The 58,835-nt window shown below is 40.2% G+C and overlaps 1 protein-coding gene across 1 annotated transcript; it reads right to left on the bottom strand.

Moving 5' to 3' along the window:
- Positions 1 to 8,505: 8,505 nt before the first annotated feature.
- Positions 8,506 to 58,095, bottom strand: snapc3 (small nuclear RNA activating complex, polypeptide 3). The gene is made up of 9 exons (XM_041186556.1): positions 57,820 to 58,095; positions 50,637 to 50,714; positions 42,501 to 42,585; positions 38,007 to 38,111; positions 31,949 to 32,098; positions 24,956 to 25,038; positions 21,142 to 21,306; positions 15,413 to 15,520; positions 8,506 to 10,216 (listed from the first exon to the last, which is right to left on the bottom strand). Exons 1-9 carry the CDS (start codon positions 58,074 to 58,076, stop codon positions 10,069 to 10,071), a joined length of 1,179 nt encoding a protein of 392 aa, XP_041042490.1. The 5' UTR covers positions 58,077 to 58,095; the 3' UTR covers positions 8,506 to 10,068.
- Between the last annotated feature and the right edge of the window lie 740 nt (positions 58,096 to 58,835).

Below are 58,835 nucleotides of genomic sequence, written 5' to 3'. Positions count from 1 at the left end.
GCTGTTTGTAACAATGGTCCAATCTCAGCTGGACAGAAGGCTAGCTTGCCCTATTCTAATTGTGAACAGGAGTATAGGGGAGAGGGTGCATAGTGGTAATGTCACTGGACTAGTCACAAGGCAACAAACTAGACAGAACCTCTCATCCCAGGAGGAGAGATTAAATAGAATGGGCTGATACTTGAAGGGCAGAAGAATGAGCGGTGAAGATCAGCCATTATCCCATTCAATGGTGGAGCAGGCTGTATGGCTGACTCTTGCTCTTACTACTTTTTTGATATTGCTGGTACCTCATCCTTTATTGCTACATTGGCAGCATCCTCTTCTACAATGAAAACAGTTGCAATGGCCTAATCCTGCTCCTTATCCATATTTAATGCATCAACTGTGTTATCTGCCTTTGCAAGAATATCTCCTTTTTGGTCCCTAATCAGCCCACTCCACCATTTTAATATTTATGTGCTTATATAACAGGGAACATGAAAGTTTTTTTTTTATGCTAGCCACTATCTATTCTCACCTTTGCCTCTCATTCCTTTTTAGACCTCCCCTGCACTTTCCATGTTTAGCTAGGTTCTTCACTGTATTATGAACCTTACTTTTGTCATTAGTCTTTTTTCCTAACTTTACTGTATCTTTAGTCATCTACCAACAAACTTGACAGGGTAGATGTTGAGATGTTTCCACTAGTGGGGGAATCTTGAGCTAAGGGACATAGTTACAGAATAAGGGGACACTCATTTAAAACTGAGATGTGAAGGAATTTCTTCTCTGGAATTCTTTACCTCAAGAGTTGTGGAGGCTAGATCACAAAGTATTTAAAGAGGAGGTAGATTTTTGAAATATCGGGGAGTTGAGGGCTATGAGGAGCTGGCACAAAAGAGGAGGCCTGGGGCAGATCAGCCATGATCTTATCGAATGATGGGGCTGAATGGCCTACTGCTACTCCAAGTTCTTATGTTCTTTCTTTCCCCTTCAAAGGAATGTGTCTATTCTACACCTGAACCAAATTCTTTTTGAATTCTCCCATTGTTCAATTACTATTTTATCTGCCAACTTTGTATTCTAATTCATCTAGGCCAGATTGATCCCTTTTCAACTCACTGAAGCTATCCTCCAAATTGTATATTTTAATGCTTGACTGTACCTTGTCCTTTACCATAACTTTTTCAAAACCCAGTTCTCCAAATGCTCCCCCACTGATATTCATTCCCCAGAGCTAGTTGTAGCACTGCTTCCTCACTGGACCAGAAACAAACTGATCGAGTAAGTTTTTTTTGTGTCTATTTCAGAAATTCCTTCCTGTCTTTCCGGTCTATATTGTAATTAAAATATTCCTTGTGATGGCCCCTTGTGCTTTTGGGGGGAAACTGAGTTTATGTTGGGGTGGTGGTCTTTTTCAAAAATCTAAAATCCCCTCTCCTCCATTTTTTGGTTCTATCCTAATATTCCTATACTCAATATGTGGCACTGGGAGATATCCAGAGATTATTAGATGTTTGGCATTTCCAGCACGTTAGCCCATGGTTAAAATCCACTTACCATGTCTTAACCCATATGATTAATTGGTCCAAAAAGTACAGGCTTCTAAAGAACTCTTTAAAAAAGTCCCACCTACTTCTCAGCACACAAGACAGGATCTAAAATAGCCTGTTCCTTTGTTCCATGACATATTGTCCTAGGAAAGTATCTCAAATGCATTTGATGAATGCATCTTCGAAACTATTACCAGTTTGGCCTATCCAGTCTATATAAAGATTAAACTCCCCCACGATTATTGCATTGCCTTTGTCACAAAGTCCTCTTGTTTATTGATGAATTTTCTGTCCAATAGAATAGATATGGTTAGGCAGCTTACAAACTATCCATACCAGTGCTTTCTACTTGTTATTTCTCATCTCCACCCCTATTGATTCAACGTACTCATATTCCAAGCTAAGATCCCCCTCACTACTGTCCTTATGTCATCTTTGGTTAGCAGGCATTTATTTATGGCACAGGAGGCAGCCAGTTGCCCAACAAGTCCATACAGGCTCTCCACTGAACAATCTAGTCAGTCCTATTCTTTCGTTCTATTTCCCTCAAGGGCCCATCCAATTTCCTTTTGAAATCATTATAACCTGGGGATGCAAGCCATCCAGACCAGGTAACCACCCTTTCCAGCTGTTACTAGCATAACCAACCTTTCCCTTATCTCCTCCCCCTCAATTTTCACCCTATTCACTGCTTCTACAATCTGCTTCCAACGATATTTTCAGATTCCTCCTCACTAAACATGATACAAAGTACTCATTTAAGTATTCGAGCCTTGTCCTGCACCTCAAAGCATATATCACCTTTTATCCCTAATAGAAAATGCCTGTAGAAGATTTTTGGGTTCCCTTTTATATTGACTGCCATTCTGTTCTCATTCTCTCTGCCAGTCTTATTTTCCTATTCACTTTCCCTCTCAACCTATTTGACCTTGTTCTCACTTCAAGAATTTACCTGACATGAATCATTCACTTTTTTTGATTTATCATCATCTCTATCTCCCATGTCATTCAAGGAGCCCTGTTTTGGTTCCCCTACCTTTCGTTCTTGTTGGAACATATCTAGCTTATACTTGAAGCATCTTATTCTTCAAGGTCACCCATTGTTCTGTTAGTTCTTCCTATCAGTTTTGGTTGCATTTTACCTTGGCTAGATCCCTTCTCAACCAAATGAATTTAGCACTCCATGGAATTCATAGAGAAGTTCCTATTAAAAATATTGACAGTCCTCGTAGTAGAAAAGTCACCTAATTCACATCCTAGTTTACTGAGGGAAGGGTGTAAATTAGAGGTTCTGACCACAATCTTCCAATCCTCCTGGTGCCAGAGAACTGGAAGATTGCAAATGTTACACCTATGCAAAAAAAAGGGATAAACACAGGAACCACAAGCCTTTGATATAATAGAGCTAATGAAGGTTAAAAGTGGCTGATATGTATATGGACCTTCAAAAGGCACTTGACAAACTTACATAAGAGTTGTTAGCAAAATTAAAATGGCAAAGTTGATGCAAATTGGTGAAAACAGCACAGAGCTGTCTTTCAGAGCAGACGGAAGTGGTGCTCTCAGGGGTCAGTATTAGGGGCACTGCTCTTTTTGATATCAATGACCTGAATTTGGATATATAGGGTGTAATTTCAAAGTTTGCAGATGACACAAAATTGAAAATGTAGTAAACAATGAGGCGAATAGTAATAGTCTTCAGGGATGCATACACTGGTGAAATAGGTGGATACACGGCAGATGGAATTTATCATAGGGAAGTGTGAAATGATACATTTTAGTAGGAAGAATGAGGGGATGTAAACTAAATAAATTAAAGACAGTGCAGGAACAGACATTTGAGGGTATAAGCACAAAATCTTTGCAGGCACCAGAAGTTGAGAAGGTTATTAGAAATTCTTGGCTTTGCTAGAGGCAGAGTACAAAACCAAGCAAATTATGGTAAACATTTATAAAATGCTGGTTATGCCTCAGTTGGAGCACTGTGGCCAATTAAAGGCACTTCACTTTAGAAACAATAGCATGCCTTAGAGGGTGCCAAAAGAGCTTTACTAGAATGGTACCTGGGATGGAAGACCTCAGTTATGTGAAATGACTGGAAAAGCCGAAGTTGTTCTTAGGGTAGAGAAGGTTAAGAGGAAATTTGATAGTGTTCAAAATAGTCAACAGTTTTAATAAAGTGAAGGAGAAAGTCTTTCCAGGATCAGTAACTGGAGTACGTGGATTTATGGTAATTGGCAAAAGAAGCAAAAGTAACATGGAATATAATTTCACATAGTGAATGTTTGTGCATTGGAATGCATTGCCTGAAAAATTGGTGGAAGTAGATTCAACAGCAACTTTCAAAAGGATATTGGATAAACATGGGAAAAATTTTACAGGACTATGGGGAAAAGAGGGGAGGAACTCATTAAAAAGCTCTCCCAAAATGCAGCACAGGCACAATGGTTGTGCTGTATAATTCCATCCTTTTATGACAGAGTCTGTTAAGAAAAGTAAAGAGACCTTGTTACTATAAGATTAAGTACAGCAGAGTTTTAAAAAAAAGCTCCCTTCCATTTTGCCTGTTCAATATGCCCCAACACTTAGTCCAGAAAAAAACACTACTGTATCAATCTAACAATTTCCTCCAAAAAAACTAGAAAATTACAAACTAGTTGTGTTGTGGATCTAGCTCACAAGGAACTGGGTTAGCTAAACAAATTTCGCAGATTTCAGCCAGCAGAGAACTTCTCCCTCCAGCGTACAGAGTGGACTTGAACCGAGGTTCCAATGATCAAATGTGATTTATAGTCCAGAAATTCTATTGTGATGGTATGTATTGCAGAAAGTTGAGAAAGATAATCCCCTAGCACTGGACTTAATTCATTATCAGCTTATAACAAATATTACTAGATTTTTTTTAATGCTTATTAGGATGAGAGCTTAATTTAAAATGTATCTGTTTAAAAAATGCTACCATGCACTCTCAAGCACATCTATACATGTTTTAAGTTTTGTTTTACCCTTGTATTGAGCTAAGATATTTTCCATGCCTGCAAGGCATAACTATGGGAAAGAGTTAGTAGGAGAAGCAGAACAATTAGGAGAGGCTATCAGTAATATGGTTAATTAAAACAGTAGAAATAAAATAGAAGAGCAAAGGCAGTTGTGTTCCCACAAGAACCAAAATGAGGTACATCAATTGGAATGCGATAGGAAGTAAAGGGAAGGAACCGCCACCATAATCATTAGGCCACCAAGGTCAATGTAGAGGATGTCCCTTTGTACTGCCACCATTGCAGTAATAACTCCAACAGTTGGAAAACAAGTGATGCCTGGGATCATTAGAGCAAAAGCTGAGCAAAGCAAGGGCCTTCTTGGGCAATAAGGTGATGGCTGTTAGTTAATGATTGATCTGGTGAAATTTAGTGGCTTTGAATTATAGAAAAGGTATAAATGGGAGGATGGAACAGACAGCTGTAGAAAATTTTGAGCGACACTCAGGACAGGCCAAGGATGCAGGCACTTGTTACCATGACTTTTACCCAAAGCATAAATAGGGTAATATAAATCTCAATTATACCTTGTAAAATTACTGCTTAGATACTATAATCTATCAAGTCTCACATACGCTGAATAAAGTTTAATCACCACTAACAGTGCAGGTGAACATGAAATAATTTGCTAGTAAGGATTATCAGAAAGAAAACCTAATACACACTTAATGCCAAAATTAACAAAGCAAATCTTTCCCTTAATGGGTCTAATCAGCTTCCTCACAGGCAAAGCCAAAGTTGCTTTAAAGTTAAAACATAACATTTTGGGAACACTCAGCAGGTTAGGCAGCATCTGTAGAGAAAACAGGAGAGCTAACATCGGCTCATGGCCTCTGAAGTCAAAGCTAAAAGATATAGATGAACAGCATTTAAAAATAAAAAACAGAAAAAAGCGTAGGAAAAAACAAATACCCACAGGGGAATAGTGATGTGCTTGAATGGATAACTGTAAATGGTTAAACGGCAAGTGAGACATGAAGGTATGAGTGTTCAAATTTTTAAAAATTCATTCATGGGACGTGGGCATCGCTGGCTAGACCAGCATTTATTGCTCATCCCTAATTGACCTTGTTCAGAGGGCATTTAAGAATCAACCACATTGCTGTGGGTCTGGAGTCACATGTAGGTAAGACCATGTAAGGATGGCAGATTTCCTTCCCTAAAGGACATTAGTGAACCCCCAGATGGGTTCATGGTCATCATCAGATTTTTAATTCCAGAATTTTTATTGATTTCAAATTCCACCATCTGCCGTGGTGGGATTTGAACCCGGGTGCCCAGAGCATTACCCTGGGTCTTTGGATTACTAGTCCAGTGACAATACCACCGCCTCGCCCTTGTAAGGCTCAATTTTGCTCATTTATTGTTGCAGTAAAATTGGCATTTCATAGAAGTTTCTCAACAGTTCATCTAGAACCAAGGAACATTAAAAGGAGCACATTTAGGGCAGAAATTTTCATCCCACAGACAGGCACACGCCCGACCCAAATGGGAGTAAGATGTTGTTTGACATCAGGTTAGCATCTTGTTAGTGGACATGTAGGAGAGGCAGCAGTGCGCCACCAACAATTAAGAGGCCTATTAAGGCCCTCAAGCAATTAATTGATTTGTATTTTCACTGCCCACTCAACCATTCGGTTGGCGGGCAGGCTGACGGGCCAGGCAGCCTTTGCATCTTTATGAAACCTCATCCATGGACGGGATGAGGTTTCCAACGGTTACTAAAAAAAAATTGAAATTTATCATTTTTTATATGTCCCTCTTCATGTGACTGAGTCACATGCGGGTACATGGTTTATATCATTTGTAAAATTTTCATTTTTGTATTTAAAATTCTTAAGCTCCGAGGCAGCTCTGTGCCTTCAGGGAGCTTTTGGTGTGCGCTCTCCTGGGCATGCGCAGACTTCAGCACTTGCGCTCCTCACGCTCCCCCACCCCAGCAGCGCTGAGCATTTCAGTGTGCCTTTCACGCTGGCTGGCCAGCCAGTGCCCGATTGTAGGCAGCAGTCTGTTTCACGGCCGTTCCCGCCCACCACACCCAACCAACGAGGGGAAAATCCTGCCCTTAATTATCTTTTCAGGTACAAAAGTTCAAAGTGGTTATTACTGGACTCATCCAGAGGGCAGGATTAATAATCCAGAGAATGTTCAAATAACAGTGGAGGATATTATTTGAATTGTGTTTACGAAAACGAATAATGGCTATCAGTAAAAGTGATCATGAAGCTGTTGAATTGTCGTAAAATTCCAACTGGTTAATTAATGCCATTTGTGGAAAGAAACCCTGTCCTTATCCAGTCTGGCCTACATGTGACTCCAGTTCCACACCAACAACCCTCTGAAATGGCCTAGCAAGCCATATAATTCAATCACTCTTAGGGCAACAAATGTTAGCAGCAATATCTACATCTCAAGAATGATTTTTTTAAAAAAGGTACTTTGTCCAACGATCTGAAATAAGCGTTCGACCTAAAAATGCTGAACCAACAAATGCAATTAGCTTCACTTATAAAAATAAGTTAAACTACACAATTTAGTAGAGATTTTTTTACACTCAGTTACACGCAAACTTATTACATGACTCTCTTACTAGTAAAAAATGTAGTGTTTTGAGGAAATCTTGAACTTCTATTAAACTTCATTTTGCTTGTTTGGTTATTCTGAAGAGGTCAAAAGCCAAACACTGACTAAAAACTAAAATTGTGTAATAACTACCTTCAGTATTGGTGTACTATGTTTAGTGTGATTTGGCATTGGATTTTTAAAACTTCATTCTATGGGTATGAAAATCACTAGGATTTTATTGCCCATCTCTAGGTGCCAATGAGAAATTGATGGTGTCTCTTCTTGAACCACTGCAATCCACATGGTCGAGGTACTTCCATAATGATATTAGATAGACAGTTTCAAGATTTTGACCCAACAAAGGAACTGTGATTATATATCTAAGTTGGGGCGGTGTAAAACTTGGAAGGAACTACATGGTGATGGTGTTCCCATGCACCTACTGCCCTTGCTCTTCTCAATGGTGCGAATCATAGGTTTAGAAGATACTGCCAAAGGAACAATGCAGATGGTACACAGTGCAGACACGGTGCACCAGCGGTGTGGGGCGTGGATGTTTAACATGGAGGATGGGGTACCAATCAAGCAGGCTTTGTCCTGGATGGTGTTATGCAGAGAGATTGGATGTTGTTGGAAATACAACCATCCATGCAAGCGGAGAGTATTCTAACATAGTTACTTGTGCCTTGTAGGCAGCAAAGAGGCTTTGGAGAATCAAAAGATGAACCTGTCACAGCAAAACACCCAACCTCTGGCCTGCCCTAGTAATCATAGCCTTGTCACAGGTGCAGTTCAGTTAATGGCCAATGATGACACCCAGGATGTTGATGGTGAGGAATTTTGCAATGGCAATGATACTGATTATCAAAGGGACATGGTTAGACCCTTTAAGTTGGAGTAGTCATTGCATGGCACTAATGCTACTTGCCAGTTGTCAGCCCAAGCTTGGATGTTGTCCAGATTTTGCTGCATGTAGGCATAGGCCAGTTCAATATCTCAGGAAAGAATTGTCAACAGAGCTGAGCTCTCATGATTCTTATATGGTATCCCTGTCTCTGGATTACTAGTCCAGTGACATAACCACTCCACACCATGCCTAAAATGCAAAAGCCAAACAGCTTGGTAGTTAAGACATTCAAAGTAGTGTTTTCAAATCAAAATGCAGACACAAGCAAGTGGTTAACAATTTAAATAAATCTAGGCAGAAAATAACTGTATGGAAAGGGATATATTGCAGTAGCTATGGTCCACCACTAGGTAGAGCTCAGAGGCCTGCATTGTAGCCACAAAAAACAAGGACAAAAATCCTGCACAAGCTTCTCCAAAGTTTCAAGGTCATTACCACATAAATTAAGGTTAAAAAACAATTTCAAATCCAAGTTTATTTTGTATTCATGGAAATGATACCACAATTGAAAATGGCCTCACTGGAGTTATGGTGTAATACAATCCAACTTAAAAAGTTAGAGCTTACATAATGAAATTATTTACATCCAATAGGTAACATAATAAGAATGTAGGGGCAACAACCCATGGAAAACAAACTGTAACCCTGTCTTTAGGATTAGTCAATCCAGTTGTGCAATATAAATCATATCTCCAGGCTTCTCCTAATTTATCCTCTATGGCTTTATTCAGTTAGATAAACTCACCTCCAACAGCCCCCCACCCCAAACTAGTTCCCTTCAAGAAAGGAGCAAAACAAAGCTAAGCAACAGTCTAAATTAAATGACCGGGCTCTAAAGGTCCAATGGTGGAGAGTACTTTTCTTCCCCTCCCCATTAGCACACCCTAGAGGAAAGATGATTGCACTGCACATATTTGGAGATGTCTTTTCCTAATTTAACCCAACAATTAATTTGTCACAGTTAATGATTCATTAATAAATGTTATTTTAGGGGGTAGTGCAATCTGTCCATTGTGATGTGTGGAAATGCCAGATGATTTAGATGTGTACAAAGTTATTTTACTTTTCAGTGATGAACATAGGGTTTTTAATTATTGGTAGTAAAGTAATCCAGTAAATGTAAAGGGCCATAAGATACTGGAGAAAGAAACATTAACATTAACTGATCTTTCAATAAAATTTAAAATGTTGGTGCTAATTGAGGTGAGGGATGCTGAAAGATGGAATACTTTCCATTTCAGGCACCCACCATCAAGGAGCATTCACAGATTAGGCAAGGCAGTTAGATACAGTTAGAGTACAGCTCAATCCTTTGCCTCAACTTCAAAGCAGCATATCCAACTTCTTCAGTATAAAAACTATCCTTTGATCTCTAAGGTTAGCAAGTGGTGCCAAATTCATAAGTTTTGTGCTTATAGGCCTATGTGCACCAGGAACTGGATAAAGACTTCCAAACTTATTTCAGATAAGGCTGTTTACAGCCAGCAAGCAGGGACTTCCATTCATATCAGTCCAGGTTAGGTATGAAACCAAGTCCCAGAAGTTGAAAGGCCAATGTCTAACCCACTACCTAGTTTCCAAAATAGATATTTTTGAGAACACAAATGAAATCCTCTGGAAGAATGGGTGAGTATGAATCAGAGGGCTAAGGATGGAGGTCCACGTAGCTGAGTGTGACTGTCACATGAAAGCACCACAAAGGCACAACTCCAGCCATCACTGTTCCATAAGCCATAGCCATAGTTTAGCCAACTTCATAAATCTATTCAGCCTACTGCTTAAAACATGATGCTTTGAACTTTAAAACAGTGGGTTTTAAAGCAGTTTTATCAATGAAGAAAGTGGATACTCGTGTACGATTAATCATTGTTCTGAATTTCTTCACTTTCCTTGGAGTATGTAGGCCTTGTGGAAACTTTGGAACCATGCACAGTTACAATAGTCCAGTCAAAGGTTTTCTACCAATTTCAGTCAAACTGCAAGAAAAATTAACATCCAGCAGGAAAAAGACGTGGCATAATTTTCAATTAAATATTCCCGGGTCAACATAGGGATATGCAAGAAAGTCTCCCATTTTATTGCCATCAGCATCGTAGTGAAGCATCCTGAAACAAATGTCACAGAAAAAGCCCGGGTCCTCAGGGGCTAAACTATCATTGTTGGTCACCCATCTGGAATAAAGAAAACAGTGATGCAATTTTTAAAAATCATACATGGATGGCAATAACCATTTTCAATATCCCACCAATCAGCTTGAAGCATGTTATTATCATCTTTACTATGCCTATTCGATGGTGGATTTTATACACATTTTTGTGGTGACAATGTTTTCCCCCATCCGATTCTCTTTGATCAAACCTTGCTGCTAGACAGTGTCGTTCCCATACTGGTCAGGTTGCCAACTTACTAAACTACAAAAGGGGCTATATTTGATATCAGGGTGAAATGAAAACAACACCAATGGAAGTTATAAACTCCCCTTTCACTGTTATAAGTACATCAAGTGATGTAGTATCATAACTGCATTTCCAGCTGTGTATCTGATTTATATGGTGTTCAAAGATTTATGCACTGTTGATAATTCAATTTATAAAACTGTTTTAGAAACTTCTGCTTTTATGTCACAGCTATCTGTAGGTTTACACACCGCAAGCAACAAGCTTTTGGATAATTGTACTTCTACAGAATAAGTACAAGTTAACTTGTAGGTTGATGTGGGTTACAAAGAGCAAGACAGAAATATTAAGAGGGCATTACAAACAAAAGCTGTTAACATTACTTCAACCCCGCTAATGATCTGTAACAAACCCAAGTCTGAGTTATTTATTATGTGCAAGCTTTATCATTTACATGAACGGAAATGACGACATTGTCCTGACCGTGTAAATAAAATTCAACCAGACAGTGGTCATCTTCAACCAAATCTTGCAAATCAAACTGAAGTGTACTGTGCCATGCAATTCATACTACAGGTTTACATTTGTAAAAAGTTTAAAAGCATTTGATTGTATACCAAGAATATTATGGCATCCAATACATCAAACTGAGTTACAGACGTGTTTCATAAGGAGAAAAGGACTATTACTGACTTATGAAAACCCTAGATGTCATCATGAATAACATCCTGTCTAACCTACAGACATCCCAAAACAAAGCTAAAATCAGATTGAACACATCTGTGATAAGATTATTGATACTTGGTGATTTCAGTTGTGGCACATTCAATTTCTAAAATTTTTGATTTTTTTTATTTTGCAGATGTGCAAAATCTGAAATATTTTAGGATTCTTCTGCTGGCCGGTCACAGTTGGATTTTGAAGAGAAACAGGCACATCAGATCTTTTATAGAAAGAAGTACTTTGCCCACCACCTCTACACATTTCACTTTGGTGACAAGCAATCCATGCTTAATTTTGATGGAACCTTGTGCGTGGTGTTTTTAAAAAAAGTTTGCAAGCAACTTGGGCAATATACTGGCTGTGTTGCCTAATGATCTGTCGTCGTTGGCTGTCTTTTGATTTGAAGATGACATCTACCCAGGGGCGTGAGTTTCTGCCACGGATCTTCATGTCATTGAACAGGCCAATTCTCAACTGCATATCTTTGGACACATGGGCAGAACATTCCATGAGGTAGTAGGATCTGGAGTGCAGAGTTTGCTTCCTATGCTTTCCTTCTCTGCTGCAGCTCAGCTTCATCATTAAGACATTGTGACTCAAAGTATGAAACACCTTAATGGACAAGTTGTCATTCTGAAGGATTGGTAGCAAGCTCCTGCCAATCATTAATGTCAATGCTGCCGTGCTTCAGAGTGCCTTTGAAGTGCTTTCTTTGTCCTCACCAGAACACTGGCCATTTGAGAGTCGAGAAAATAGGACCTGATGAGGGAATTGGTTTTTGGCCATCTGGACACAGCGCCCAGTCCACTGAAGTCAATTTTGCAAGAGTTTTGTATGAATGCTTGTGGAACTGGCTTCAAGAAAGACACTAGCATTTGTTTGACACTCCTCCCATTAAATCAGGACTATATGGCTGAGGCATTGTTGATGGAATTTCTCTGGCATGCTTATGTGTTGCTGATACAGAGTCCAGGTCTCACTGCAGTACAGGATTGTGGTGATAACAATTGCTCTGTATACCAGGACTTTTGTTGACTTGCGGAGGCCTTTGCTGTCAAATACTTCTTGTCATTATTTGTAGAAGGCGGAGTTGGCATGGCTGATCTGGTGTTGGATCTCATCAACAGCAGCCTTTTGATAGAGGCGGCTGCCAAGGTATGGGAGGTGCTCAACATGTTCCAGAATTTCTTCTTCAACATATGCAGAGAGTAGAATATTTGGCTGACCAGATGTGGGTCAATCTTTGAGGTTTGTTTTGGCAACATGCAAAGACAGGTTGAGTCTCCTGTATGCAGAACTGAAGAGATTGAGAATGGCTTGCAAATCCAGTGCAGAACGGCAACATCTGCAAACTGTAGATCATGTATGTCTACGGTGGTCAGCTTAGTTTTGGCATGGAGGTGATTGGGTTTAAAGAATTTTCCAATAGACAGTATTTAATACTGACAACAGACAGCAGTTGATCTTTGATGAGGTGAAAACTCTGTCAGGTAGATTGTAAATAGTATGAGTTCCTGGTATTGTTCGCTACATTTTATTTAGATTTGTCTAGCAACAAAGGCCATGTTGGAGGTTCCTCTGAAAGGTCTGAAGCCACACCATGAATCAGAAATGCGGTGGCCCAACAAACACATGCAGAAAAAGCTCAACTATTTCCAATGTAGGCGTATGCCGCAGCTAGTTAATGTAAGATGGTTTAATAAGCTGACAAATGAAAGCATGCTGCAGAGAGCACAGGTGCCACAGTCTGAAGAGAAGACGGAGCTATGCAGAATGCCTGAGACAAGGATCCCTAAGACCATTCGGCCCACTGAATCTGCTCCACCATTCAATGAGATCATGGCTGATCTGATAATCCTCAACTCCACTTTCCTGCCTTTTCCCCATAACCCTTGATTCCCCTTACTGATTAAAAATGTCTATAAGACCATAAGACTTAGGAGCAGATGTAGGCCATTCAGCGCTTCGTGTCTGGTCCGCCATTCAATAAGATTATGACTGATCTGATGGTAACCTCAACTCCACATTCCCACCTAGCCCTGATAATCTTTCACCCCCTTGCTCATAAAGAATTTATCTAATTCTGCCTTGAAAATACTCAAAGACTCTGCTTCCACTGCCTTTTGAGGAAGAGACTTCCAAAGACTGCTGAGAGAAAAAAATTCTCCCCATCTCGGTTTTAAATAGGCAACCCTTTATTTTTAAACAGTGACCCGTAGTTCTAGATTCTCCTACAAGAGGAAACCATCCTCTCCACATCCACCCTGTCACCCTCAAGATCTTTCATGTTTCAATCAGGTTGCCTGTTACTCATCTAAATTCCAGTGGATACAAGCCTAGCCTGTCCAGCCTTTCCTCATAAGACAACCCATCCATTCCAGGTATTAATCTAGTAAACCTTCTCTGAACTACTTCCAATGCATTTACATTCTTCCTTAAATAAGGAGACCAGTACTGTATATAGTACTCCAGATGTGGTCTCACCAATGCCCTGTATAACTGAAGCATAACCTCTCTACTTTTGTATTCATTTCTCCTTGCAATAAACGATAGCATTCCATTAGCTTTCCTAACTTGCTGTACCTGCATACTAATCTTTTGCGATTCATGCACTAGATCACTCAGATCCCTTTGAATCTCAGAGCTCTGCAATCTCTCACCATTTAGATAATATGCTTTTTATTCTTCCTGCCAAAAAGGACAATTTCACATTTGCCATTTATCTGCCAAATGTTTGCCCACTCAATATATCTATATCGCTTTGAAGCCTCATGTCCTCTTCACAGTTCACTTTCCTACCTACCTTTGTATCATCAGCAAATTTAGCAACCATATCTTCAGTTCCTTCATCCAAGTCAATTGTATAAATTATAAAAAGTTGAGACATCAGCTCTAATTCCTGTGGCACCCCCCCCCCACTCATAACATCTTGTCAACCAGAAAATGACCCATTTATGCCGATACTGTTTCCTGTTAGCTAGCCAATCTTCTATCCATGCCAATATGTTACCTCCCACACCAGGAGTTTTTATTTTCTGCAATAATTTTTGATGTGGCACCTTATCAAATGCCTTCTGGAAATCTAAGCACAGTACATCCACCTTTATCCATAGCATGTTACCTTTATCCATAGCATGTTACTTCTTCAAAGAAGTTCAATAAATTTGTTAAACATGATTTCTCTCGCACAAAACTATGTTGACTCTGCCTGATTACCGTGAATCTACCTAAGTGCCCTGTCTTTAATAACAGCTTCTACCATTTTCCTCATGACAGATGTTAAGCTATGGAAGCTAAGGCATGAACTCAAAGCCATAAGGGAAGAAAGCTAGGAGCCAGGAGAAATTCTACACAACACAATGACCAATGCAGCTGCAGTGCACCTTCATTTACAGGAGCTGGATATAAAAGCCTAAGATCTAAAAATATGACATTGACTGGTTACTGCTATATGTATCTTGGTGGCACCAGGAAGAATGATAATGAGTAAGGAATGATGCCCCATGCCACAATGGTATCCTTACCATTAATTAAATTATATATTAGCTTTCAGATTATCTCTTGGAGATAGTTATCTATTTCCATTGTTAACATTCCAGATGCGTTGTCAAAGTGAATGAAGAAGAAAACTGCAACAATAAAACTTCTGGCAACTGTGAGCTGAAATTATCTTTGGTGGAGTCAAATTGGTTCTAAAATGACAAACCAGTTAATAGCATATTTGAACTGCTATTCAATAGTGTTTCAATAATCTGAGGCAGGCAGGTCTACATTACTGCAGGAGATCTTTGCTGTTTGACCACATATGGAATCCAGGTGTATTAAGGGGACCAACCACTGACACCAGAGTCCTTAGCGAGTAGGCTGATCACAGGTGCACAGACAGAATTTGGTAAGATGCATGGTTTTTAATGCATACACACTTTACCTTACCATACATTCTCAAGTACCAACTCTTGCTAGTTTTTCCAAGTTCTCCAGACATAATTGGAGTGCAGCCTCAAGGGGGCAGTGTGTATAATGCGTTGTGGGCCACCAAGCTTTATTCATGTAACTCACTCAGCAGTACTGTTCAATGATTCTGAAACATAGCGAAGAGTATCTGCATACGTCAGACCCACAACTTGCCAAAGGAAAACAAGTTAATTCATAAAACAGACATTATCGCGCCTACCTGAAACACTTCTGTGAAAAGTAATACGAAACATGGAGTGCCCTTAACACATTATAATGCAGCGCACTACCTACCGGACTATAAATAATCTACAAACAGAACACTTCCGAGTCCACATCCAGGGTTTTTTGATCACACATGGGTACAAAGTTTTATCCAGGCAATCATCACGATGGACAATTCTGTGATAGCAAGCAAAATAAGTGTTAGTGTTTACATCAGTTCTGAACTTCTTCAGATAATCATAAAGCATACTATGCTCCAGGGCAAATACAAAGTTCTTTGGTTTACAGTTACATTCTGCATTGAGTGATTAAGGATATTTACACTTTCGATTAAAAAAAACCTTACAAAATCCTTATATTTAGCATTATGGGTTTTACAGCATTTTAGCACGGTAGTATACTAGGTCACAGAGTATCAGACTTGCAGCTCATTGAGTTTTTCTCACTTTAGCTGTAAGAAGGTTCCAAGTTCAAGAATGGCACAAGTTGAGGGAGAACAAACAAAAGGAAAGTTACATTCCCAATTCTCACTTCCTATTCCCCATTAGCTGACAGAGCCGTGACAGACAGCTTTCCTGGCAAGATTACAAATTGCAGCGCCGGAACACTTGAAAGATGGGGGGAAAAAGCAAAAAATTTAACACAAAAATGTCATTTTGATTGCTGTAACAATATATTTTAGAAGGGACAGGCTTTTTTGTGAAAAAACTGGTCTCCCTTGTTTAGGGGAAAATATCAAATGGGTCAGCAGAGCTGCTTTGCTCTGTATATAGCTTTTCAAACACTAGCTCCAGGATTTCTACACTAAGCTTCCAATATGAAGGCTGTGAGATCAAGTCCAAGGATTGTCTATCACTCAGATGATAAGTTACAAAGATTACTGGTAAAATTGGTACTATGATAAGTTTTTATTATCTGAAAGGTAAAGTCCAAAGACATAATGAAACAATGGGAATTTGCATTCAAAGGGGAAAATATGGATAAAGGAGCAAAGGCTGTGTGTAAAGGCAGGCATTCGAAGATCTAACGAGTGTGAAAAGCTTTCAGCATCTCTGCCTCAAGCTGCTGTCTACAAAGTACTAAAGGTAAGAAAACTCACTTTGAATTTTGATTGTTCAAGGTATCATGTTTCTTTGCCTGGGTCGTTTAAAATCTGTCTCTCTTTCTTTTGCTTTAACAAAGGTGTAACTGGGGGTTAGATTAATTAGGGGATGTAGAAGTTCTCATAGTAGTAATTTGTAGATCTATGTATGTATTTAAAATCATTTCTTCTATTAATAAAGGTTTAATTTAGTTTTGTAAGAAACCTATAAGCCTCGGTGGTCTTATTACTATTGAATTCAAGGCATGCATCTTGAAACTTATACAAATTGCAAAACAACTGTTTCAAGTTTTTCTCTGGGATTTGAACAACTCAGCATTTACCATCGGCTGTGCCATAATAAGAAGCTAATGCCTCCCAAATCCTAGTCTTGGACTAGGGCATATAAACTAGGCAAACACTCAAATGCAGTATGGAGAACGATACTGTCAGAGTAGCTGACCTGCAAATGAGACATTTTACCTTGGTTCTGTCTGTTCCTGTGAACATTATAGATACAATAGCAAGAAGAAAGATCCTACCGTCTGGTTAACATAATTTCTTCAGCCAACACTACCAAAGGGCCCAGAAACTTAGTGATGGCCAACATTTCAGAACTCATAAGCAAGAAAAAGACATTTTCTACCACTGGGATTCTGGGACAGTGAAGCCAAAAATGGATCCCCACTGCCATTGGTTCTGCAGAGATCATTTCATTCATATTTTTGAGTATCAAGAACAGCATGAGATCTATGAATCTGGAGTCTATGGCTTCGTTACAGCGAAAGTGCTTTAAACTGAGATATGCTACAAGGTATACAAGTGTGCATGTTTTTAGTGTAAAATAAATATTCTAAATAATCTTTAGAATGAAAATGCAACAATTCCATTAATAAAATAAATTCAATAATTTGTGATATTGAAACAGCATTACTAAGAGATTCCTAAACCAAGTGAAAGAAAATACATTTGAATTGCAGATAAACAGATGACTGTTGAACATTGCAGCCACACAGCTAGAGATTTTCTGATGTGCTTTCTCAACACTGTCTTGAAATCTGTCTTCAGCTTATTTGTACATGAACTCAACATTAAATTGAGAATCAGCTGAAACAGATGTGCACTTGGATTACATAAATTGAGGGGTAGATAAAAATGCACTGACCAAATGCATTGTGATGTTTGTGTTGCTTTAAATGTGGCACAGCTCTCAAAAACTCAACTCAGAACCAACATTTTTAAAACATTTTCTAGTTGGTAAATCTTGGACCTCAGATTTGTAGCTCAGCAGCACTAAACCACTTATGCATTATTTCACTAGATTTGTCTGTTCTCTTCTTTATATTATATAAGAAAGCAATTCAAACCACAGTTATTAGTTCACTCCCCAAATCTAATTAAACTCCACCTGACATCTGAAAAATATCAGCATTACTAACCCAGAAAGTCTGCATCTAGCATCAGTGACAAGTCAGTCTTGAAACAAAACCATCTTCATCTTGGTTTCCAGCAAAGTCTCCAGGGTTTATTCAACACTTCTGCTTGCTGCAGGTCTCTCAATGCTGTTGCTTACTTACCACAGTGTTACCCAACCCCTGTAAAAAAAATATTGGGCCCATGCTAGACCCAGACCTCTACCCAGTTAATGCAGGGTATGCATCCATGAATGTTTTACTCAAAGGCAAAATGGTATTTCCTACTTCTCATGTGCATTGCAGGAGACTGCTGCAGCTGCTTAGAGACACACAGGCCCACAGTTTCTGAAGTACAAACAGCTAGAGAGACACCAAATGAAATAAACCATAGCTATGATAAATTTTTGAGGCAGAAAAGTGTCTCATTAATGGTGTTTTGGTCGTATATAGATAATACTCTATTCTGCTAGCTTGGTTAATGGTGATATTATACCGGCATATCAGCAAATGTAAAATCCAACACGAACCAGCGCAATTGGTGTTTTAGAACAGAATTTTTAAAAAATGTTTTGCTTTATAAAACATTCCTCGATCTGTTTAAGAGTAGTAACTTGGTGTAATTTATTTAATACAGCTGAAAATGGGTGTGTCACAAAAAAATAAGCATTTTAATCAGTGTCTAGCCCAACGTCTGTGAGTAGCCTGATTTTAAATAACTGAAAATGACTAAATAAAAAACTATACAGAACAATTTAGTTGTAAGGACATAAGAAATAGGAGGAGTAGGCTATTCGGCCCATCGATTCTGCTCTGCCATTCAATAAGATCATTGTTGATCTGATTATAGCCTTAACTCCGCCTTCCTGCCTGCCACTCAAACTATGACTCCCTTGTCAATCAAAAATTTAACTTAGCCTTGAATATATTCAATGACCCTGCTTCCATTGTTTTCTGAAGAAGAGAATTCTAAACACAAGTGACCTTTAAGTGAAGAAATTCCTCCTCATCACCATCTTAAATGGGAGCCCCCTTATTTTTAAACTGTGTCCGAGTTCTGGATTCCTCCATGAAGGGAAAATCCTCTCAGCATCTACCCTATCAAGCCCCCCTCAGAATCTTATATATTTCCGTTAGATTACCTGGTCAGTTTCAGTAAAATGAAAAACTATATTGAAAACCTTTTAAAAATGTACCCTTTACTGTCCTTCTGCTTAAAAAACGGTCAATTTTAAGAGTCTCTTCAGAGTTCCGCAAATGGGCGCAACCCCTACTGGGGGCACGGCTAGTTTTGTGGGCAGGGCTGGTTTCTACAGCCGTTTTTAAAAAAAAATTAGATGAAAACACAATTTGCACAGACCAAAATTTGCATTTGAAATTTCACGATCTTTTGCCACGGTCTGACCGATTCTGGATGAACGGCACTAAAAAAAATGCAACCTATCAGAAACTTGTGCCCATCATGCTGAAACATTAAAGAACCACACTTGAACAACAGAAGTGTAACATCTGCCTTGTGAGCTGTACATTTTCCCCCACTGGATTGATTGGTCATTGAATTTTTTTGGAATCTTGTTATCTGAAAATAGTTACTCCGTGTGTCCACATAACAGTGAATGACTGTACTTCACCATAATTCATTGCCTCTGAAGTGTTTCCAAGGCATTTTTCAAAGCACAATATAATCCTTTCTTCCTAACTGCTAGGTCAACCATTGAGTGATACGAATGGTATTCATGGAGATATATACAGTCCAAATTGTCAACCTTTCAGGCTGAACAGGATGCATAGTTCAAGTGGTAGAAAGGAGGTAAGGACAAATAGAAAGGCAATGTAGTTTGAAAATCACAGATCAATGGTCTCTTTCTGAAGAACTCTGTGCTAAAGCCAATTATTTTATCAAGTTTTGTGAAAGACTAAAACAAAAATGTTAAAATACTCACCAAAAAGTCTTCCATGTGCTATCCGGATGGTTCAGAGAATTTATCCAGTGAGCAACTGAACATACTGACCAAGAATATCCCAGATTGAATCCTCAGTGTGCACTGAGTTAATCTGATCTGTTTCAATGCCCCTAAATTAAAATTAAATTAACATCTATCCAACTACTCCTGCTGGAATGGAAGTTAATGAGTAGGGATATTGAATTAGGACAGGATCAAGCCACCCCGACCCTCTGTAGATGAATACCCCAATGATACAGTATTAATGTTCAAGTAAGAGAACAATGAATACTTACGGTGCTGGGGGGGCACAGTATCTCTAGAATCATATCTATCAATTTCAGGTTGGAAGACAATAGGTGAGGGAGAAGGAAGAAATTTAAAAAAGACTTCTCTAAACCCAAGCATCTCCTTTTTGCAAATCCAGTATGGAATTGAATTATTTCTGAAGTTCAATGTTCAAGGGTAGAGAAGGGGAATTCTCAAAAGTAACATTTGGCTTTGCAATTATTTCATTTCTCTCTACATGTTAACAAAACTAGAGAAATATTAGTCATCACCAGACACAAAGTCAGTAACATTCAATTAACGAAAAATTAGCTGCTGCAGTAATCACCACTAACCAAGCTAGCAGAATAGAGTTTATCTATATACGACCAAAACACCATTAATGAGACATTTTTCTACCTCAAAAATTTATCATAGCTGTGGCTTATTTCATTCGGTGTCTCTCTGGCTGTTTGTACAAGCCAAGGGTGTTTAATCACCCTGAGATTTAAGGTAGCAACTTACTTCTTTAAACATAGTAATCAAACGCAATTTGGAACCAGTTTATAACTGTTGAAACATGTTCCGATCAGCAATCTGCATTCAAACTGAGGCAACAAAAAAATCAGTTCTGTTGAAGGGTCATGAGGACTCGAAACGTCAACTCTTTTCTTCTCCACCGATGCTGCCAGACCTGCTGAGTTTTTCCAGGTAATTCTGTTTTTGTTTTGTAAAAAATTACAAATACTAAGAGTTGAGAGGGAAAACACCTGGCTAAGTGACACCATTCATTTTATGTCTTATTTCCAAAAAATTGATGCAAAAGGCTTAAATATTGTGATACCATCCAAAGATTATCCGAATAATAGATAAAAGGTAAAGAACCTTGGTGGGGCAGGGGTTAGGAGCTTTAGCTAGTCAATGACTGCTCATGTGGGCATCCAGGTTAATTCTGTAACTCACTTCATGAAATTTTATTGATCCTTAATTTCTTACTGCAGAACAATAATGTAAAGACAGCACAAATAACCTCAGTGCTCTGAAGTTACTAGTATTTTCTCAGAACATTTCTGTGCCCAAAATTAATGAATTTACCTGACATCTGTGATGATGATGAGGTGTTCACAGTCACCTTGGTGACAATATAAGTATGGATAGCCAATCTTAATGCACATATCATTGAATGTGTAGTCCTCCATTTTAGCTGTACTAAATTTCCCACAACCTCTGTCATGGGACTCCGCCCATTCAATAATGGTCCTATAAAGAGAACAAGTAGAAATAATCTTGTAGGGCAAAACAGATTGTGAAAGTATAAGGAGACAAGTGAAGCTGACAATGTAAATGGAGGAAGCTGTATTCAGGTAATTAAGTTATACTAATTTATAGATTATTCATTACCCATTAAGCTTGTTAGAATGACAACCATTCATCAACACAGGTCCAGTGAATCACTAGAGGAGGATATGAAATTGGATAGTGGCACTGAACTGGTATCATGGCCAACTTTGCCCTTAAGCAACTCCAATAAAAAAAAGTTGGCATTCATGGCACAGCTGGGACTTTCTTTTTATAAATGCTAAACACGAGTTAGCTTGGATACTGGAAATTCTTTCCCCTGGGATCAGTACAATGGAAAAATGGATTTGATTGCTCACTTCAACTACAATATCTTGGTTGCTGTATCAAGTAATGGTCATTGCTACTCTTCATTTTGTATTCCGCTCCCTTCCATAGCTGGAGTCCCTTTTAAATAAGATTTGAATTAAGAAGCTTCCTTAGCCAAAAGAAATCTCAAACTTGTTGGAAATTATTTGATTTGATTGCATATTCACACAGCTGAACAATATCTACCACACTTCTGCAACTCAACCACACCTTCAACTCTGCCTCCGATGCCCCAAATCCCATGAAAAGCATTACTCTCTTTCTCACCCTGGCCCCTTCACAGGTACATCTCTCATTTCTGCTCCCTTAAGTGCAATGGATGTAAGCTTAAATGGATACGGTAAACAACTGGTTTAGCCATTCAACGCCAGACCTGACTGGACCATAAATCACCTTCAGATCCTGCTCCCCTTTGTCGAAACTGCTCAGTATTACAGGATCACCCTGAAATACAAAGGCAGCCCCTGGTTTCTTTTCTCTGCTGCAAACCATCTTCTAAAACTCCTCTCTCTCTCTCATCTTCACCCTCATCAACAGCGGTGAGGAGCTAATGGGCTTTCTTGTCACTAAGATTGAGACCAACTGATCAGATGCCTCTGTAACTTACCTCACTTCCTCTAGCCCACCAGGCCAAACTTCTTCAAAGATTTCCCTCTCCCTAGCCTTGAGCTCACATCTTTCTCAAGCTTCTCCTATCCCACGAAATATCCACACCATCACAACACCACTTTATGTTCAGCTCCGTAAAGTCACTTGAGTCCATCTCTGCCTCAGCTCATCTACTGCTGAAACCCGTTGCCTCAAGACTTGACTATTCCAGTGCATTCTTGGCTTCTGTCTCACCTTCTACGCTCTGCAAACTTGAGGTCATCCAAAAATCTGCTGCCCAAGACCCATACAATCATCACCCCTCCGCTCACTGACCTACATTGGTTCCTGTTTATGCAAGGGTCTCAAAAGCCCACCATGGCTTCACCCGTCCATATCTCTGCAACCTCCTCCAGTCTGACAACTTTGGGATCTTTGTAATCCTATTCTGGTCTTTGAACACCCATGGTTTTAATTGTTCCACCTTTGGTGATTGTACCTTCAGCTGCCAAGGCCCCAAGCTCAGGGCTTCGTTCCCTAAACTTCCACCTCTTGACTTCTCTCTCCTCCTTTCAGACACTCCTTAATTATTATCTTTTGGACCAAGCTTTTAGTCATGTGCCCTAAAATCTCCAGATGTGGTTAGGTGTCAAATTTAGTTCAATATATCTCCTGTGGAGTGCCTTGGGATGTTTTACTATTTTAAAGGCTCTATTTAAATTCAAGTTCTTGTTGTAGTAGAGGCAAGTAGTCACATACGTCATGCGTTTGATACCCTCAGCTACCTGGTCAGGAAAGGAAATTACCATAAGACATAGGAGCAGAAATTAGGCCAATCGGCCCATCAAGTCTGCTCTGCCATTCAATCATGGCTGATAAGTTTCTCAACTCCATTCTCCCGCCTTCTCCCCGTAACCTTTGATCCCCATACCAATCAAGAACCTATCTATCTCAGTCTTAAATACACTCAATGACCTGGCCTCCACTGCCTTCTGTGGCAATGAATTCCATAGATTCACCACTCTCTGGCTAAAGAGGTTTCTCCTCATCTGTGTTCTAAAAGGTCTTCCCTTTACTCTGAGGCTGTGCCCTCGGGTCCTAGTCTCTCCTACTAATGGAAACATCTCCCCCAAGTCCACTTTATCCTGGCCTTTCAGTATTCTGTAAGTTTCAATCAGATACCCCCTCATCCTTCTAAACTCCATCGAGTATAGACCCAGAGTCCTCAAAGGTTCCTCATATGTTAAGCCTTTCATTCCTGGGATCATTCTCGTGAACCTCCTCTGGACCGTCTCCAGGGCCAGCACATCCTTCCTGAGATACGGGGCCCAAAATTGCTCACAATATTCTAAATGTGGTCTGACCGGAGCCATATAAAGCCTTAGCAGCACATCTCTGCTTTTACACTCTAGTCCTCTCGAAATAAATGCCAACATTGCATTTGCCTTCCTAACTACCGACTCAACCTGCAAGTTAACCTTAAGGGAGTCCTAGTCCAGGATTCTCAAGTCCCTTTACACTCCAGAATTATCTCCCCATTTAGAAAATAGTCTATGCCTCTATTCTTCCTACCAAAGTGCATGACCTCACACTTCCTCACGTTGTATTCCATCTGCCACTTCTTTGCTCATTCTCCTAACCTGTCCAAATCCTTCTGCAGCCTCCCCGCATCCTCAATACTACCTGTCCTTCCACCTATCTTTGTATCAACTGCAAACTTAGCCAGGGTGCCCTCAGTTCCTCCATCTAAATCATTAATGTATAAAGTGAAAAGTTGTGGAACTCCACTAGTCACTGGCCGCCATCCTGAGAAGGACCCCCTTATCCCCACTCTCTGCCTCCTGCCAGACAGCCAATCTTCTATCCATGCTAGTACCTTGCCTCCAACACCATGGGCTCTTATCTTACTGAGCAGCCTCCTGTGCGGCACCTTGTCAAAGGCCTTCTGGAAGTCCAAGTAGATATCATCCATTGGCTCTCCTTTCTCTAAACTACTCATTACCCCTTCAAAAAATTCTAACAGATATGTTAGATGAAACCATGCTGACTTTGCCCGATTTTACCATGCACTTCCAAGTATTCTGAAATCTCATCCTTAATTATGGACTCTAAAATCTTACCAACGACCGAGGTCAGGCTAATTGGCTAGTAATTTCTCATCTTTTGCCTCACTCCCTTCTTAAACACGGGGGTTACATTAGCGATTTTCCAGTCCTCTGGGACCCTCCCTCACTCGTGATTCCTGAAAGATCACCACTAATGCCTCCACTATCTCTTCAGCTATCTCCTTCAGAACTCTGGGGTGTAATCCATCTGATCCAGGTGATTTATCCACCTTCAGACCTTTCAGTTTTCCTAGCACCTTCTCCTTGGTAATGGCCACCATACTTACCTCTGCCCCCCCGACTCTCTTGAACTTTGGGGATGTCACTCGTGTCTTCCACTGTGAAGACTGACGCAAAGTACCTATTCAGTTCCTCCGCCATTTCTTTGTTCCCCAATACTACTTCTCTAGCGTCATTTTCCAGCAGCCCAGTGTCCACTTTTGCCTCTCTCTTACCCTTTATATATCTAAAAAAACTCTTGCAATCTTTTATATTACTGGAAATTACATAAAACTTTGCATTAGAAAATTTTACAAGGACGATTGTACCTGCTCAAATCTCTGCACTCAGAATATCTCAAGTCATTATAGAAGGTTCCTTCAAAGAAGAAAAAGGCTGACTTGTACAAGTCCTATAAAAAAGTAAGATTGTAATTTTTATTCATTGAATACTTAATTCTTAAAATTAAAAAGGCAAGTAAATTAGGTGAAACAACAGGCATTAGCAACAAATGGGAAAAATGATTTTAAGAGGATGAGAATGGAACTAGGAAAGTAAACAGAAACAATTTAATGACAAATATATAAATAGAACAGCATGAGAGTGAGTTATTCCACCCTGTCGGAATAATGTTGGAATAAACAACATTTAAAAGGGTGAGTTAATAAAATCGAGGAGAAATGTATTCCAATAAAAAGCATGAACAAACTAGTTAGACATTATATATGAATAAAGAAATAAGGGCAAAATGAAACTAAAGGCATAAATTAAGCCCATAGACCACAAAGCAAAGAATAACAAAAGGGAATACAAAATGGGTTAGGAAAGAAATTTTAAAAAGCAATTACGAAGACAAAACAATACTATAAAATTTAATTATTGACGTATACAAAAAGCAATATTAAGATATTCTACAGACAAAAATAAAATCAACATAGGGATCAGGCCACTAAAGGATGCACACAATAAACTCACAGGTAATGACAGCGAAATGGCAAAAATATTGCAAACTTTGCCTCGGTATTTACTAGGGTGATAAAAATAGTACATATAATATTAGAAGAGATTGACATGAGTGCTTTTAGGATACTGGTATACAATAATGTGGCAAGGATTATCCAAATTCAAATTCGTTAAAAATATCAAGCAAGAGACTTTAACAACCTCATAATAACAGGAAACAGCAAAAAAGATATTTTTCCAATAGCAAGTTCACAGAAACTGCATTGTAACACACATCCTGCATTATGTAACATTCATCACAGAAATGTTTGAGACATTCAGGATACCATGCAAAAATATGAAATAAACTAAACATTTATCCTATCCCATTAAAATCATCTGAATGGAAATAATATCAAAAGGATGACCGGACACTACTTCAAAAATCAAATAAACAGGAACAATTGGGAAGCCACTTTCACTTATCGATCCTGGTAATGGTCATTACGCACTAGGACGCCAGCCACAATAACTGTTGCCATGGTTTTGATAGATTTGTATCTTGCCAGTCCTTTGTGACATATCCATATTGTTTTTCAGGGCTACTGACTACACTGATCACATTGTTTTCTTATTAGATTGCTCGTTTCAACTGCTGTCTAATGAATTATCTTAATTGTATTGAAATTCTTTTTTAAAATGTAACATATTGGTGTCCATCTTTGATTAAAACTATAGAGTGTAATTGAATCATCACAAAGAGAAACAGAAAGTTCTGGAAAAACTCAGGTCTGGCAGCATCTGTGGGGAGAGTGAAACACAAAGTTAACATTTTGAGTCCAATATGACTCTCCTTCAGAACCAAGTTCTAGTCCAATCGGATGGAGGAATTGTTGGGTGTGATTCCAGGGATTGAGTTGGGTCAAGTGGATCAAATGTCAGGAAGGAAATATTATCCAAGAAAATTACAATCGATCACTTTACAAGTGATGTAAATTCTTAAAGGCCCTTTTCAAACGTCTTTAAAAAAATTACAGATTCTACAGACATTTTATTTTCCTTCCTATGCTGCTTCCAGGCCAAAGGTCATCACACTACACTGCACTTTCCAGCATAACTCACGATTGACAGTCCTTGGAAGTGGTCACTGTGCACAAGTTCATGAGGGTAACCTTAGCACAGACTAGGAATCTAACTTGGGGTCTCTTGTCTCCATACGTTATTAGTGCAAAAGAGATGTCATTTTCCGTAGGGGCATTTGGAGGAGGGAACTGCTCATTCTTCAAGTACAAATCTTGCCGCAAAGTTCAAACTATTCAACTGTAAGAAAGCCCCACACCGTTACTTGTACAGAGTTTGATCCTGTCCACCCCAGGTGTCCACAAGTGCATTTTCCAGCAAGTCATTGCACAAGAATCAGTAGTAGTTTATTCTGCCTTATTAGCTGCCTACTGGGTTCTCAGGGTAGAGATAAATCCTAATTGTCCTGGTTGAACACAAAGCTCAACACAAGACAACTTGTGACCGTCCAGTTCAGTCTGCAAACGTGACCTAAGCTTCTGGTCATTTGTCATTTTAATTCTCTATCCCACTCATATTCTGCCGTCCGCCCCCTATAATATTCCAATGATCAACATAAGCTCAAGTAACAGCAGCTCACCTTTTGATTAGGCACTTTATAGCCTACAAGGCTCAGAGTCTAACAATTTCAGATCATAACTATCAAACCTCCGCCCATTTTTTCAGGCTGCACCTGTTGCTGATGATTCTGCTATTTCCATTTACCTCTCTTCTTTTGTTTCTTTACATGTCCCATTATCATCCCCCTTTCCTTGTGCCACTATCCTATTGTCATTTAATCTCTCCCGCCACCTGATCTTAAACATTCCCTTTTTTTCATTCTTTCTCTTTGCCTGGCTGTATAACTTGCTTAATACCAACTACATCACAAACCTTTTCCAGTTTGATGAGAAATTATCAACCTGAAATGTTAACTTTGTTTCTCCACAGATACTGCCTGACAATATATACAACCTTCTGTGCCTGCATCCTATCCCTTGGTCCCATCATTGCTAATCTCCATCTTCTATTGCATCAAATTAAAAACGTATCCTCATTTTCAAATCCATCCTTAGCCTTGCCTAACCAGCCCCATATTCAAGTCTGTGTTCTTCAGTTCTTGTACTGACCTCTACACTGACTCAATCCCTCCCCCTCCAATTTAGTCCATGAGCTACGAGGGCACTCAGTTAAGCCACTGTGTAAATAGGAACAGGTTTTAATGAGAAACTTATTATAGTGAGCATTCATGCCACTGACCAGTCACTATAACCAGGTTCCACAGTAGGTGGATGTTTCAATTAATACTAATCAGGAACGGATTTAACAAATAAACAAACGGTTTCCTCTGACCTTTCCCAACTTCCTTCCTTGGGTGTTAAGTTTGAAGTCACTTGAGAAGGCTGCCCATGGCTAGCTGACCAGGATAGCAACATGGTAACTTAGTACATGCAGCAATGTAGATCTAAGTACAACTCCTGTGGGGAGGGGTCTGCAGGCTGGCGCTGAAGGCTTTTGGACACCCTCTCAAAACCATCTAACAAGATGGTTTGGTAAGAAGAAATGGGTAACATCCAGACTGTTGCTTGAAAACCTTTAACAACTGAGCTATTTTTCACTGACAAATCATGTCTTGATACAGAATAATGTAATTTATTATTTATGAAGAAGTGCATTTATATAGCACTTTTCATAACCTTGGAACAACATTTCCAGCCAATTAAATACTTCTGAAGTGGAGCTATTGTTGTTAATGTGGGAAACTGTAATGTAGGAAACGCGATTGCCAATTTGTGCACAGCTAGGTCCCACAACAGTAATCTAATGGTCAAATAATCTGTATTTGTAATAACGTTGTTTGAGGGCTGAATATCAGCCAGGATATCAAGAAGAACTCCCCTCTCTCCTTCAAAACCACATGGGATATTTTATGTCACCTGAGAGGGCAGAGGAGACCTCAGTTCAATATTTCATCATAAAAACAGCAACACCAACAATACAGCGCTCCATCAGTATTGCACTGGAGTGCTAAGTAGATTATCTGTTCAAATCTCCAAAGTGGGGCCTGAACTCTGATTCAAGTGAATATTATTAATGACTAAGATAAAAGCAAAATACCGTGGATGCTGGAAATCTGAAACAAAAACAAAAATAGCTGGAAAAACTCAACAGATCTGACAGCATCTGCAGAGAGGAACACAGTTGATGTTTCGAGTCCGTATGACTCTTCATCAGAATATATTATTAATAGTCCTTTTTCAAGTTCTGTTTATTGACATCTACCAACAGAAGTCTGCCAGTGTCCTTGTTGTAGTAATTCCACCTGTACAGCTATACTTTTATTTTTATTTACATTAACCACCATATTTATAACTGATAGATAAGGGTTTCTGTTTACATGGCAGTCAATGGTTTTGTAAAAGGGGACTGCAATATTAGCTCTGCTCCAATTAGGCTACCTTTAAAATATAGCCTGGAAATATGCATTTTATTTTGTTTGAGTCTTTTGTCCAGAAGTTTTCTGATTCAGTTTCAGTCATGTACAGCCTCATCCAATTGTCTATTCTTCAAGCACATGCACAAGTAGTATGCATCAACAAGCAACTCCATCAAAAATAGCAATACACCTGATCCCTCAATATCCACTGACATCTCTGTGGTATGAATTGTTAAACAATTTAGAATGAGAACCTTAAGCTGATATTCCCTTCCCTGAGCACCGAGGATATATGTAATTCCTCTATTGTCACCATATCATTCCATCTGGCTCAAGTACATATTGCCTTGACCAACTGGTAATTAACGCAGCTATACTTTACTTTCAATTTTACTCCTACACTATCAATGTATATACCAAACCAAAACTTTGCTGCCTTGGTCCTTTCTCTCACCAAATTCCCACACGCTTTACCTCACAGACCTACAAAGGTTCCTGTTGAAGCAACGCTTTAATTTTAAAATTCCTTTAAAATTCCTGTGAAGTGCTTTGGAACCTTTTCTAATATTAAAAATACAATATAAATACAAGTTGTTTTATTAACTGTCAAGTATACTGTTTACTAACAGGCTACATTTCTTCAAAGAGTATAATGCTGTTAGTTATGTACTATTGTACTGAGCCCAATGTGCTATTGTACTGATACAATGTCCTGCATCACTATTTAAACACAGCTGCTGAAATATTAATGAGTCAGTGTGCCTTGTAAACTCTGGAAATTCAGTGTAATGGCCACTACAGTGAGAAAAGCTTAATCACTTGCTATGTACAGACTCAGCTGGATGCATGTACTGAGTTGCCAGAGCAGCTGGACAACAGTAACTATCCTGTGAACAGCAGCAAAAGATCATTCAACACTGAGCTCCAGCTGATCCAAGAAACACAATTGCCTTTGCCACTAAGACATAATCAAAATTGTTATTCCCTCTGCCAAAATTTCGGACAGTGTTGTTAGAGACATAAGAAATACTCTCAAAGGTGCCAAGAAATCTTTGAGAAATACCTGCAAAAGAACTTGCAAGGCAAGTTGTTTGAAATGTGACCATATTTGCCAGATGGAGATACGCAAGTTAAAGAGTTTTGTTTTTGCTTTCAGACAGCACTGTCCCTTCTTCTGCTATTAACACATTCTGCTACTTTGCTTTCAGACAATACTGACCTTTATTGCGCTATTAACATCTACTCAGGACTAAAGCGTCTGTCTTTAATACTAGCATTACCACTCCCTTTGTCTTGTGTTGCAAGACATCTTTGTCATTTAATTTCTTCTACTCTCCAACCTACCCCTGACCTTCTATTTTGTTCCACTTGCCCCTCCCCCTTTTTTCAACAGCTCAAACTCATCATATTTCTGCCTCTCTCCAGTCCTGAAGAACAATCATTTTGAATTTATGACCCCAGTTGATGTTACGACTGGACAAGCCAGATCCCAGGTTGGAAGCCGGCTTGATAGATTCTAACTTTTATTTTTTTGTTTAGATACGTGGGGAGTGGCTACTGAACAGTCACAGGAGTCAGCTGATGAACTTTTAACAAAAGAATAAAACATTTATTAAACAGGAAAGCTGAACTGTATTACAATACTCTGACACCCACAACTAAACCTTTATAGATATATGCAGATTTGTGAGGATAACATAAGTAACAAAAGCTATCTTATACTCTAATGTTCCCAGTAAGTACACAGTCCATATAAACCAATAGGCGACTTGTAGTGAGCCACACCCCACTCTGAAACCAAGTGACAGATGCCACCCCTATGGATCTCTCATCAACTCCCCCCTAGATGCTTGTCACACCATGAGCCAACCGGTCTCAATGGACACCCTCATGTGAAAGACGGAGTTCAATCTCCATTCCCGAAGAACTCGCTCTGGAATCTTTTCGGAAACAAAGCTTTCCCTCAGACGCCTTCCACAAGAGTCCACTGCCAGGGTTTCGAACTCTCCTTCCGATGTTCCTCTCTCCTGGATTGCCACAAGCATTCAAGCTTCTTTCCACGCATACTCTCTCTCACTGACTCAGCCACGCCAACAGAACACCACTGCTTCATATGCCCATAGTAAAGAGTCACAGGCCTTCAGCTGTTCCCCTGCATCTTCTGGCTTCTCTCACACCTGTATCGCTTTACATCTGCGTCCTGTAGCTTTCTTCTCTTTAAGCTTGCAGTTTGGAGCCCTCCTCTCTGCTCCTTACTTTCACTTCCACAGAATGGAACCTTATCCAGATTCCTGTCCTTGTCCTTTGACTAGACTGCCCGCTTGGGACCTTTCCTGTTCCCTGGATTTGGGGACTTTCTTCTTTAGTTTCTGGAACCTCCTTCTGCATTTTCCTCTCCTGCCCAGTCTCTCTTAGCAGCTGGCTTCAATTTTAGTTTGGGATTTGCTATCTGTCCCTCTGCTATCCAGTCTCTCAGAATCCTAGCTTCAACTGAATTCAAACTATTTTTGTTCAGTTTTGTGTGGGTTTTTTTTAACCTTTTGTTTGTTTTACTCCCTTCAAGAGTCACAAAATTTTCATTAAAATGCAGGCATCCTTTAAAGTGAAATTAAAACTCAACTTCTCCTTTTCTTGACACACAAATACAAAAATACAAATCAAACTTAAACAGTAAAGCTAAAACTCATTCCTAAAACCTACAAATACAATATAACTTACTTAAACTCTCTTTTTCCTAAGAAATTTGAAACATTAACACTGTTTCCCTTTCCACAGATGCTGTCAGACCTGAGATTTTCCAGCATTTTCTGTTTGTGTTAAAGATTTGCCCATCAGCTTTTGTATACAGGGTCTAGATGGATCACAAGGAAACAGAAATGCATACCTTGCTAATATGTTCCGGAGCCAGGTCTGGAGTGTTGCTGAATTCTCCACCAATCTGAAGGTCACTAACACAAGAGATGGCATCCCTCAGCTCAGTTAGCTTCTGACTTCCAAACACAAGAAGTGTATGGTGGGGCTTCTTCTCCCTGTGCTATCAGCAAATAACTGGAATGCTTCAGTGGCATTACAATATCTTTGAACTAAAAAACACAATTATTTCACTAAACAAAAACAGTACCAAATAGACTTGTACATTGTGTAGCTATCAGCAAAATGGAACTGTTTCAACATTAACACAAAAACACTTGGTGAAACTCAATGTGCTTCAGAGCTTGTCTCCATGCCAACTGCAAGTTTATACAGCGAATAACCAAGTTACAGAGATGAGGAATGTTCCAGGTTCAATCCCCAAATAAGCTAACCTCAGCCCCAGTAGCAGGAAAGCATTACAATCAAGCTCAGCATTCGGCATGAGTTAGGGCTCCAATGCTGGAAGAGTTGATTAGGATGTAAAACATAAAAAGGATCATGTAGTAATGATACATGTCAGGGCCCTAACTTGCTGATATGAAAAATGTGTCTCACCAGAACATTACAGCATTAGTTAACATGCTAAACTTGACTTAAAAACACTTAATCATTAAAAGGATCTGAAAATGATAAATCATAAAGAGTACTTTCTAAATGGTGGAAAGCTAGATACAGTGAAGGCCGAAATAGAATTAGGGTCCATATACAAAGATAATTAAAATGTTGTGGCCATGCAAAACAAAATAATGATAAGCTTAACCAAAAATAAGGTGAGGACTTTGGACTGTAGTGGGAGTGTTTGGAGTGGAATAAGGCCGCTAGCTTGGTTATTATTCTTTAAAGGGAGTAACTGATGAGCTTAATCTAAAGGGAAATCATGGCAACAGAGTTTGTACCCATGATATGCTCCTTCTGCACTATGTGGGAAGCCATGGACACTTGTGTGCAGCAAGTGTGTCCAGCTGCAGCTACTGGCTAACTGTATTTCAGAGCTGGAGCTGCAGGTGGATTCACTGTGGAGCATCCGCAATGCTGGACAGCACGTTCAGTGAGGTGGTCACGCCACAGGTAAACACTGAACAGGCAGAAAGCGGATGGGTTTCCACCAGGAGGAGTAGAGGAAGGCAGGTAGTACAGGAGTCCCCTGTGGCCGTCCCCCTCTCTAACAGATATACTGTTTTGGATACTGCTGGGGAAGACGACTTCTCAGAGGAAAGCAGTAAGAGCCAAGTCCATGGCACCACGGGTGGCTCAAGTACACAAGAGGGGAGGAAGAAGAGTGGCAGGGCTATAGTGATAGGGGATTCAATAGTAAGGGGAACAGACAGGCGTTTCTGCAGCTACAAAAGAGACTCCAGGATGGTATGTTGCCTCCCTGGTGCCAGGGTCAAGGATGTCTCAGAGAGGTTGCAGGGTATTCTATAGGGGGAAGGCGAACAGCCAGTGGTCGTGGTACATATTGGTACCAACGACATAGGTAAAAAAAACGGGATGAGGTCCTACAAGCTGAATATAGGGAGTTAGGACGCAAATTAAAAAGTAGGACCTCAAAGGTAGCAACCTCAGGATTACGACCAGTGCCACATGCTAGCAAGAGTAAAAATCACCAGGACGGGATGGGATGCATCTGAGGATGCTGAGGAAAGCGAGGGTAGAAATTGCGCAGGTATTGGCCATTATCTTCCAATCTTCCTTAGACATGGAAGAGATGCTAGGAGACTGAAGAATTATAAATGACACTTGTTCAAAAAAGGATCTAAGCTTAAACCAGGCAATTACAGGGCAGCCAATTTAACGTCAGTGGCAGGAAAGCTTTACGAAACTATAATTCTGGAAAAAAATAACTTAATACTTGGACAAGGATGGACTAATTATGGAAAGCCAGCATGGATTTGTTAACAGCAAATCATGTTTAATTAACTTGACTACGTTTTTTTGATGAGGTAACAGAGAGGATCGATGAGGGTAATATAGTTGATGTACTTATGGATTTCCAAAAGGTGTTTGATAAGGTGCCACATAGTAGGCTTGCCAGCAAACCTGAAGCCCATGGAATAAAAGAGACAGTGGCAATATGGATACAAATTTGACTGAGTGACAGGAAACAGTATTGGTGAACAGTTGCTTTTCAGACTGGTGGAAGCTATATTGCAGTGTTCACCAGGGATCAGAACTCGGACCACACTTTTCTTGAAATATATTAATGACTTAGACTGGGTGTACAAGGCACAATTTCAAACTCTGCAGATGACACAAAAATTGGAAGTAGAGTGAACTGGGAGGAGGATAGTGATAGACTTCAAGAGGACATGGTTAGCCTGATGGAATAGGTGGAAATGTGGCAGATGAAATTTAATGCAGAGAAGTAAAAATGGAAGAATGAGGAAAGGAAATATAAACCAAAGGGAACAATTCAGAAGCAAGTGCAGGATAGGGACTCTGGGAGTATATGCACACAAATCATGAAGTTGGCACAGCAGGTTGAGAAACTGGTTAAAAAAAAGGCATAGAGAATCTTGAGCTTCATAAACACAGGCAGAGAGTTCAAAAGCAAGCAAGTTATGATGAACCTTCATAAATCACTGGTTCGGCCTCAACTGGAAAATGTCTAATTCTGGATGTGAAGACTTTAGAAAGGGTGCAGAAAGGTTTATGAGAAAGGCTCTACAGATTATTGACTTCAGTTACAAGGAAAGATTGAAGAAACTGGGGTTGTCCTACTTAGAGAAGGTCGAGAGGTGGCAGAAGGGTCGAGAGCCAGAGGACATTGATTTAAGAACCAAAGGTGACACATAGTGAGTAGTTACCATGTGGAATGCACTGCCAGAAAGGATGTAAAGGAAAATTATCACAACTTCCAAAAAGGGACTTGATAAGCACCCAAAATGCAGGGCTGCAGGGACTAGCTCGCATGGGATGAATGAGTTGAATGGCTTCCTGCTGTTTTGTATCTATTCACTGATTCTAAACTAAGGCTAAAAGAATGTTATCCTTTATATCTATAGGTCTAGAACGCATGGGAGTAGAAGTTATGCTTCAGCTGCACAAAGGTCTAGTTAGACCACACTCTGAGCAGCTCTGGTCACCACATACGAGTAAAAATATATTAGCCTTGGAGGGAGTGCAATGCAGATTTATCAAAATGATACCTGGACTTAAAAGGTTAAATTACAAAGAGAGATTACAAAAACGTGGATTGCTTTCCCTGGAAATGTTCATATTAAATATGAGATTAATTGTTTTTCAATAACCAAAGGTATGAAGGGATATGGGGCAAAGCAGATATATGAAGTTGTTACAGATCAGCCAGGATCTCAAAGGCTTGAGCGGCAAATGGCCTACTTCGCTTATGTTCCTCTTTCAATCTTTAGCCAGCAGAAATAACTTAGTGCTTTGTCTAACTTACTCCACATAAAACACAAAGGGTTTGACACAGTTCTGTCCTAGAGAAATTGCTGAGCAACCACAGGTAAGGTAAAATTGTATTCTTTCGTGGGGTGTAGCCATCAATGACAAGCCGGCATTACCTAACAATTCCTAATTGCCCTTGAGGTAGTGGTGGTGAGCCCTCTTCTTGAACCACTGCAGTCCATCTGTTATCTGTAGAAGTTAATTATAACTGAGTGGCTGGCTAGGCCATTTCAGAGAGATTTAAGAGTCAAGCACATTGCTGTGGATCTGAAGTCACATGTAGGCTAGAACAGATTTCCTTCACCAAAAGGACATTAGTGAGCCAGATGGGTTTTTATGACAATCGATGATAGCTTCATGGAACCATTACTGAGATCACCTTTCAATTCCAGATTTATTAATCGAATTCAAATTCCATAAACTGCCATGGAGGGATTTAATCCATGTCCCCAGAACATTAGCCTGGGCCTCTGGATTACTAGTTCAGTGAGATTACCACTACACCACCATCTCCCCTAATTCTAATTCTAGTAGAAAACACCGTAAATACACTCAGGGTATATTTACTTCAACATTTATTACTGTTCAGCAGCCAAGGGAGTAAACCACAACATTTGCCATTTTATTCAAACTTTTGGTTGTCACTGAGTTGGGCTTTCAGCATAGGACTGACCAGCAATGGTACTAAAATACAAAGTTAGTTTTTTTATGTTGATACTAGAAGGCCACTAGCAACTTAGAAGCACCAAACCTGTTACTATTGTGCTACTGACTGTTGTGCATATGGCCTAAGTTGCCATTGCAGTAGACAGACTGCATATGACAAATCCCTGACTATAACATACTTCTTAGTTTTCAGACTTGTTTTACGATACACGACTAATAGAATCATAGTACAGTATAGCAGTAAAAGAAGCCATTCCGCCCACTGAGTCTGTGCTGGATTTTCGCCAAGAGCAACCCAGTTAGTTCCAGGCCACTGCTCTTTCTATAAATTCCTGCAATTTTTGCTACTTCAGGTATTTATCCAGGTCTCTTTTGAAGGCTACTATTCAAGTAGATCCACCAACCTCTCAGGTAATGCATTCCAAATCCTAACTGTTGACTAAAATGATTTTTCCTCTTACTGCCTCTTTATTTTGCCAATCACCTTAAAATTGTGATATATTGTATGCTCCGTCTTTGGTATGAGCTACAGTGATAGGTTCGTGCCAAAGGTTAGGGCTTATTAAATCAAGCAAAAAATAGCTGAATGGATAGTAAATTGGCTTCAAAACAGGAAGCATGGGTAGTTTATCAGACTGGAAGAGGGTATAAAATGATGTTCCACAAGGATCAATACTGTGTCCACATTTATTCATATTTTACATTAATAATTTGGCTTTAGGAAAAATAACTCATCAAAATTTCCACATGACACTAAATTGAGGGTGTAACTAACACTGAAGAAGAATGCAACATAATACAAGAATAATAAGAAACTTGCAGACCAGGCAGTTAAGTTGCAAATGAAGTTTAACATAGAATAGATATATGTGAGGTGATGCACTTTTTATAGGAAATACATCATTTACATCTTAGAAAATAAGAAACCGAAGGGGCTCAACAACCAAAGGGATATAGGGCTAGAGGTGAATGAATAATTAAAAATATCGCAAGTTAGAAAAACAATTAAAAATGCTAACAAAGCATGGAAATTTATTTCTGAGTTATGAACTCAAAAGCAGTGGATGTGAGAGGATGGCGCAAGACAAGACGAGCGTGACATACCATAACAGCAGATCTCCTGATAGGAGTAGCTACAAGCAGGGAGCAGGAAAATGTTAAACTTGTATAGGACACTGGTCAGACTACACTTAGAATGAAGTGAACAGTTTTAACCTCCATACTATTAAAAAAAGACATAGAAGCAATGGAGAAAATGCAAAAAAAACTTAAGAAAGGCAGTGGACAAAGGTTTCAGCTTTCAGGAAAGACTGAACAGATTGGGACTCTTTTCTTGAGAAGGATGAAAATTTAGAGAGGAACAGATAAATGAGTTTAAAATAATCAATGAGTTGGCAAGGATTGGTGTGGTGAGAATGTTTTGGATTCTCCCACAAGTGGAAACAAGGGCCATAAATACAACAGAGTTACTAATAACTTCAGTAAAGATATAAGGAGAAATTTCTTTACTCAGAGTGGGATTAGAATGTGGAATGCCCGGCCACAGGAAGTGAATAAGGAGAACGTGGATGCTTTTATAAGGAAACTAGACAAGTGCATGAGAGAAAATGGAATGGAAAGATATGCTGAAAGCATGAACTGAGGCAAACTGAATGGGAGCAAACCCATTGGGACTATAAACACTAGCACATTTTAGTTGGGTTGAAACTCTCAATGACTAAAACACAGTTTTGCCAATTTACCAAAAAACACACAAAAAGGTTAAAGATCACTCGATGCATGCACCGTGTGAATGAGTGTTGAGATCGCGTGCTGTATGGTGCTGCCTATCACTCATCTTTATTTACCAATCAGAAATGCTATTCATCATATCTGGATCCCTAAGTAGTCAACCTGTGACTAGTGGCTAACAAAATGGATATCACAGGTTGAACTTATAACCCAATACTCACCTTAATAAATATAATAGGGGAGTAGACATTAATAGTTAGGATCACTTCTCCAGCTGGAATGGAATCTTCTGGGTGACTGGGCTTCCTTCCTACAGCGTGCATTTCCTGAATTACACAAAATAAAGATAAAAGCATAAGACATAATCCATGTACTTAACTGCAGCAGTTAGACTTTTAAATTAAGTAGAATTTTGGGATTTTTGAAATTTAGTAACATTTAAGTCTGCCCTTAAATAACTGGATGCTTTGACTTGCTCCATCTACGATATGAAAAGTTTAACATCTAGTTCCACATGAGTTCAGAAGTTACTTATGGGTTTAGTGAGTGATAATGGAATAACATTCCCCTCCATTTCTTACAGATTAACAAAGAATAAAGCTACAGAAAAGTAGGCTTCATGGTTTTGATCATTTTATGCACAAACTATTTTATCAACAAATTCCAGCCCAATAATGTGCAAATTGGCCAGAAACTTTTGCGAAGGAACTGCAAATTGCCACCGTGAACTGCAAATTGTCACAAGCTCCTACACAATTTGCTCTGCTCCACTGTTAGCTTTGCCAAAACACCATCTTGCCCTAACTTACAAACGAACATATGAAATAGGAGAAGTAGGCCATTTGGCCCCTCGAGCCTGCAACACCATTCAATAAGATCATGGCTGAATGTTTGTGTTGAATTCCACATTCCCAACTACCCCTGATAACCTTCGATTCCCTTGCCTAATAAGCATCTGCCTACCTCTGCCTTAAAAATATTCAGTGATCCTGTTTCCACTGTCTTCTGAAGCAGAATGTTCCAAAGTCGCATAACCCTCAGAAAAAAATTTTCCTCATCTCTTTCCCTTAAGGGCGACACCTAATTTTAAAACAGTGCCCCCTGGTTCTGGACTCACCCACAAGAGGGAATGTCCTTTCCATGTCCACCTTGTCAAGACCATTCAGAATCTTATATATTTCAATCAAGTCACCCTTCACTCTTCCAAACTCCAGTGGAAACAAGCCCAGCCTGTCTAACCTATCCTCATAAGACAACCCGCTTATTCCAGGTAGCTATCTGGTAAACCTCTTCTGAACCGCCTCCAACACGTTTACATCCTTTCTTAAATAAGGAGACCAAAACTGCACACAATATTCGAGATGTGGTCTCACCAATGTCCTGTATAACTGAAGCATAACATCCTTACTTTTATAAAAACAAAAAAACTGCGGATGCTGGAAATCCAAAACAAAAACAGAATTACCTGGAAAAACTCAGCAGGTCTGGCAGCATCGGCTTTTATGTTCAATTCCTCTCGTAATAATGGATAGCATTCCATTAGCCTTCTTAATTACATGCTGTACCTACATACTAACTTTTAATGAATCGCACACAAGAACACATCGATCCCTTTGCACCTCGGAATTCTGCAGCCGTTCTCGTTTAAGCGATACTCTGCTTTTTATTCTTGCCAAAGTGAACAACTTCACATTTTCCCAAATTATATTCCATCTGCCATATTTTTGCCCACTGATCCTACCTATATCCATCTGAAAACTCCTTATGTCTTCTTCACAGCATACTTTCCTACCTATCTTTGACTTGTCTGCAAATTAAGCTACCATGCCGTTGCTCCCCTCATCTAAGTCATTGATGTAAATTATAAAAAGTTGAGGCCCCAGCAGAGACCCCTGCAGGACTCCACTCATCACATCCTGCTAATCAGAAAAAGACCCATGTATGTATGTTCTCTGTTTTCTGCCAGCCAGCCCATCTTCTAACGAGGGTAACATGCTGCCCCCTACACCACGAGCTTTTATTTTCTACAATAACCTCATCAAATGCTTTCTGGAAATCCAAGTACAATACATTGTTAGGAAATAGAGATAGTTTTAAATAAGTTATATGTGTGTGTGTGTGTGTGTGTGTGTGTGTGTGTGTGTGTGTGTGTTAGGAATAAGGTATGTCTTTAAGTTTAATTTGTATCTCTGTATGTGTGTGTTAAGAAAGGGTGGGACCTTGAGTTTTGGTTTCACTTTAAAAGATGCCTGCATTCTAATGAGGTTTTATGACTCTTGGAGGGGAGCTAAGACAAGTAAAAGGTAGAAAAAAAAAAACTGGGCTGCTGTCTAGCAACAGGTGGCCCACACAGGCAGGGAAAAACAGAAAGCAATTTTTGTTCGGTTGAAGCCAGGAGAGGCTGGACATAGCAGAGGGAAATGCAAAGGGAGCAGATTTCTCATAAGAACATAAGGAGGTCCCAGAAATCAAGGAGCAGGTCCTAAAGGAAAAAAAGAAAGTCCCAAGACCTTCTAGTCAAAGGGAGAACAAGAATCTGGAACAAGATCTTGTTCAGCGGAAGTGAAAGTAAGGGGCAGAGAGGAAGGCTCCAAGCTTAAAGGGAGAAAGCTGCAGGATGCAGATTTAAAGCAAAACAGACTTGTGAGAGGCCACAAGATCCAAGGAAACAGCTGAAGGTGTGAAACTCTTTACTAAGGGCATGTAAAGCAGTGGTGTTATGTTGGCACGGCTGAGCACTTGAGAGAGAGTGCGAGGAAGGCAAAGCTTGAATGCATGTGGCGTTCCAGGGAAGAGGAACATTGGAAGGAGAGCTCAAAGCCCTGGAGGTGGACCCTTGTGGAAGACATCTGAGAGAAAGCATCATTTGGGAGAAGGTTCCAAAGTGTGTTCTTTGACAGTGGAGATTGGAAACTTTTGTGTGAAAAATGGTGTTCAGTGAGACCAGTTGGCTCACACTGCGACAAACATCAGGGGGGAATTGATGAGAACTCCATAGCATCTGTTTGGGGGGACATCTGTCACTTGGTTTCAGAGTGTGGTGTGCCTAACCACAGATTGCCTATTGGTTTAAGTGGACTGTGTACTTACTATGAACATCAGAGTATAAAATAGCAAGTCCTCCCTTTAGGATTTTTCTTTATAGTAGGAATACACTTATTCTGAGTATTCTGAAATATCCCCTTAAAACGTCTTCCACTGCTTCTCTATTGATCTATCCACTAGCCTAGTATCCCAATTCACTTCAGCTAGCTCAGCTTTCATGTCCACATAGTTGCCCTTATTTAAATTTAAAATGCTACTCTTACGCCCACTCTTCTCCCCTTCAAACTGGATGTAAAATTCAATCATAATGTGGTCTCTGATACCTAGGGGTGCCTTAACTCTGAGTTCATCAATTAATCCTGTTACATTACACAATACCAAATCTAAAGTAACCTGCTCTTCAACTGGTTCTAGAACATGCTGTTATAAGAAACTTACTCGTGAGTTTCATGATATTGCTGGAATCTTGACATTAATTGTCCATTAAACTTGCCACAGAAAACTAATTTTAGTAATTAATAGCACAAGACAAATTTAACAATAATGGCAAGTATTAATAACAATAGAGAATACTGGAAAGACTTAGCAGGTGAGGCAACGCCTGTGGAGAGAAAAGCAGAGTTAAAGTTCAGGACGCTCAGTTTTGATCGAATGTCACTGCTCTTAAATATTAACTCCATTTCTCTCTCCAAAAAGGCTGCCAGATTCAGAGCATTTCTAGCATTTTGTTTTGATTTCAGATTTCCAATATTTTGCTTTTGTGATAATCATTATTGCCTGCCGATGAACCTCTCTGGCCCAGAAAATGAAGAATTAAAAGTAGGGAGTCTCATTCCTTCAGGTAATGAATTGTGGGAAATTTTAAAAATGTCAAATATTATTTTTTTACTGTAAATTGTGCCATAGAAGTCGACCCCATTTTTCCAGCCCCAAAAATCACGTTTTTGCACAGGCTCACCATACAAGTCGACACCATCACCCCCAACCACTCCACCTCCACCCCACCCCCCGCAACATCCATTTCAGCCATGATGTGCTATGCTCACGTTAGTAGTCAGCCTCAATTTTTCAGCCCACAAATGCACGTTTTACTTACTGGTACCTTATAACTGGACACAAGGGATTAGGCAAGGCCACATAAGTTGTATTGTGAAATTGCATGGAGTTTAAGATATACCCACTCTTTGCATCGGATGCCAATGACATTTCAGAATGGTGACCACCCACTTTTATACTCACGTACAAGTCAATCCCTGCTTTTGAAAGTATTTTGATGCTTAAAAGGTCAACTTATGTGAAATCTATGTTCAATTTTTTTATTATTCATCTCTCACAATCCAATTTTTCTTTCCTTCTTTACTTCTCTTCCTGTACCCAATTTGACATTGCATTCACCCACTTTAATTCACCCTCTTCCTTAATTATCAATCAATAAATCTCTTTGGTTAAGGAGAGAGACGGCTGTCTTGTCATTTGTCAAGGTACAAGGTGCATTTTCAGTGACTTGCAGCAGTCCACCAAAGATTTAAATACTTTTGCTTTATAATCTATAATACTCAATTTTCATGGAAGCAATGTGTCAAATAATCAGAAATTCAAACAGAATTTGCTGAAAATATGGTTCCTAAACCAAAACCATTAAAAATGATGATTAAGGCAAATGTACTTACATGTTCATGTTCAAACGTTTCCTGTCTACAGGTACGATCATATATCAAACGTTCCTCTCTCTTTTCAATTACTTTCTTTCGGATTCTGAACAAGAAAATAATTTCAAGGTAAGAGCTTGAGTTTGAAAACACAAATCTACAGCTACCCTACCACAGCATCCAACTGTTTGACTTCAACATTCTACCTGGAAGTCCATTCCAAATGCTAACAATCCTTTGGATTAGGAATTTTGACAATGGACTTAAATTGGCTTCCATTTTCTGCATACAAGCATTATTTAAAACAACTTTTGCTGAAGTTTCTTCTTCCACTCGTGTATATATAGCTTATGCGTGGTTTCCTTGAAATCATATCTGGATAAACAGATGTTAAAACTGCTACTTCAAAAAAAATCACATAATCCAGAGAAAATGCCATTTACTTGTGAAAGGAGCTGACAATGAGAAGGACATTCTCCTGATATATTTCAATATTTATTAAAATCCTTACGGTATTGAAATACATCACCTACAAGCACAGTGCAATATTATTAGGAAGGTTAGTGCAGTGGTTATGTTACTGAACTGGTGATCCAGAGACCTGGACTAATAATCCATAGAATGGAAGTACAGGTTCAACCATAGCATTGAGAACTTAAATTTAGTTTTTTTTTTAAGTCTCAAAATATAAAGTTGGTATCGGTAAAGTGAACATGAAGCTGTCAGATTGAGGTTAAAAATCCAACTGGTTCACTAATATGGTTCACTCGTGTGCTCTAGAGAAGGACACCTTCCGACCTTGCCCAGTTTGGGCTATATGTGATTCCAGTACCACACCAACATGGTTGACTCTTAATAGACTTCTGAAGAGGACTAGCAAGCCACTCAGTTGTACTAGGGCAACTAAAAATAGGCAATAAATGCTTCCCTGCCAGTGACGTTCACATCTATGGTATGAACTTAAGAAAGAACAGTTCCTTTATATGCCTGTCAGGATTTAGGTGGTGGATGAATGAAGAAGCCAGGCAAATGAGGGAATTAACACCATGACAAATATCTTAAATTTCGCAGCCTAGGAGCACTGTTCTGCACCCACCAACACCCCTCTCCCCACCATCCCCCAGCTCTGTGGTCTGGCAGCACCTTGGTTTTAAAATTGGAACATTTGATTTGCCACATGATGGTTATTTTAAAACTGGAGCACTGCTTTTCATTTCTTTAAAAAAAAAAACGTTGATGAGTGACTCCAAATACTTTTGTACGGCACTATGGCACATAGGTGCAAGTTTGTTCCAGCCACGGCACACAGTCCCTAAGTGCCAGTAACTCATTACTGGAAGAAGTTTTAAAATTTTAATCCTTGTTTTCAAAACTCTCCATGGCTGTGCTCCTCCCTATCTCTGTAACCTGCTTCATCCCTAAAGCCCACAGAGATCTCTGTCCTTAAATCTGATCTCTCAAACATCCCCTATATACCTTCAGCTATCTAAGTCCTGGAATTTCCTCTCTAAAACACTGCCTCCATCTCCTTCTTCAAAACATTGCTTAAAATCTACCTCTCCTTTCCTAGTTTCGCATTGTGGCTCAGTGTCACATTTTGATAAGGCCCCTGTAAAGCGCACCTTGGTATATATTATGATAAAGATGCCAAATAAATGCAAGTTATCAATACAAAACAACTGCGAAGCTCCCACTTTTCAGCCTAAACACCTTGAGAAATCATATAAGATGCCCCTTCAGTCACTGCACTTCCCTAGAACACTAAATATTTTAATGTATTCCAACTGCTCCAAGCATTTCCACTGCTACAAGACAGGGAAGAGTAAAAAAAAAAGTCTAAGGGAAGGGAACATGAGGTTGTCAGCCAAAGAGCAATGTTGAGAGAGTAGAGCAGAAACCGCTAGGATTTCATAGTTACGTGCACTACAATGGTGCAAGTAAAAGCTGACCTATCAACCCCAAAGACTGCATGAAATTTCCAATTTTGTACGTTGATGACAAAGTTCTACCAGTTAATTGAACACTACTAAGGCTGCTTTCATATTAAACAGATTCTAAAAATAGAAACAGATAATTCTGTTGCAACACTTATGCCCAGACTCATTTTCAGTTTTTACCTGATGGCTTTTCACCACACCAGCACAACCACAATATTATGACGACATTAAGATTTTGCATCTAACAGCTGAAACACCACTATGAACACAGGCAATTCGAACACCGTGCTGAATAGCCATCTGCCTTGGCTCAGCTGGTACTGTCCTTGCCAGAGTCATTATGTCAAAGGATCAAGTCCAGAGACTTGCGCACCAAATCTGGGTTGATACTTCCACATAGGACTGGAGTGTTTTGCACTGTCAGAGCTGCCATCTTGCGAATGAGGTATTAAACTAACAACCCAATTTTGCTCTCAGATGATGTAAAAGATCACATGGCACTTTTCAAAGACGTGCAAGCAAGTTCTACTGGTATCATGGTCAACAGGTACTCCTCATCCATCAATAAAACACATGATCTGGTCATTAATCTCATTGGTGTTTGTGTGTAAAAACTGGCTATTACGTTCCCCTACATTGCAAAGGTGACTACACTTGAAAAGTATTTAATTGGCTATAAAACACCTTGGATGTTTGAATGTTATAAATGACACTATAGAAATGCAAGCTCTTTCTCAACACTTATCACTGTGGTGCCAGTATCCTGCAAATGAACAAACTTCAAAAATACTGTAATTCAATATATGTTCCATGCTCCAATACTGCCGATTCTGGTATTAAAAGCAATGTAGTCTGCAATTAAAAATATAACTTTTTTAAAAGTCTAATGAAAATACCTGGTCATGAAGCTGTACTTCCTCCATAAACTGTTACCGCAGATAAAATGATCTTCCATCCAACTGGCTCTTTCTGGGATGTACACCTCTAATTTTATAATATTTTATCTTAAGACAAGTGAGATTACACATTTTAAAGGATAAGTTGAGCCTCAATGGGTCAGATCTTTTCTCATCTCTCTTTTTGTATGCTGATACAAAAACTCAATTTAAGTTATTTACTGTAAACAGTGCATATAATATATAGCACAGAAACAGGTCGCTTGATCCAATCAGTTCATTTATGCTCCATATGAACCTCCCCCCCATTTCTTCTTACCTAATTCTATCAGCATAACCCTCTATTTCCTTCTCTCTCATGTGCTTATCTGGCCTTAAATGCATTTATACTGCTTAATGCAACAATTCCACATTCTCACCACTTTGTGAGAAAGATTTCCTCTGAATTCCCTATTTGAATTCTTGATTATCTTATATTGGGGGCTTCTAGTTCAGCTCGTCACAATTTGATCCCTTTGGAAATTAATCCTAGTGCCTGGTTTGCTTTAATGGTCTTATTAAACTGTATCACTACATTTAGTCATTTGTGTACTTATACTCTTAAGGTTCTTTTCTTTCTCTACTCCATTTGGATTCTCACTTTCCTTACCAAAACGTAATACCTCACATTTACCCGAGTTGTAATTCATTAGCCAATTACACGTCAGTCAGCAAGTTTATTGATGTCTTCTTGCAACTGTTGCACCGACTACACCCCCAAATGGTGTCATTCACAAATTTGGAAATTGTGTTTTTGATTCTAAAGTCAAAATCATTCATATAAATTGCGAGCAACAGTAGACCCACCACTGATCCTTGTGAGACCCCACTTTCCACCTTCAGCTACCTTTATTTTGCTGTTTATCTTTCAACTATCCATTCCACTGTCCCGATTCCACAAGCTCTGCCCTTATTAATTATGTGACATCTTATCACAGGTCCTTTGCAAATAATCTTAATATCCAGATTATACAGCACTTAATTAAATATTAGGCGACTAGGCACTTTACAGCCTTCCGGACTGAATATTGAATTCAACAACTTTAGATCTTGAACTCCCTCCTCCTTCCCCACCCCCTTTCTGTTTCTTCCCCCTTCCTTTTGTTTTTTCCAATAATTTATATAGATTTCTCTTTTCCCACCTATTTCTATTAATTTTAAATCTTTTATGCCCTGCTAGCCTTTCCACCCCACCCCCACTAGAGCTGTACCTTAAGTGCCCTACCATCCATTCTTAATTAGCACATTCGTTTAGATAATATCACCACCTTCAACGCCTGTGTTCTTTTGTCTGTGACATCTTTTGATTATCTGCTCCTATCACTGCTTGCTTGTCCCTACAACTACACCCCCCCCCACCCCCAACCATCTTAAACCAGTTTATATTTCACCCCTCTCCTTAGATTCACTCAGTTCTGTTGAAGGGTCATGAGGACTCGAAACGTCAACTCTTTTCTTCTCTGCCGATGCTGCCAGACCTGCTGAGTTTTTCCAGGTAATTCTGTTTTTGTTTTGTAATTAAATATAGCCTCAACTTAAAAGGACATGATCAAGAGTCTAGATCTCGAGTTGATGAATAAAAGTGTTTCAAGGTTCATAGCACCAGATTAAGTTATCCAAATCTGCTGTGTGTGCTACCAAAAATCTTTAATGCCCAGATTTTAAAAAGTCACAACAGCAAATAATAAATTTCCAGCATCCGCAGTATTTTGCTTTCATGCAAATAATAAATGTTGTCTGTCATTTGTTCTTTAGTTAAAAATGCCATATTAAATCACAATCATGGACAATAGATACACAACAAATTACAGCCCTACCTTCAATTTCATCTCAGGTTCAACATCACTGGTTTCTCCCACAAGTGTTTCCTGTGCCCCTTACAATCCTTTACTACACAATAGCATAACACAGTTAGTATGAAAACTGAATACTGCATTCTTGCATACATTTCTCCTGTCTTCTAGAAGAATGAGCTAACAACGTGATTTACTTAACTAACATGAGTGAACAGATTAACATTTACAGCAATTTTTGATCTATCCCAGGACTGTCCTTGCAATATAGAATATAATAAAGCACGTCACACTGCCAGTGGGTCAGTGACATTTTTCTAACACGCAATTCTGAAACAACAGGTACTAAACTTAAGAGTTGTGTTCCAGATTTCTTGTCTGTCACCTTGTCCCACCTCGGCATGAAACCAAAGTGTTAAACTCCAATCCTCTCCAACTCTGTCTGGTGATTGGCAGCAAATTGGCTACTGCTTTTCTAGGTTACAACTCCCTTGACAGCTGTATCCCATTGAATTCACAAATGAATTTATTTTAACAGATTTATGTTAATATGCTCATCAGCTCAAACTAAAGTGAAATGTAAGGAGAAGCATTTTGGACAAACACATTAACTGGTTCTAATTCACATTCATGGAATGTGTTTACTTTGAGGAGTGATTGCTACTGATCCAGAATTAATAATATTTAATAAAAATGATCCCAAATTCCCCAAAATATGAGTTCAAGTCACTGGCACTCCACAACATGGGCACGGAAAACAATTTCTGTCCATCTAGCCTGCTCATTCCACGAGCAATTGTCCCCAACTCTACTATCTGCATGTAAGGCTGCAAAATTTACATTAATGTTCTCTCTCCCAAAAAGAATTAATAGCAATGAAGTGGGGGTCAAAATTTTTTTGAGATTTTGAGGGCTACTTTTTGACGGCTACATTTTCATTTTCACTAACTCCTCCGTTAGGTAATGTAGTCACGTAGTAACAGTATCTTCTGCATTTGTGCTGAATTTTAAGGGTTTCCTTCTTTAGTTAGGTAAGATAGCACAATATTAAAGACTGTTGTGTTCCTCATGCACTTGGAAGCAAATTCAAAAGAAAACTTCAACAGGGTATGGGATAAATATCTGAAGGGGAAAAATTGCAAGGCTATGTAAAATAGCCAGGGACTAGAACTAATTGGATAACTCCTTCATCAAATTGGCATAGACACGATGGGCCAAATGGCCTCCTCCTCCTCCTTTAGAATTTTAATGAAAAGGTTACATCTAGTCTAGTTAATTTTTTTTTTAAAAGTTTATTAGTTACCATCTCAGAGGTCTTTTTCAAACACTGAACATCACCTCATATCAACTTTCATCTTTGGCTATGTCAGTGAGATTTGTAGGGGAGTACTTTACAGATTAACGTTAATGGCAGATCTTATATAAAATCAATAACTTTCCACATAACTTTTTCATCATAAAAGATGGCTCAGAGCAGGCTCTAACAGCAAGGCAGTTCTGGAAGCACCTCGTGTATGGCCAGAGAGCTGATTAATGACCATTGAGTTATTTCAAATTGTAGTCTCCGCAAATAAAGAGGGTCAAAGACTGATCATGGTGATGGGCTTGGACAATCAGTGTGTATAAGGTCACGATCCACTCCCTTGAACTCTCCTGGGAAACTGAGAGAACCTTTGGATTCTCTCATTAAATGACGGGTTGAGGGTTCTGAATGTGAGAAACCTCACAGTAACCAGTGATTAATGATCCGCCGTCATCATAGACCTGTTACCATCTACAGGCTCTATGGGTCAGTGTGTTTGCTTTAACTTGTTAACAGTTCCATCAGGAATCGCTTTTGATATTTTACCCATCTGTTGCCATAAATACAGGGCTTCTCCCAACATAAGAGTGTAATGATGATAAGAAAATTAAAATGGGATGGGCCTTCTCTTCCAATTGCCTCCCCACCTACCACCACAGGATTACAGGGAAATTAAAACGGGATGGACCTTCTCTCCACAGGCTGCTGGCTTTGAAGATATTCTCGGTACCCCCCCGAACCCCGGGTCTGCTTCTGACCTCGTTGCTTGATTTCCAGCCATCTCCTCCATTCTGTTTTCTATTTCTGTTTCTTCTCATAGACCTCCTGGAGAATGTCAAAGTTTCACAGTTGAACAAGTTGGACTTGTCATGCGGGATAACTGCTCCAGCTCCTCCAATCAAAAGTTCCCTCCCTTCCACTCTTGCTGTTGATCCAATTATAGATCCTCTCTATGGATGAGATGCAAGAGTGGGGAGGAATGAAATTTGGGGAAGTGAGGATGGGAGAGACAGAATCTGTGATCAGAGGGGCATCGACTGGCAGATTCAGTCCTCCAATCAAACTCTGCCCTGTTTTCCTGCTCCCAATGAGACACCTGCGCTTGCAATTCTTCAGCCCTGTTGGACCATGGAGGAGCCATAATGCAAGGTAGCTTGGACGCTGTGAGCTTTCTTGAATTTTTCACCCTTTATTTTTTTCTTGGGCTACCTGCAATGCTGAGGAAGAATCTACCCACCACGCTGTGTATTTTGAACTCTGCAATGAAGTAGAGTATATAACTTCTTTAAAAAAGTTTTCTGTATTCCTTCCTCATGTGTGTACAGCACTCATCTAAAAACATTACAAGGCCTGATGATATACAGTCTTCTCCCTTTAGACCCTGATCTGATAAGAATTTTTGCCACTGGTTTGGTTTCTTTAGCTGTCCCTATTTCTTGTTCTTTACACCTTCCTCTTTAGAATTCATCCTATAATTAATTCTATTAATCCACAATCTACACATACTAATGATCATTGTGGTGGTTTCAATCAGAGCAGAGAGAGGAGTCCTGATAATCTCGGAATTGAATGGGGAAAATGTTCAACGCTCAGGCATATGAAGGTGCAGGATTTGAGTTGAGTGAATCCTGTACAATTGAAGACCTCTTTTAAAAAAAACTTACACTCCCAAATAGTTTACCACGTAATAGGTACAAACTCCACTGTGAAACAAAAGGCACTCACAAAAAGCGAATTACAGGTAGCCTTTAATGCAAGTACATTTACAAATTAAAAAGTTGGACATACAAGTAAGTGCCATGTACCAGCGGAATGAAAAAAAAAGCTTTTGTTTAATTGCAATCTCTTAGCCCAGCAGGCATTGACACACAGCAACAAAGGAACCCTTCTACCTTTAAAACTGAATGCCTGCATAGCAATATCACAGGGTGAGGGCTGGTTAGCTTGTTGGCTAGATGGCTGGAGTGTGCTGCAGAATGGCTAATTACCTAGCTCAGGGTAAGAGAGCTTTCTCTGTCACTACGGATTCTGGGCAAAGATATCCCTATTACACAAAAGCCAGGAAGTGTTACTCAAGGGCTGTGAAATTGCTGGGCGTAGAGTGAAAATGGGGAAGGGGGACTAGGAGCAGTGGTGGTGATAGTGAGCTCGGGTGGAGAGACAGACAAATATATAATAAAAATACATACTCCAACGTGACTAGGTCTGTATCTTCTGGGATGACATCTGTACTGGTCTCCTCTTCTGTGCAGTTCAATGTATCAACACTGTGCAAAACAAAGAAATACTTCCTTTGGGTATACTTATTGGGAGTGAGAGCATCGTGGTCATACACGGTGAATCTTAACTGTGGCATTATTACACTGGACGGATCCATTGAAGCAGCTGCACCATATACAAGTAAAATGCAGAACAGCAGTGCCCTTCAGCCACTCACCTTAAAACCAAGATCACAATGTAAAAGGATAATCAAATAAAACTGCGATCAAAGAAAATGGAGATTGGCCACGCATAGGTGATTTAAATAAGACTAAACTCATGGAGAAAAACAAGCAGGAAAAGCCAGTAGTCAGATCTGTATTCACACAGTAGCTAGAGTCAGGAAAATGCTATGCATTTGTGGCTTTTATTTTAGGTCTACTGCACTGAAATTTTCTTTATGTCTATTTTATCCCAAGACAGTGAATTCAAAATCCTTAAACATCATTTATATATCCTCCTCACCTCCTCCAACCCTACTTGCCACCCTGCATCATCTTTGTTGTCACTCTGGCTTCCCTTTGATTTCCCCTTCCAATCTGAACGTAGTGCTCAGTGTTCTTGGCCACAGCTACCTGGAATAATATCCTTCACCCTTCCAACTTGCTGCGCCCTGCAGCCTTCTCAAAATCTCCCATCGCTCAAAATCAAATGTCTCCTCTGTGAGGTGCCCTAGGATATTTAATTTCTCTCCACAGATAGCAAGTTCTCATCAATCTTTGGGTCAAGACATTTCTCCTGAATTCCCCAGATTTATTATTGACTATCTTATTTTTATGGCCCCTAACCTTTGGTCTAACCCACAAGTGAAAATATTTTCCTAGTGTCTACCTTATCAACTCTTTCATAACTTTATAGATCTACTAGGTCATCCCTTAACTTTTTCTTTTCTAGAGTTCAACTTTTCTTGATAAACATACCTTCTCAGTGTTTGTATTATCTTTGTATCACAGTGCAGGAGATGACTATTCAGCCCATCGAGTTTGCACTGGCTCTGAAAAAGCATTCCACCTAGTCCCCCTCCCCTGCCTTATCCCTGTAACCTTGCACATTGTCTTTTTCAGGAAGCAATCCAAATCCCTTTTGCCTCCACTACCCTCTCAGGAAGTTCGTCCTAGACTCCAACCACCCTCTAGGTGAAAAAATTTCTCCTCAGATCACATTTACTCTTTTTGTCAATTATTTTGAATCTGTGCACTCTAGTTCTTGATGTTCTCTTGAATGGGAACAGTTTCTCATTATCCTTTACACACCTTTACATACTCTTCAGGATCTTGAATACCTCTATCAAGTCTCCTCTCTGCCGCCTTTTCTGCAAGGAAAACAGTCCCAGCCTCTCCGATCTATCCTCATAGCTACAATTCTTCAGCCCAGGAATCATTCTTGTGAATCTCCTCTGTATTCTCTCCAAGGCCTTCGCATCCTTCCTCAAGCATGGTGCCCAGAACTGGGGTATTACAGAAGAGGCCTAGTGTCTTATACAAGTCCAAAATGACCTCCTTACTCTTGTACACACTACCCCTATTAATGAAGCCCAAGATACTATATGCTTTATTAACTGCTATCTCAACAAGCCCTGTCATCCTCAATGACTTACGTACATATATACCAAGGTCCCTGTTCCTGCACCTCCTTCAGAGGCTCTCCCATTATTTTACACTGTCTCACCATATCTTTCCTCACAAAATGAATCACCTCACACTTCTCTGCATTGAACTTCATCTGCCACTTGTCTGCCCAATCCACCAACATGTCTATGTCCTTTTGAAGTTCAAGACTATCCCCATCACAGTTGTCAACATTTCCAATCTTCCTATTATCTGCAAATTTTGAAATCATGCCCTGCACCCCACAGTCTAGGTCATTAATACATATCAGGAAGAGCAAGGGTCCCAACACTGACCCCTGAAGAACTCTACTACAAAACTTCCTCCAATCTGAAAAAGAACTATTTATCACTATTCTCTGTTCCCTGTCACAGAGCCAATTTCTGATCCAAGTGCCTACTTTCCCTTTTATTCCATGACTTAGAATTTTGCTCACAAGCCTGATGTGTGGCTTGTGGATGTTTTTTGGCACCTACTCCAGTGGCTTTCTGTAATACATAAACCAGAATTCTGCACAGTACTCAAACTGTGTTTTAAGTGTAGTCTAACCAAATTTCTATGCAAGAAGAAAATGCAATTGGATTGGTGAAGCTAGAGCTGTTCTCCTTGATGAAGATTAAGAGAAGATCTGATAGAGCTGTTCAAAATCATGATGGATCTGGACAGAGTAGATATTGAGAAATTGTTCTCATTGGTGGAAGAATCAAGAACCAGATGATAATGATTTTAGGTGATTGCAAAACAAGCAATGGTGACATGAGGAAAATTTATTTTTTGCACATGATTAAGATCTGGAATGTACTGTGCGAGTGTGTGGTGAAGGAGATTCAATCTTTAAGAACAGAATTGGTTATTTATCTGACAAGAAAAAAAGCTGGAAGACTATGGGGAAAAGGTGGGGACTCGGCAATTTGCTTTTGCTGAGAGTTGGCACAGATATGACAGGCCAAATGGCCTCCTTCTGTTATTTAACAGTTCTATGATTCTGAGTTAACACAAGTTCTCAATCCTATTCTTTGAGAAATTAAAATTTTTAAAAAAGTTTTAGATTGCAGCTGTTGTTCCTAGCACTGCCAAGCTGACGTTCTCTGAAGATTGAACATGTAATTACTTGCACTGTAGGAGTCCGAATGTGGTGTTTGTGTATGTGAGAATGGGTGAGAAGGGGAATAATATATAAAAGCACAAGAAGGCTCCAGCTTCACCTACCCCAGTCCCTCAATCTTCTTAAAAGCAATAAGTAAGAAAAGCCTTCTTAAACATTCTCCTTCAATTTGGGTTTGTTCCCTTATGATGGGTTCCAGCTTGTCCATCAAGCAGAGAAATGGACTAGAAAAAAAAAACTTGGAGCATCTGGAGTGCCCAAACATAAGCCAATCCTGAAACGACCATCTTGGCTGTGTTATAGAGATCTGCTGTGTAAAGGCTTTTTTATATATTAGTGTGCCAGTACTATCAGTTGCAGCTTGAATGTATGCCCTGCTCCAGTATAGATCTGCATGTTAAGCAATTAAAGACTTATAGGTTTGACTTCAGGCATTCAGTATTTTGCAGGATGCAGACTTAAGCACTGGTCCTTGCTCCTTCCTCCTACCAGGCAGTAGACTGTATTACTATCCACTGGGCAGGAAAATACCCCTCACACATGTTTCATGCTATTAAGCGACACTTGCTTAGCAATAACCTGCTCACTGATGCCTGGTTTGGGTTCCACCAGGCCCACTCAGTTCTTGACCTCATTACAGCCTTGGTTCAGACATGGACAAAAGAACTGAACTCAAGAAGTGAGGTGAAAGGACTGCCCTTGACATCAAGACAGTATTTTACAGAGTGTGGCATCAAGGAGCCCTAGCAAAACTGGAATCAATGGGAATCAGGGGGAAAACCCTCCACTGGTTGGAGTCACACCTAGCACAAAGGATGATGGTTACGGTTGTTGGAGATTAATCATCGCAGCTCCGGGAATTCCTCGGGGTAGTGTCCTTGGCTCAACCATCTTCAGCTGCTTCATCAATTACCTTCCTTCCATCACAAGGTCAGAAGTGGGGGATGTTCACTGATGATTGCACAATGTTCAGCACCATTTGCGACTCCTCAGATACTGAAGCAGTCTATTTCAAATGCAGCAAGACCTGGAAAATATCCAGGCTTGGGCTGACAAGTGGCAAGTAACATTCGCACCACACAAGTGTCAGGCAATGACCATCTCCGACAAGAGAGAATCCAACCATCACCCCTTGATGTTCAATGCAATTACCATCACTGAATCCCCCACTGCCAACATCTTGGGGGTCACCATTGATCACAAACTGAACTGGACAAGCCATATTAATATTGGCTACAAGAGCAGGTCAAAAGCTAGGAATTGTGCCACAAGTAACTCACCTCCTGACTCCCCCGAGCCTGTCCACCATCTACAGGTGCAAGTCAGGAATGTGATAGAATACTTCCCACTTGCCTGGATGAGTGCAGCTCCAACAACACAAGAAGCTTGACACTATCCAGGACAAAGCAGCCCACTTGTTTGGCACCACATCTACAAGCATTCACTCCCTCCACCACCAACACACAGTGGCAGCAATGTGTACCATCTACAAGATGCAGTGCAGGAATTCACCGAGGCTCCTTAGATAGCACCTTCCAAACCCACGACCATTACAATCTAGAAGGACAAGGGCAGCAGATAGATGGTAAAACCACCACCTAGAAGTTCACCTCCAAGTCACTCATCATCCTGACTTAGAGAAATATATTGCCGTTCCTTTACTGTCGCTGGGTCAAAATCCTATAACTCCCTTCCCAAAGGCACTCCACATGGATTGCAGCAGTTCAAGAAGGCAGCTCACCACCACCTTCTCAAGGGCAATTAGAGATAGGCAATAAATGCTGGCCCAGCCAAGCAAAGCCCACATCCCACGAATGAATAAAAAAGTGCCTCCACCAATAAGGGAACATTGCAATTGCATTGCTACAGACTCCAATTCTTGCCTCCGCATCTGTTTTCCCAGCCTTGCATATGTGGGAAGGCAATGGCATAGTGGTATTGTCACTGGACTAGTAATCTATGCTAGGGGGAAACAAGTTCGAATCCCACCACAGTAGATGGTCAAATTTAAATTCAATTAAAAACTGGAATTAAAAGCCTAATGATGAGCATGAAACCAATGCCAATTCCCCTAATGTTCTTAAGCGGAAGGAAATCTGCTATCCTTACCTGGTCTAGCCAACATGTCACTCCAGGCTCTCAGCAATATGGTTGACTCTTAAATACCCTCTGAAATGGCCAAGCAAGCCAGCTCAGTTGTAGTAAACTGCAAAAAAAGTCACAAAGGAATGCAACCAGATGGATCACCTGGCATCGACCTAGGCAACGGAAATGACAATGGCAAACTCAGCGCTGTTGACCATGCAAACTCCTCCTTACTAACATGTGGGGATTTGTGCCAAAACTGGGAGAGCTGTCGGACAGACGAGTCAACAACAGCCTGACAGCCATACTCATGGAATCATACCTTACAATGTCCCAGACACCACCTTCACCATCCCTGGGTATGTCCTGCTCCACCGGCCCAGCAGAAATGGCAGCACAGTGGTATACAGTCGGGAGGAAGATGCCCTGGGAGTCCTCAACATTGACTCTGGACCTCATGAAGTCTCATGGCATCAGGTCAAACATGATCAAGGAAGCTTCCTGCTGATTTCCACATACTGCCTCCGCTTCAGCTGATGATTCAGTACTCCTCCATGTTGAACACCACTTGGAGGAAGCACTCAGGATGGCAAGGGTGCAAAATGTACTCTGGCTGGGGTACTTCAATGTCCATCACCAAGAGAGGCTCAGTAGCACCAGTACAGGCTAAGCTGGTGGAGTCCTAAAGGACATAACTGCTAGACTGGGTCTGCAGCAGTTGGTGAGGGAAACAACAAGAGGGAAAAATATACTTGACTTCATCCTCACCAACGTGCCTGCCGCAGATGCATCTGTCCATGACAGTATTGGTAGGAGTGATCACCACATAGTCCTTATGGAGACGAAGTCCCTTCTTCACATTGAGGATACCCTCCATCATGTTGTGTGGCACTACCACTGTGCTAAATGGGATAGATTTTGAACAGACCAAGCAACTCAAGACTGGGCAATCACAAGGTGCCATGGGCCATTAGCAGCCATCAAGTGGCACTTGCTTAGCAATAACCTGCTCACTGACGCTCATTTTGGGTTCCACCAGGGCCACTCAGCTCATTACAGCCTTGGTTCAAACATGGACAAAAGATCTGAACTTCAGAGGTGAGGTGAGAGTGACAGTCCTTGACATCAAGGCCGCATTTGACCAACTGTGACATCAAGGAGCCGTAGCAAAACTGGAGTCAATGGGAATCGGGGGGAAACTCTCTGCTGGTTGGAGCCGTACCTAGCACAAATGAAGATGGTTGTGGTTGTTGGAGTTCAGTCATCTAAGCTCTAGGACATCATTGCAGGAGTTCCTCCTGGTAGTGTCCTAGGCCCAACCATCTTCAGCTCCTTGATCAATGACCGTCCTTCCACCATAAGGTTAGAAGTGGGGATGTAAGTTGATGATTGCACATTGTTGAGCACCATTTGTGACTCCTCAGATACTGAAGCAGTCCATGTCTAAATGCAGCAAGACCTGTATAACATCCAGGCTTGGGCTGACAAGTAGCAAGTCACATTCACATCACACAAGTTGCAGGCGATGACCATCTCCAACAAGAGAGAATCTAACCATCACCCCTTGACATTCAATGCCATTATCATTGCTGAATCTCTCACTATCAACATCCTGGGGGGTTACCATTGACCAGAAACTGAACTGGACTAGCCATATAAACACTGTGGCTACAAGAGCAGGTTAGGGGCTAGGAATCCTGCAGCAAGTAACTCACCTCCTGACTCTCCAAAGCCTGTCCACAACCTTCAAGGGACAAGTCAGGAGTGTGATGGAATACTCTCCAATTTCCTGGATAAGTGCTGCTCCAACAACATTCAAGAAGCTCGACACCATCCGGGACAAAGTAGCCCACTTGATTGGCACCCCATCCAAACATTCACTCCCTCCACCAATGATGCACAGTAGCAGCAGTGTGTACCATCCTGTAGGAGCTCACCTAGGCTCCTTAGACAGCACCTTCCAAACACACGACCATTACCATCTAGAAGGACAAGGGCAGCAGACACATGGGAACACCACCACCTCGTAGTTCCCCACCAAGCCACTCACCATCCTGACTTGGAAATATATCGCCATTCCTTCACTGTCACTGGGTCAAAATCCTGGAGCTCCCTTCCTAACAGCACTGTGGGTGCACCCACACTAGATGGACTGCAGCAGTTCAAGAAGGCAGCTCACCACCACCTTCTCAAGGGCAACTAGGGATGGGCAATAAATGCTAGCCCAGCCAGCGAAGCCCACATCCCTTAAATTAATAAAAAAGCGAATTCATTCCCCAGCCTTTTCTTTGTCAGCGAGCTCCACATGGCTCTCACCCGCACACCAGCTGCAGCTCCTCCACCATGTCTGAGGGGAGGCCCAGCTGCATTGCCAGCTGCTGCCCCACCTCCTCCTCGTCCTCTTCCTCGTCCTCTTCCAACCCCAGGTGCGCCTTCTCCAGCTTCTCCCGCCACAGGCTGCCAAAGGAACCGACGCAGAAAATTTTCGAATTCACGTCCGTCAGTTCATACTCAGGAACGCAACACAAAGTCAAAGCCGCGACGGACCCAGATACACTGGGCCCAGCCGCCATGTTGTCTTTTTTAAGTTTAAGCTGGGAGCGCGGAGCATTGTGGGAGCTGTAGTGCAATATACCGGAAATATCATCACCAGAACCGATGTTGACTACAGATCCCTGAGAGCAACGCGCCTGGACTATTTCTGGAGTGTAATTGCTGAGCTAAACTAGAGATTAAAGTCAAGGTGAAAAGAGTTCCTCACCTAAAGTGATTTATGAATATCCTGAATGGAAGGAAATCTTTTGTCCTTATCTAATCTGATCTGTATGTGACTTCAGACCCATAACAATATGGTTGACTCAGACTTTTAACTGCCCTTTGAAATGGCAAGCCACTGTTATCCACTACAAAAAGGTCTAATAATTAAGGACAAAATAGGATGGACCACCTGGCATCGACTTAGGCAGTAGACACAATAAAGATTTAATCAGCCTAAACCAAGCCTGCAAATTTCTTCTCACTAACATCTGGGGACTTATGCCAAAGCTGCCTCACAGGCTTGTCAAGCAACAGCAGGACAAACCCACCAGGTGTGATAGCACTGTGGTCTATTTTGGAAGGCAATGGTCATGGGACTCCTCAACATTAACTCTGGACTCCAAGATGTGTGTTGCCCATCCCTAACTGCCCTGAGAAGATGCTGATGAGTCACTATCTTGTACCGCTGCAGTCATCTGATGTAGGTACACCTACATTTGTGTTCGGAAGAGAATTCCTGGATTTTGAACCAGTGACACTGAAGGAATGGCAATATTGTTCCAAGTCAGGATGGT

The sequence above is a fragment of the Carcharodon carcharias genome, chromosome 4 (genome assembly GCF_017639515.1).
Source record: "Carcharodon carcharias isolate sCarCar2 chromosome 4, sCarCar2.pri, whole genome shotgun sequence".
In the NCBI taxonomy this organism is placed as follows: Eukaryota; Metazoa; Chordata; class Chondrichthyes; order Lamniformes; family Lamnidae; genus Carcharodon; species Carcharodon carcharias.
This window is presented reverse-complemented; position numbering and strand designations above follow the sequence as displayed.

Coding starts and splice junctions, on each gene's coding strand:
- snapc3 (XM_041186556.1), bottom strand. CDS start 58,076: ATGGCGGCTGGGCCCAGTGTATCTGGGTCCGTCGCGGCTTTGACTTTG. Junction 21,307..24,955: donor GAGTGCAGAGATTTGAGCAG/GTACAATCGTCC, acceptor TTCTCTTTATAG/GACCATTATTGAATGGGCGG. Junction 10,217..15,412: donor TGTAGATTATTTATAGTCCG/GTAGGTAGTGCG, acceptor TCTTTATTCCAG/ATGGGTGACCAACAATGATA.